General features: G+C 33.8%; 1 long non-coding RNA gene across 1 annotated transcript; it reads left to right on the top strand.

Annotated features, from left to right (window-relative positions):
- The first annotated feature begins 30,573 nt into the window (after positions 1–30,573).
- Positions 30,574–31,257, top strand: LOC135119307 (uncharacterized). The gene is made up of 2 exons (XR_010278157.1): positions 30,574–30,768; positions 31,030–31,257. It is a non-coding gene; the product is annotated as an uncharacterized LOC135119307 (long non-coding RNA).
- Positions 31,258–72,089: the final 40,832 nt, after the last annotated feature.

Here is a 72,089-nt window from a genome sequence, read left to right as displayed (position 1 = left end):
TGTGATTTTGAATTTTAAAAGCTTTTTTCAGTTAGATATAATAAAACCGAAGGATTAGCGATCACATAACTTACATCTAGCCATTTTCCAATCATAGGATATTATGATTTATAATACCAAGGAAATAAACATTAGGTACAATTTATAGTGCAATTAAAAGGCATGAAAACCTATTCTACGCTCCGCAATATTCAGAAAAAGAAGTCGAGCAAAGCCGAAGGAAGAATTAGTGATAGCAAGTAATAATTCACCGTGGACGTTGGAGGGCCGACTAGCGGTCACAATCCGTGAAATTGGCCGCACATTATTTTATAAAATATGCTGGCTATCATCGCTCCTTGTTTTTCGGCTTAATTATCTTCAGGGGGTTTTGCTGGAATCTTATTACTTTTTAAATGACTAAGTATAGAGTTTTCAGATGCTGTTGTGTTAGTAAATGTTAACAAAAAAGTCACTTTTAAGTAACAAATTGAAGATATTTTAATGAGTAAAATAAACAAGTATATTGGTATATAAATAAACCACTTACATTATTATGTAAGTGTATGTATATTGTCTCTACTGGATATTTCCAGTAGAGACAAGATAGCAGTTTGATTCTACTTGAAATTTTATTTAAAGGCACTACTAATTAGGAATTAACCATCACCATCGGTCAAACAAGCAACTACTTTTACGCTTCATATGGCAACTATCACTATGTAAACCCCTTCATCAAAAGCACGTTCATTGATTGAATAACAACACATTTTCCAACTGATAAAACTTCTAACCCCAAACTCATCGTTTCATTCTAAGTCCTCATCAAACCTTTAAACAATTCACGCAAGAACAACGCCACTAGAAACTTAAAGCTTCGTGGCTTTAATAAAGTACTTTATAATTAAATTACATTAATATTGATGGAGGCCAGAAAGTACGTAGATTGCATTACACAGACAAGCCCGAACCCGTTTGTAAGCCGATTACTTCGACCCTAAACAACTCGATATTAATCTGAAGACCATTATTGTTGACATGTAAAACGCATTAAGCGCCCAAAAGCTTACAAATAAAATACTAGAATATCGAAAGTCGAATCCGATTGACAAACATTCGAAATAACAATGTTTGTGTACTTTGAGCAATGTTTGGTTTGCGGAATGTTAAATTTCACGGGAAAAAAGTGGTTTTGAAAAACATTTTGTAAAGTTAATTGGGGTTAAAATTCTGTATTGTGTTGACGGGACTTCCATACATAATCGGAAATTAGTTCTATAAAATCATCGATAATTCGGTTCATGAAACTATTAATTTCATTCCAATTCTTAACTTTCTCGAAATAAATAAGTACTATATGAAAATAAAATAATTTAAAAATAACAGAGATATATTTTTGATAACATTGCTGTTTATGACTGCATTTTTTAAAGAAATAAATATTTTACTGGTTTTGAGCAGAACATACAGGTATTTTTCAAGCAAACATTATACTGAGACGAAAAAGAAGGTAACATTTTTGTACCGTATCAGTTACCTTGTATAAAGCCTGGTACGTGTTCCGAATGCTTTTTCCTTCGCAAAAGTGCAAACAGAATAAAAGATTATTTAAACAGTATTACAGATATTGTAAAAAACAGGTTATAAAAAACAAGCTATTAAAAGTTTTATCAAAAGCACAAAAGAGACTTTGTCAGGTAGACTTTAATATAATTCCAAGTATTATAAATAATTAATTTATGAAATCAAAATGAGAACAACAGGAAGGCTACGCTGATTTGCTCTGCAAAATTTTATTATAAAGAGGCAATTAAAACGAAAATTAAACGTGTGTTTTTCGTACATCCCTTAATCAAATAAAGCGACAAAATTAATCTGTGCGATTCACCGCTCCCTCCCAAGCCCCGGATTGGCGCGATCTCGTCCGGTCGCGTCCGGTCCCCGCCAATTTCATACAATAACACATCACGTATTTGTGTTGCCGTAATGAAAACCTATACATACCCACTTGTTTTGTTTGCTCCTATTATTAATTCATCGTATTCATAGAAAGGGTAGCGAAAGCATATCGTTTGCCATTTTGATTGGATTTCACTGAAAGAACATTTTTATAACTCGAGCACATACGGATGATTCAATAACCGTTCGGAGATTCCTTTGATTACGTTATGCGAACGTAATATTATTTCTGTACCCTTTGAATAGATATTTAATTTCGTCGGAGGCAAAACAAGTTATCTCGAACGTGTAATATTCACGTTTAATGTCGGGCCGATGACTTTGTTTCACAAAACGGTTATCGTTTCTTTTACGAGTATATAAGAAAGAACGGATAAGTCATTAAAAGTGTCGATGAAGCGTGAAAATAAAGTGTGCCGAGCAAAAGTGGTCGAATCCGAGTGAAGCCGCGTCTTATCGAAAACTTGGAACTAGCATGGTTCCTATCCAACGAACGGTTATTAAACTTTCTTTACTTTAACGAGTCGAACGTCAAATTTCTAGAATAGTTACCGACTTCATATCTCGCTGTAATAGTTCCATCTTTCTTTTCTTTCGCGTTTAATTCAATTAGTTTAATGAATGCCAATTGATAGCACGAGTTACAGACTTGCTACATAGCTCTCGTGGAAACTTATATACTAAAGATTTTTCTTTGTATGTGGAATAGAAAATCCAGACTAACCTCTTCAATGAAGAACACAGATATAAAATAGGTAGGTAATTTATAAACTCATATCATAATAAACTCAGTCCCTCATCTGAACCTATTTGATCTTTGTCAGTAAAAATCACGTTGAATACACAATTTAGGAAGTGTCCCTCACTAAAAGTCAACATTTCCTAAGACAAAGCGCAATTTTCTTGCAACGTCTTCAAATTACTTTTCCGACACGTAGCGGAACCAAATAGACCTGTCCTCAACAAATAGGTCAGGGATCCTTGTTTTCTTTTTCAATAAACAGGTCAAGCTTAAAATGTCTTATCCAGTAGATAAAACCAGATTGGTCCCAAGTTTTTTGTTCGCCAAGAGGCAGTAATGAGTCGTCTCAGTGCTTCGATTGACCGCCCCTCCACCTTCCGAGCCAATTCACTCGCTTTTATATACTTTTAAACCCTCCCATCTGACTTTTAAAAGAAAACCGTTGCTATGTCCCGTTGGATGTAGGAATTGATGTAGGTTGGTGAGAGTATTTATGTAAGAATAGTACTTTGTAAGGATTTCTTTATTAATGCTGTAGCTAAAGTAATTGGATCATCATTATTTATATTTTAACGTGCTCCATATTCCACCACATGGTCGCTTACCTATGCATACCCATGGTAAGTCAGGAAAAAATCTTTGTAAAAATACCGGAATAATAGATGGAGAACATTTTGTCACATATTTTAAGTTCAGAAATCCAACCCAGAAATAAAGTAAGACAATATTCAACTGATCTAAGTTAGAATAAGATCAAATATAGGTGTTCAAGCTTCTGGGGTGCACTAAGAACACATAGGTACGTGATCAAACTTTGAATTTAAGTTATACAGGACGCGTACATGTCTTCGTTCTATGCTAAGATCGGAATAATGATTGTTCCGGGATTGTACCAAACTTTTACATGAGATTTTAATGAGGTTTTTAAGTAGAAAATAGATGGAATGAAAATCGTTTTATTCATTTGCCATGTAATATGGTGCCTATCACGCTGACTGTGATACCTAGGTGGGTAAACTCTCAGTAAATGTGTTTATCAAAACGATATAATTCTAATACAATCAAATCATCATCCTCCGAGCCTTTTTCCAATCATGTTGGGGTCGGCTTCCAGTCTAACCGGATTCAGCTGAGTACCAGTGCTTTACAAGGAGCGACTGCCTATCTGACCTCCTCAACCCAGTTACCCGGGCAACCCGATACCCCTTGGTTAGACTGGTGTCTTATACAATCAAATAATTATAGAGAAAGGAAATTGACAAAAAATATTGAATAAAATAAAAAAAATAGCCCTTAATTTCTTCATAATTTTACAAAAACATAAAAATGTTTTATCTAATCTTTATTTTCTGTAAACATGAACAACTAAAACATAAACAATACTTAATTGTACTAAAGTAACTGCTAACTGTTATAATTTATATTAAGTTAATTATTTTCTTGACCGAGACCTTAACAATGTCATTTTGACCCTAATTATTACTTACTAAGTACGTGTCGCCGTCTGGTAAGACATTTTTCAATTTGCAAGAACAAAATTAAATTCTAGACAATTTATTATTTGACTTTTACTAACAATTTACTTCGTGTTTTTTTTATATTGACTTTAATTAATTTTTAAGCTATATTAGTGTAACAATTTCAATTATAATGTGCATTGAAAATTATACCTATTCGACTATTCGTCCTTTGTAAATATTGTCTATGGAACGCGTGCATGAGTTACAATCATGAATGCGACAACAAACACCTTTGAAAACTCAATAAAAGGTGTTTGTGCTTTTTAAACACGTTATTTTATTTTATGAAATTACATTAAAACACACAAGTTATAGATTAAAACGTGCCTGATGTCGTTATCCAAATACACATAAAAACATTTTGTTAATAACAATACTCTGTCAAAATTATGATAACTACTAATGAATGCCTAATTTTAATATAGCAAACATTTCTTACAAACACAAAGGTAATTAAATTAGGCTGCTAAAATAAAATAAAAGCTTAGGGTAAACGTTATTAACTATACTCACGACCCCTCTCTTAGTTAGCAAAGTTTTAATTCTGTTTTGTTTAATATAAAGTGCAGTAAATTATTACGCATTAAAGGGTAGGCTAATAACGCCAACTGCCTCGCTTATGGCTGCTGTAGAAATTAATAGCGCTAATAGTGATGTGAAATGTCGAATGTGCGATGGTGTCGATATTCTGAATGTCAATGGTAAAATTATAAGTATTAATAAGAAAACTAGATTACGCTTGATTTACTTACAGGCTTTTATTAAGATTAATTTTCATGTAGGTATTGAACGATGGCAATAGGACAATACAGGCGAAGAGAACAAAAAATAAATAAACCATGGAGACGAACTTTGGTGTGTAGGGTTCCACGTGGAATTATACATACCGAAAGTTACACACAGTTTATTTATTCCTTAGTTTCCCTCGTGGGAAAATAATCTTGCAAAACTTAACCAAACACTCTCGCAATACGTGGATCAAGCAACAATTTGAAGTAATGCTAATTCCTAATAAAATTCGATAAACTCCAAAACATCGATACCCAAAAAAAATGCACAGCCCATCACTAACCGTTCTTTAGTTACGTGCTAGGGCGTCGGCGGGGGATTTCCGGCTCTCGGGTAGGTCGCTAATATAGCCATCCTCACTCGGGGCGACGTCGCCGGCCTAGCGAGAAACTCATTAAAATTACACACCGGTACAAAAGCATACAGTAACACAGGCTCCCGAATACGCCCTTTGCCGTGTCAATTTGTCGCGTCAATTGCTTTATCTAACGGTATCGATTTCATTTAATCGATAATATTAACCTCGGGGTTAATGTTTTGAAACATGAACGTAAGATACACTTACATTACATTCTGAAACTTAGTTCTTCCACTTTTTTTGTGTGAAACATATTTTAACATCTATTAAAACTCCATTCATAAAAATCCGGCCGGTGTTTTCTCCTTATTTTTTACTCATGTTGTAACATAAATGTACGTTAATTTATTATTCATTATTAATCTTTCTTAAAAAATAATTAAATAAATTAATGGTAGGAGCATTTAATGCGCTTAAAATATATTGGATTAAAAACTCTTTGTGCGACATAAATCCTGAAAAAAAATCCACTGGACAAATTAAAGCTGCGCAAAATACAACAAGCTCGAAAGATAAAGCGTCTGTAGTTAATTGTACGTAAAACCCATATTTCTCCATGAGATATTCCCGTAGTCTTTACCGAAAATTAGATGACAGTTAAATTTTTTACGGACCTCCGCTCGACCGCAATGGACAATAAAACTCAGGCAATCCCCCGCGTATTTCACGGTAGCCCAACGCTTGCAATAAATTCCTTCAGAGAAAATTTTAAATATCAAAATGGATATAATATAATAGTCGTGGTGGCCTTGTGCAACAACCTCTTAAATATGGGTAAGTGTGCAGGCATGTACAAATGCAACTGTTCTAAGCTTGTTGTACTTTTTAAGTACCTACCTGTTCTGGACACCAATGACTAATCAGAGATGAAGGAAAACATCTCAAGGAAACCTGGATAATAAAGTATAAAATTACCAACCCGCATTGAGCAAGTGTGGTGACTAAAGCTCAATTTTTCTCTGTATGAGAGGAGGCTTGTGTCCAGCACTGGGGCGATAAAAAGATGACGAATATAATATTTAGTTCATGACATTTGAAAATTATTATAGGAAAATAAGTTGTTCAATTTATTTTTAAGTTTGTCCTTTGAGGATTGAAATGCTAACCTGTTTTCTTTTCATAAATATTTAAGTTGGTATTTTAAGGTCAGTCATGTTTAAGAGATAAATGTCAGTTTATTTAGACCTACTGCTAAGTAAATAGAGTGTCTTTTGAGAATAGTGACAGCACTGTTTTATTTTTAGTTGAGTACCACTCTAAATAGAGTTAAAGACAATTTAACTACCTATACTACATCAATATTATTGCAGTCATTGTAGCGTGTTAAAACTGCAATGCCTGTAAAAAAAATTATGAGCTTAAGAATGACATGCTTTTTTTAGCACCACTCGACAAGCAAGTCACAGATTATTTTCGGCATGAAAATCAAAAGAAGAAACAAAAGTTAGTCAAGTCTGTCCCCAATGCACATTAATCATGTTCCATCTACTATAACCATTGTATATTTAAACATCCTATATTACTCTTATTTATTTTTCTTTGCCGGTCATCTAACCACAAATACTCTTCACGGTCTAATTCTCAAACAAACCTCACAGTAAATCACCGTGACGTAAATCGCGTCACCGAAAGGATGGAATAATTAATGAGGTGCATTGCTCGTGACACTGGCGGAGAATCATTTGGGCCATAATTAACATGTTCTGTTCTGCACAGTGGGCGGGGGGCGGAACCGCGGACAATAGGGCAACATGTTTAGATCAGGTCACTGTATTGTCCGCACACAATCGACTGACAAATGGACGTGCTCAATACGTGATAGATATTATAAATTAGCGTTTTGATTTATGAACCTTGTTTGAGTTTTGGGCGAAATTGGTGTGAAACAGTAATTGGTTCGCCTCTAAGGCTTCAAACCTCAAAAGAGGCTAGGGAAATGATGATACCTAAAAAAGAAATTATGGATTCCTTAGAAGATCAGGTTGTCTTCATATTTCTTACACAACTCGTATGTGGTGTTAAGCATTGTTTTAGAAATTATTTAAATGCAGTTCTTTATTTAACCACATGATTATACGATCTTATACTTACACTATTCCGAAAAATACATGCGGTTCCCACTAAAAACTTGTTCGCCGAATAATTTAGAAATCAATTTCGGTCGTGCATCGGCCGCAATCGAATCGTCGTCGGCCCGCATCGATATTGGGAACGTAATAAACTGCTCCAAGATTATTTCCACTTGATCCAATACGTACAGATTCTACGAGGCTTCTCGACCATTGGTATGTGGATGTAAACACAAACGGTTTCAGTCACTTCAGTAACCGATATTCAATCTTGTCCGATTTAAAAATATTTTGACATCAATGACTTTGAATGTAGGTAAATATGAGATAAGTATGTAACTTATCATTGAATTTAGTTTGTGTAAATATATTAATTGGTTAATTGCTAAGTAGACGGAGTATAGGCCATTGAAAGTTTTGGTCTGCGTTTTCCTCGTAGTAAACTCGCGTAGCCCGTATGCTGATTCGTAGACGATATTTTCTTGCTATTTAAATAATAACTTCAACACATTTTATTAAAAAGCAAGCTTAAAATATTTCAACAAAATCCAATTTCACGAAAACCACTCATAGACCCATCTCGTTAAGTATTCCCTACAGATCGACTATTAATATCGTACACAGAAGATGCATTCGCCGGCGCGCCTCGCTCAAATCTGTATGAATATTTCGGCGAGAGAATACTACCGTCAGTTGCGCCGTATTCAATGAGGCAGTGCGATTCAAACTGAAGTATTTCATATTGTGCAATCTCTTTCAGGGAACAGACAATACGATACGTGGTGGTACGCATCACTCAACGTCACATCTAGACGTGTATTTTTACATCCCCACAATGCTCAAGGGGGAATAATTTCTATTGTCAGTAAACAGAGCGCCACGATCGGCAACTACGAGCCACTGTTTATTTTTTCCCAGACAGATATTCTGAGAATTTGTAATATATACGCTGCGAAAGTTAACGTCAGTCAACGGATTTTTTGTATGTTAAGCACTGAAATTGCTTTTGAGTGACTGTTGTTCTATTTATTTGTGGGCCCTGTTCCAGTTATTTATTCTGTTCTGTTATTTTTATGTTAAAGTACCTATCAAACGCATATTTTTTATGTTATTTTATTACCGAAGCATCAGTAGGTAAACTTGGAGTAGCTAAGTGAAACGCTGAAGTGCTTGAATTAAAAATGAACTAATTTCGCGCATCATAAATTTTAATAAAAGTAATATAAAGAATTATAACTTTCAAAGCAAAATCTAAAAATTCACTCGAACTACTTTCAAAACTTTGAGGTTCGGTTATAGCATCTGAATTTACGTAATGGACTGTTATATTCTGTTATATTTTAAGTTTGCCAACTCGATTAACTCAAATATATTTTTATTAATAAAACTAACTATGCTTGAAGAATAGCTTTGAACCTTGCATCTTTCAGAATACTAAAACATGGCTTTATACATGGTAAAAAAAAAAACATTAATAATATTAATAACACGCATTTTGCCTCGAATACTTACTTTGATCTTAGAGAATTAAATTTTCAAGACAGATTTTTCCTTATTAAATACCTACCTAAGTAAAGTCATTTAAGGAAGTACGGAAATTATTAATAGTGATAGGTAATCAAATTATGTGCAAAGAATAAAAAAATTGTATAGTAATTTTGGATTTTGAATTTCCTTTTTGTATCAGGTACTTTGGCAATAAAGAACTTATTCTAAGTGTCTATTCTTATTATTTCTTTCATTTTCTGATACAAAAAGATATTATTGTATTCAGCACTCTTATTCTTACCATTTGAAACCAAGAAACGAGCTGAACATCTAACACGCAAATCATTAATCAACTATCAGGGAGCCGTAGCAGAAAATAAAATATGGCAATTCGTAGACCACAGAATCGTGCTGTCAGCTTAGATGATGTATTTGAACGTTTTCATGGGAACCAGCGAGCGCTTTGTCAACGTCCCCCATTAGGGGTCATCGCTCAAGCCGACCCCGCCGACGGACCCCGCTTTTCCTCAAGATTTATGAATATCGATTCGAATTATTGTACCCATTAAGACTTGTGAAAACAAGGCGCCAATTATGTTAGCAGTCAATTCTGTGGGAATATTTGGGTCGCTCGGCCTGTTTGTTTGCGTTGGATGTTGTGTCCACGTGTAGCCGGACCTAAGTAAATAAACGGGATACTATGAAACCTTTTTCCAAGAATTCTCGCCATGTTATAAAGTAGGCAGATAATACAATATTTATTTTAATAATGATAAAACAATTTATTAATTTATTATAGGAAAAAATATACTTAGTTGAATACAAAAAGATTTTAACGACGGAATAAAAAATATGAAGCTGTTGCAAATTGTTAAGTATTTACGGACAAGGAAGCGGGTCTTTTGGTTCAAACGAAATTGTTAAAGGAATCTTGTAACGACGACAAACTCACAATTTTGAAGCAAGTACTGAATGTAACCCTGAAAGTTATTACCGTCGTTAGGAACATAGTTCCATTTTATCACTTTGAATGTAGACGATAAATACAAACGAATGGCTGAGCGACGCTCATTACCGCGCCAGCACTCGAAACTCCTCGTAAAGCCGCAGAAGAGTGATGCAACTACTAGTAATGGACGGACAGAGAACGAGTGCCGGATCAAGCATTACTCCACTTTGAGCTCGCTCACATCTACACTAAGCTACTCTCGTTTATGTCCCCTAATACCTCTCCACGCCACTAAAAACGAAAACTCTCTCAAAGACAAATCCTCATAATCTCAAAAATCCCTCGCAATTTCTCACTTTTAATACAGGCGTACTTCAATAATTATTTTCATCAGAGAGAAAATGAAAGCCGAATCCGGCGTGGCACGCACGACAGATGGCAGCCGCACCTGGCATTCACAACTTTCCTTTTCAATAAATCCGACCGACATTCGCGCGACATTGTTCTACCAGAATATACTCAAATTATGATTTATTATTATGAAATGTTAGTTGTAATAAGGGGAAGTTTGCATGCTTATTCCGAATGTTAATTAGGGGCGAAATGAAAACCGTGTAGACAATGTAACGATTATCCGGCGGTACGTATACGAACCGCAGAATACAATAGAAAAGTTTATTACAGCTCCCGCGGGTGAAGTCAGGTTTCTCGTTAAGAGGTAAATATTTGCAGAGAGCGAAGCAACGTGTGAGCACGAGTAAATAATGAAGCCTACGTCTCGTAACGAGATGAATGTTTGCGGACTACCAACGAAAGTAATTAAGAGTTTAACAAGAGTTACAGAATAAGACAATTTTGACAAAAACTCGTCAACTTTGAACCTGACTCGCGCGGTCTGATTATGTTGCTGCGAAATTATGAATTTAAGTTATTTTATGTATTAAGTTAATTTTGTACATCATGATAACCACACGATGAATTAAGTTTACATCGATGAATTCGAAGGTATTTATTAATTGCATTTCCAAGGTTTTCCCAAATACTCAAGAATTTCGAAAACATTACTGAAATTCTTTGTCACGTGGTTATAGTTGAAAGTGCAGGTATACGAAATTATCACCAAATTAATTCGATTCAAAAACAAATTGTATGCAAATCAATTTGAATAAAATCTCTTGAAAGTTTCCAAACACGAAACTAAAATAATTGAATAATAAACAATTAGGCCGAAGGGCGATAACAAGAAAAAAAGCACAATTCTTAAAAAAAGGTTCGTTATTATTTTTATTGTTTCATTAAATTTCTTTGATAACGGCCCAGAGTATTGCTAACTTGTTTGTTCTACAAGAGAAACTGATAAAATTAAATAACTTTGTTATGGCACTCCGAAATACTTTAATAAGAACTTAGTTTTTATATTTGGGCTTACTAACGGTCATTGACTTTTTATAGCTAAAGTAATTCTGTTTTTCCCAGTGTATAAAAGGGGAAATTATTTAGCTTTCATATTTGATTGGGTATTTAATTTTTACACTTCTATTTAGGTTTCTAAGTTACTTTGGACAAAATGGAAAAACATTTTATTTTTGTTAAATCTCGAACGAACCTACGTGAGGTTCGTTTTATTTAATTAACAAATATAAACATTATTTTAATGCTCAATAAAGTAAGAATTATTTTATACATACTTTTAATCAACCAGATTGCGTTAAAAAAGCGTAGGTTTGAATATTACATACAGTATAAATACAGTGTATATGTAGGTACATGAGCGGGCGTATGTTATAAAAGGTTTCGTTAATAATATCTATTTTTGGATTCAATCGCTTAGATTATTTTGAAACTCTCAATATTTTACCTAAATTACAGAGCAATAGCAGTTTTAAATATTCAAAAATACCATCAAATTACGCATCTTAAATCACAAATCAATTCAACAGATAAAAAGCAGTACCAACAAAAGTTACAACCCAAAATACTTAATTAAAAACGCCCTCTTACACCCTAAAACCTAAACAAAGGCCGTTAAAAACCCAGCATTTATCTTAATAAAGGAACATAGTGGTAAAAGACGGACAGCACAGATAAAGTAATCCCGCGGACCTATACTTCGTCACTGTCCGAACGTGGTCCGAACCTTCGATGCCACGGATCTACGGCTTAACAAACGTGTACGAATTTAAGGATACACAACCATGTGGTTTCAGCCCTTAACCGAAGCTTAATCCTCGGTTGCCGAACAAAAGGTTCGTTCGTTAATTCTTAACAAGCGTTTGTCTTAATCCTGATTGTATAGAAATCCTATTAAAGTTTTAATGCTGGTGAAAAGTTTCGAGGATTTGAGTGTGAGTGCTTAATTACTTAATGTTGAAGCTGGTTTTTATTTAATCGTTACATTTTATTGATATTTGTTTGACTGTTTTGTGTGGTTTCATTGCGGATCAGTTTCTGTGTTGTATTTCACCTATCTCTTGGTACAATCTTTTGTGTTTATATATTGAGAAGTTAGCGGCTCCGGCTGCACTGCTGCCCCATGAAACACTATATCTATGATGGAAACCGTATCAGAATCCGTGCAGAAGTGTTTGAGTTTATGTGTTACAAACAAAAGACGCACCAGGTCTTTGTATTATAATTCGGTATGTAAATACATTACATAGGGTCCAATTGATTGCACAATTCAAACATTACACTCTATAAGGCTAATTAATCCATGACGAATATTAACATAGTTTTTAATAAAGAAAATGTTTATTTGAAAACATAGCCTGTATATTACACGTTCCTTTACAAGTTTGTGAACTACAACATTAACTAAAACACGTAAGCCTCAAGAAGTGGATGTTGTTTCAATCAGGCCGCTGTTTACTCTGTCTAGGCTTAATTTAATCCCTGCCTATGTTCCCACATTGGTAGTTCCTAAACTAAGTATGGAGTATGTAAGATTAAAGTGTGAACATTATGGCGTGAAAATGAAAAAAAATGATTTATTCGTAATTGTTGTTCACAAAGGAAACGACGATGCAATAAAAATGTAATGTTAAAAAATATGACTTTATATTAGGAGGTATGTATCTAAGTACATCAATCTAAACATGTAAGTAAAAACATATGCACACAGACACATAATAATTATAAAATTGAGATGATTAACTCTAAGCTGTTCAAACTAAAAATAGCAACTTTGTATCGTTTCAATTTCCTTCACAAACGGACCCGGTCAAACCAGCCATCTATCCGGGCCATCGCGGTCCCATAACTCGCATTTACGTGTTAAAAATGTTTGTCTATTCGTCTTAATAAAGCTGGATCGGTCCGGATCCCATCGGATACTAATCCTACCCTCTCTTCAGTCAATGTCGTGACCATCGCCGACCAATGGCCTCGGGGATTATTTGACACATGTTAGGATTTACTATATGTTAGGCGAATGTCTTTTTTGATGTAATAGGGTTAAATGTGTATTTGGTTCGTGAGATATTGTGTTTGAAGGTTGTGTAACACGGTATTTCGAATGCCTATCCCAATAAGTTTCTAATAAACAGAGAATTATAGAAGTACTATGACTGTGGGACATATAAAAAACGTATGTATTTTAATATGTAGTTTAATATCAAATTCTTTGATAAAAATGTTAAGAAAATCAGGTTTTTCATTACATGTTATAAGGAACCTTACATAAACTCCCTACATGCTCAAGGCTGAAATAGGTTCGCCTATTCAGGTCAGGGATCAAACGACTCATGAATATTTTAGACTAGCTGAGCTCGGGATCCCACCCTTGTGAACTTCTTAATTGTACGGTGTAGAAAATGCCATACCCATACAAGTAATAGGCCTTACAGCAACCTAAAAGAACACAAGAGGCGTGATTATTAATTCCAGCAACTTTTTCCTAGAATAAACAAAAGGCAGACGTTTTTCAAAGAAACTAACCAACATGATTTGCGAGTAACAAAGTGGAAATATGTAGTGTATTTTCTTTATTATTTTTACAATAAAAAATTATAAACCGCCAAGCAAGTATTTACACAATTAACATCAAAACACTTTTTGTGCTCATGATTGATTGACACAGCACACAATTATTTTCCATGGCTACTTGCGTGACCAACACCGCATAGTTCCCGTGCTTACTACAAAATACACAGTTTATTTTATATAATGCTGTGCAACGTTTCAGAAAAGGTCAACGGTATATAGAAAAAAATAGGCACGAAATAAAACAATTTGTTTATAAGAAATTGTCGGGGCGTAAGAGTCGTTGAGGCGGGCGACCAAAAGTAATGTAGTGGTTGAATATTTGCCCACGGACCTCTACAAAGTCCTTAGTGCATGAAATTTTCATCGGGATCCTTGTATTGTGCTAAATTTGAGAGGTGTCGTCGGCTACTGCTGTCTGTTCTGACTTTTAGTCCATTCCGTTACATTTCTTTATTACGTGTCGAATGTAGTATTTTCTTATTTACCTTAGTTATTTTACACGTGGCAAATCCAAAACAGAAATTATAGCTACGTGCTAGACAGAATCACAGCAGCTTTGAATATGTAAAACATGGAATATAAAGGTACTCAGAACCGTAATAAAATGTTAATCTCTTTCTGCAGTTTTAACAGAACTCCGTAGCTGATGTTTAAACTTCGCCTACTATCCTAAAATCGTAAAACATGAAATTGGATAGCAAGAAAACCGTTTAACATGGATGTCCGTATACAAAACGGCAGAAAGTTAAAGAATAAGCCTCCCTCCTCTAACAAATCAAAGTGAATAGTCCAATAAAACGCGACCAACCGAGCGTATCGTCTAGATGTCTCCCTAAGAAGTTAACTTCATATCATGCACCTGGACACACAAGAAAAGTAGAATTAGGGAAGAGACTGAAATAATTTCAGTCATAAATTCAACTTTTATAACTGGCACGTTACGCGGTAAGGTCGGACTCCTCAGACATCGACATAATTTAACTTTTTCCTATTATCTTTATGCTGACGCCGTTAAGTGGCTCACTCACATATTGCAGAGCGAGCGTTTTTGTTATAATTTCGAATTTACTCTCCGCCTTTCATGCATTTTTACCAAGTTTAATTTTATTCGACGAAGGTAGGGACTCAAAGTTTGACTCCAATTATTACTTTGGAATTAAGTTACACATTGTTAAAGGGATGCCTAACCACGTACTAAGTTAATTTCAGTGACTAAGTAGTTAAGTCATCAAGTGGAGGGAAAGCTAGTCAAAATAAGTTATATTATTTTGACTTTCAAGACCTCTTCGTAAGCGGGGGTAGACTACCAGCTACAGCCTTCGTGTTTGCATTTCGCGATGGGCAATTCTATGACACTTTTTTATAGTCTGAACCTAGCAATGAAATGTTAAAATTAAAATAATCTGAGAAAACCACTGTTACATTGTACATTAATGTACATTGTTCAGCCGCAGGCTTACCTTTGGGTTAAAGAATATATTTTTGACAACATTAACACAAAAGACGGAAATAAAACACAGCACACTTACCGATAAGAGCATATCACGCACCCACATCATACGCAGTAAATGCAAAATACCGATACATTATACATTTCCTGGCGTCACATTTAAGTACAAACCTAGAACGGCCCTCGGCTACAACGTTCACATTCGCATCTTACCATCGGAACACCGTTTTGCTCTCAAACACATCGTATTGCGACTCCGTCGTCTCGGCTAGCCAACTCTGAGTCAAAGTTCCCTCGGGCCAAATCTATAAGAGTGTTTTGCCACATGATCGCTTTCACGATTTGCCAAGAAAATAAAGTAGAATCGAACAGGGAAACTAGTTCCCACCACAAGTGAGTTGATAAAAGTAGATATATCTTTGCAGCGTTCTAACTTTGACAGTGAATAATAATGTTACTTCTAGTAAGTGGGTGATGTTTGAGTTTAAAGATTTTTAACTTACTAATGGGGATCATTTTGTTCTGGTACTGCCTGACTGTAAATAAGTATAATGTGGTGCACTTATATTTTGAGTTGATTTGTATACCTACCCTATGTAGGGTTCATAACCTCTAAAAGTGGTGGTATTGTCATTCCATCCTTTGCTCGTTTCAAATGTGCAAATACATATACGATATATGTATTTTGCGAACTTGTAAAAGTTTTTCAGCAACAAATTGTAAGATATTGAGTTTATTGAGCATGCAATGTCTCCCAACTCATTCTGTTATCGTATTCATAGTTATATTGGAGAAAATTGCATTTGAATATTTGTATTCACATTGTACTCATTGGGATGTCACCTTTGTTTTGGTTAACATATCTGTCTTTCTTTGTTTTTAAGCAACTAGCTTTTGCTCTCGACTTCGTTCGCAGGGAATAGTGACTTCCGGCAGATTTTTGGTTTGACCAATGGATGGCGCCATAATATGTCCGGAATAAATTTTATTTTTATGTTTATTTGTATTAAAAACTATCCTATGTCCTTTTTCAAGTTCCAAACTATGTCTGTGCCAAATTTGACACAAATCGGTTAAGTAGTTTAGGCGTGAAGAAAAGACAGACAGACAGTCAGACAGAGTTACTTTCACACTTACAATATTAGTTAGGATTAGGATTGTAAAAGAAAACTTACTGGGTTATAGCAATCATACAAAAAAATGAAATTGTAAAATCCTGTTACAATGAAAGCTTTCGTAATTAAAATATTTAAAGCGTTCACACGCAGTGACTTGTAGAACTTTGTTGAAACAATTAAGAGAGTACACAAGTTATTAACAGTGTTCCTAATTAAATTTCATAATTAAGTATTTACGTGTCACTTAGTTTCTTTGTTTGAACTTAAATTACGATGTCTTTATTGTTGAGATTTATGTGGGTAAAGAACCAACGTCTCAAGTATGAGGGCGCGGGTTCGATTCCAGGTCAGGCAAGTACCAATGCAATTTTTCTAAGTTTTTAGGTACTTTTTATGTACTCGTATATCTTAGACACCAATGGCTGATAAAAAAGGTGAAGGAAAACATCTTGAGGAAACCTGGAATGATAAATCTGAAATCATCAACCCGCATTGAGCAAGCGCGGTGATTAATGCTCAATCCCTCTCCGTGTGAGAGGAGGCCTGTGCCCAGCAGTGGGACGATAAAAAGGTTGTAACTGTAGGCTAAAAAACCCTATGTCCTTATTATTATTGTCAAGATCTCTTAAAAATTCCCAAAGTGTTTCATAGTTAATTTCTAGAACATGAACAATTAGCAAAAAACTTCCTTATTTCAACACAAATAGATCGGTGAAATACCCGCATGCGGGCTTCATACCCGCAAAACAGAATACGGTCGCATTAGTTACATTATAGCGAACGTAATGAAAATTTAACTTAGTTTGGGCGTCACATCGTTGATATTACCGCTGGTGCTTCGTGAATACACCATTTAATCTTAATTAGATCTTCCTTAATTTGATCCTTATGCGGCTAAATTTGACTTAGCGTGCAGACTTCCGCATAGTGCGAACTTGATAATATAGACAACGGATTTAGTCTCTGGAGTCTAAAACTAATGCAGTTGGCAGTCCATACCGCAGCGGCTATGGGAATGTATAAGATGAACTGTCAAACTGTATCTTGATAGATTTTCTTGTTGAGTTTAGCTGCATTTGAATAAAGCAACTTTGTTATGCGCAATTTTGTATGATGTTCGCTTATAATGGTTTATCTACCAAACTTTAACTAATTAGATAAAATATATAGACGTAAAGGGGCATAAATTCCTGGAGAGACCAACCGAATTCAGCATTGGATGCAGCACCTTAATTTTCTTGCTACAGAATTTTGTGAAAGTCGTTTTTAAGAACCTGTGCATAATTAACTTAAAAAATCTACTTATATAAAACAGTACTTATATAATTAGTAGGTACCTACGCAGGTAAAGACTGTTATCAACATGCACACTATAGCACTTTATTTCAGGATCCAGAAAAAGAAAATTCTCGAAAATAACGCTCACAAAACCTATCCATAACTACGTACAAACCACAGAAAACAGAGGCATTACGTCTATCTCTAGCTTACGTATACAAGTGAATGCTAAGAGCCGACATGCCTGAATGATGGATGAAGGCGGGAACCCGACAGTTCTGATAATGTCTGCGGTTGGAAACGATCTCCGCTCCTAATGAATTTTTCATACAACTCTTAATGTGCCCTCGGGTTTATTCGATGCAGTTTCTGTGATAGATGTGCGGTTACGCTCGTGTGAACTCGGTCAAAGGGAATCATTTGAATTCGTGTTCAGTGTGTACAGGGGTTTATAAACAATGTATGGGTATAACACATAGTTCTACAACCAGCTTAATCTGGATAAGAACTTAATGCTTCATAATTAGTTTTTTGTGTACCTGGCCAGTTTGTAGATGATTATTTCATAGAATTTAAAAACACTTAGGTCAGTGATCTCTCGACTACGCATAATTTAGTTTCATTAAACTACAAAAGACTAATTCAAAAGATCTAAAGGAAAGGATCTAAAAGATCTAATGAATGAATAAAATAGTACCTAGCAGCTTTAATGAACTTTATTAGGATTATAAATCTTCACAGTTTTGAAGTTGAGCAATCAAATAAAACACGCCGTGCGTGTCTCAATTGAACTCGAAAAGGGAAATAAAAAGAGCGTTCCAATGAATATCTAATCGAATTACAAAAAGGATGTGCAGTAAAACGTAATCTAATTTTATAAATCTTGTGATACCGTTTAGTATTCTCTTCACAACCTCCCTTTACGAAAACAAATGTATGATTTACAGCAAAATTTTGCTCTCGTTATCAGCTAGGGGCGGTTGATTTACACGGCGCGAGATCGCAGGCCGAACCTACCGCTATCACACCACGAAAATAATCACAAACGTTCATCTCTTAACTCAAAGGAACAAAACAAAACTCGTCCGAAACAAACAATCCCGATAAACAATGTATAAACTTACGCTTTATTATGATTATCTCGAACAAGGAGAATAATCTAATTCCGTGGCAAAAACAGCTTTTAAAAACACTGTCGGCGGACTAATTATGAATGTAGATATAACTTCGGAAGGAACCTGTCCTTTCCCATTAATCTTTCGTAACAGAAATTGAAAATCAAGGATGGCAGGTTGAGGAAAAAGCGAACGTTTTTCCAGGACGAATTAATTAGTGCGCTGGGCGGCGCTGCATTGAATTTCACGGCGGCGGCCTTTCGATTCCTTTTAAACTACGCTATGTGGGTGAATCGGCGGTAACGCAATTGGTGACAGAATTGTTTTCAACGTTGTTGTGTGTAAATATTTTTTAGTGGAAGACCACGGACTTTGTTGTTATGATGATTGTAAGCAGGGTTGACGTTAGATGTGGTGTATATCAGAATTTTACTTTGGATAAGCAATAATGTTAATTATAAAATTCATAGAGTAAAATAAAGCTATAAAAACATTAATGCAAAATAAAATATTAAGTAAATAATTTTATGCAAATGGATATCAATTACGACAGGTTACTTTCAATATGAAAATTTTACTGTTAATTTTATTATCATAATAGTAATTAAGTGCAATTTAGGTGTACATTTTACTGCCATTAATACACCTTTATTTATTCGTAAGTACGATAAATTAATTTCGAATTATTAATATTAAATATACTCACATTTTATTGACGCTTATTTTTGTGCAGTAAGGCATACAAAGGTCAAAGATAAAACAAGACAACAATAGCCCATTCAGAATCATCAACCCCTTTAAATTCGTGAAACAAAACACAACCACCAGCTTTTCGGCGACACAGTTTAGTGACACAACAACCTACAGCGTTGCCCCATCAAGCAAAAACCCGAAAATAAATAAACGGCAACAATATTTTATCGCTCATAGAGCTGTTCCCGATATTAATGGGAACGTTACGTTATCACTACGTGTTTCGGCTTGTCGGGTAGTCACATTCATCAATCAGGGAAGTGAACTCGTTACCGAGTTTCCCGAAACGGCAATGAGGCCCAATATGTTTGTAAAAACTTTTTAGATCATTCACTTTCGCCTGAAAAGGTCCGAAAGTTGCCAACTATCTACATAGATGCGTAACTAGTGTGGCACGTGACTTATTTTCTTAATAGGGGTTTCTTCCTTGTTTTAGCTATTGTTCTCTTGCAGATTTTACCATAGTTTAACGGAGTCAGATTTTTTATTTGAATTTTACTTAAAGCTTTAAGTTTTCAGAATCTAGTGACTTATGACCGGTTACTGTGTAGCAATTTTTTTTTATAGGTAAAATTATCCCCAAGTTATATGCTGTTTATAAGTTCCAGAAAATAAAAAGACGCGCGTTCATATTCAATTTTAAATTTTACCGTTTCAAAATATAGGTACCTACTGAAAACAATAAACCAGGAATCATTCCTATGTCTATATAGTAAATTGAACTTTCAATTCATAACTCCACAATCACCCAATAAACTTGAACTAGGCACCAAAAGTTAAGACCCCAGAAATCTCATTAGCATTCCTCCAATAATTCCCGAAACAGCCAACAGATTCACTGGCCCTTCACGTTTCATCCAGAACATTATTAACACGTTTCGAACAGCGGAATAAACAAAGCAGATTATTTAATATAAATTGGAAACAGGAAGTTAATCAGAGTTCGCAGTAGACGGTGAAACTAAATAGGTCAGTCGTGCCTGAGACTGAGCATTGAGAAGCCAGCGTCTCAACACGGCCTTTCAATTGCTGTAAATTAGGTAAATAGTCGACCCTTGTTGAATTAGCTTTTATCAACTCAAGATTTTCTCTTGTTCTGTTGACGGATATTTTGTTAGTGCTGTTTTCAGTATTATTTGAGACTGTTACTCATTTGGTTTTTTATCCAAGTGAATGAGGTAATATGGCCAAGTTGATGGTTTATTTACTGTGTACATGAGCTGGTAGACAAATGATTCCATGAAACTTCTTTGAAACTGTATTTAAATGAAATATTATTCCTTAACATCACTCATAAGTAATGAAATAAAAAACTTGTCACCTGAATATTTTACTACAAACAACGCCGATGCTCACCATACTAATCAAGAATGTTATACATTAGATATATTAACATAATTATATAAGTCTACAGCACCAACTTTCCCTGTCAAGTTGTTTAGGAATTCCAAGTATTTCATCTCATTAATAATGCGAGGAGGATGGTGGTGCGTGCGCCTATTCTCCACTTCTTATAAATTTATGATACCAATATAAATACTTCGCAACTTGCTTATGATCAAGTACTCAACTCAGGTTGTGGGTAATATAAAGTATGTGTTATTTCGCTCAGAGTATCGGAGTTTTGGCAATAAATATCTCCCAAAGTCTTCATCGCAAATTAAAGTGAGATGTGCTCAGTAATTTATATTCGAGAAGCATGATATAAATTGCGGTTTGAAGTTGCTCTTTTTGTTTTAATATATCGATTTTATTGGGTGTAGCGAGTTAAAAGCTTACAATTAATCAAATGATTTCACTCGTATATATTAAGTGTTTTTAAACGTTGATACCCGTGTATTTTGCTCACTGTATGGTGTTTTACAGACAGAAAATTCCCAGGTCAGTTCCTTAGGTAGGTACTCCATCTAGCTTTGTTAATACTGCTAAACAACCAGTGATGCTATTTGCAAGCTACAGATGTTATCAAATTATGGCCATTCGATACAATAGGCCCAGAATCTAGCAGGATTATGACATATTGGCTGCCACTAACTTCCTCCACACATCCTTAATCCCTTAACAAACATCTACGAATCGGTACATTCAAAAGCTGTGTACACAACCGCCGATCACTTACATTGAAGTAGCACAAACAATAGCGATAATCCTATTCAATAAGCAGTAGACTATCGATCGACTGTCGATAGCCGAGCTAGCTGACCGATGTCCATAGCAAGGCCGACACAATGCGATACAGTGAGCACTCGACCTAACCAAAGCTGCTTATGGACACAGTTTCGATACTCTTAGCCACAGATGACCGAATTTTGCAAATGTTTTCCGATAATTCATGGCTATTATCGATATCGATTTGGTTTCCGTTCGTTATTAGTAGCTTCATGTTTTGTTATTGTGACTGGATAACTGTTGGTGCAGTTTTCATAGAAGGCTATTTAGTTCCATTTCTGATGGATGATTAAAATTTTGTCATTGTGTTTTTCTTGGAATGATAAAGTGTAGTTTTTTGTTGTGTGTAGTTTGAATTTTAGGCAGCTACAATAATTAAGATATCCGCAACAAATCAGACCAGCAAAATAAAGCAACAAACCAATAAACATACATTACACCGAACAATACAAAACTCGAGCAATAACTTCAACAACAAGAGAACAAATGGCCTTAATCGCAACACAGCCAATAAAATAAACTTCAGCGCGAATAGATAGCGTTAAAATAAAGACATTACTCAAAGAATGTTCTAGAACCAAAAGGGTATTCGATATTAATTAACGTCGTATCCAGAGGCGACGAAGATAAATGCAAGGGACCTTCGTAATGTATTTTTCCGGGCGAAGTTGGACGAAACAAATGATAATCGGGAAAGAATGAAGTCAACATTAATGAGGTCTAATTAATTATGGGCCGTATACGAGAAATGGGCGGAGCGGTGTGGTAAGTAACCGTCGTTATCGCTGTGAAAAAGGGGACTGAGATTCAATGGATGTTCCGAAAAGATAGGTAGTTAATGGTAAGGTATGTAGCCCGCATGTTTTGTTAAGAGCGTTAGGCCCTGGAATTTAATTCCTAGGCCAGTTTTTTATGACGCACAAATAATTTTACTTTCTGTTCGAATTCTTCAACTAGCAGATCAGATTCTCAGTATTCTCGTTAATGATGAAGCTCGACCCCTATTACACGATCCTTGCACATTCACATGATCAAACTAATTCAGAAGAATTACTGAACTTATACACATGTGCAGTATTGTTATCTTCATTTACCAAAGGAAAACAGATATCCAGCGTTCCCCCATGTCGGACAAGACACGTCTAGAGAATTACTTCTGTCGGCCTGTTCGTACATACAAAGTGAACAGTCTAGAGCAACGAATTCCGTGCGGCATTGTAACTTGATACCTTGAGCGACATAGCTTGCAGTCAATGTTGGATAACATTTACTTTAAGGTACGTAGCTTAAGTGGCTTGAACGGGGAGTCATGAAATATTGTGTTGGAGGAGAGAAAATGGTGATGGCGTATGTTGCAGTGTATAAATTGTATATAGGAGATATTTTTATAAACATTTCCATTTTTTTTAATAGGGGAAATTTTGCTGTAGTCATATAATGAATTTCATAGGAAGTGTTATTTAACTGTAGATAATTCAGCATCAGTGCTAACAAATAAGTATGAATTAGTTTATTTATGAATAAATATTCCACTAAAATCAATTTAAAATGTTTTTTTTTTTATTTTAACTACCAAGAAACACAGAATCGATTTCATTTTCCTAGTTAAAAATAGTGGGCATTCTATTAATAACCCCACTGAATAGGTATATTAATACTACTGTCAAAATAAATCCCAACTGAAACATTCGTAGAAATTAATTCAAAATAACAAAACAATAACGCAATTTATAATTCCAAAACGCTATCTAATCTCAGCCGAAACTTTACAATGGACACCAGTGCCAACTTGATGGATGGCCCATGGGGATGCCAGTGACGTACCAGGGTATCTTATTGTGTTTATTTCTTATCTGCGCGCAATTCCTTAAAACTTCCAAATAAACCGCCGAAGGATTAACGATAAAGGGCTCATTGTAATGTCACAATGAATTGGACAGGACGAATCAATCTTGAAATAATTTGTCTTTGTTCGGAAATGATTTTCCAATTATACCTTTATAAACGATTCAAAAGGTTATTGCTGAAACGAGTTTTCGATTAATTTGTATTGATTAATTTGCTTCAATTAATTTTCGTGATAGTTCGGTTGTGAAGCGAAATCTGGAGTTCATTGTACCTTGTAAATGATTCTAGGTATATTAATTAACATTATAAGTTTCTTGTTTGAGTTTTTCTTATTATTATAACCAAAACCAGATCGTACTTATTAAAGAAGGGTTCAGAAAAGGCTGTTATATGCAGTTTTAAAGGATTTTTTTGGTTTTAGATTCAATTATAAATATTGGAAATTAAATAATTTAGTATTGTAATAAAATCCATTGCCAAAATTAAAGAACGAAGAACTTGCATGAAATACTTACTTAATTGATTGCTTTATTGAAATACGAAGTTATTATATCAACATTTCAAACAATACTGAATTGCTTGATTAATATTCTGGAATATTAGAATCACAATTCGCAGCCAACCAGCCAACAGTAATTATTTCGTGCAAGCGCCTATTTATTAGTGAATAGCACCGTGGCGCGGTATAATTGCGGCGCGAGTTTTTGTAGGCGCTTTCGACACGCATCTGAATCATATTGCGATAATGATCTTTTGTGCCCTAGAACAATCTGGTTCATATTCTAAAGAAAAAAGGGTTTATTTTTTACTAACTAGGTTGGTAATTAGTGCGTGGAATAATTAATTCTTGTTACTATAACGAGCTTGAAGTGAAAATAAGTATGTGTAAAAATATATGAATTATGTGGTAATTAAAGTGTTAAACACTGTTTTCAGTGAGGAAAATAAAGCTAAGATAATGCTACATTACTTTCGTTTCTTTACACGTTGTATAATTGTTATTTTTTATTTAAATTCCCACAATAGCGACGAAATTCCCACATGAACCGCGGAAAACACCATTTGTTTTTCCTAAGTCCAAGTCGTTAATTTCCTAATTACAGTTTCAAAATAAAAGCGTGTTTTTGTTCGCCGTCGTCCCTTCCGTGGGGCGTACAATCCCGGCCGGAAGGTTAATGGAAGAAAAAATACGCTGTACAAATTTGCATAACATTTTTCTCTGTCTCCTACCAAAATTAAGTCCTCGGCCCTGCATCGGCTTTGTTTAAATTACTGAAGTGAAATTCGTGATTCGCTTGTACTATTCAATTTTATGTTTGCCTCTCCCTGCTTTTACGTCTTTCTTGCTCTGGAATTCTTTGGATTAATATTTTTTGTGATAAAGCTTGCGGCGACCTTATTTGTTCACCTCTGTTTATGCTTACATTTTAATTTTAACTGAATAAACGCCCGGTTGGGTTGTGCTAATTTAAATGTTTTATGTGATGTTGCTTTTTATTTGAAATGTTTTAGCTAATTTTTAAATCGTTGTAATAAATGGGATAGAGTGAATGAGTGTGTTGTGTTTGCAATCAACTTTTTTAGCACTAACATACGCAATATCATGCATGCTCTTAAGTAGTTCCCAGTTAAGTCCTTTCAGGGCCCAAAAAAGTTACAGTTTAGAGGTTTAAGACGAATTTACCCTTCTATCGACCTATCGACACTTTCAAGTACAGATGATAATAAATAACTAAGCGAGTGTCAGAGGAAGTTATCGATATAGTCTGGCAAGTTGAAACTGGTGTAGGCCCTATGGGAAATCTGCAATCTTGGCCTTCCGCTAACAAAGTTTTCAACTAAAATCCTATTGTGTTCTCTGTCGTGGGGGAGTACACTTGATTAGTACTATGAGGACTTGAAACTTGCTGCTGAACCACGGTATCTCAGGCAGCCTGTTAAAACTTGCTAAGTACCTCTGATTAATTAGGCGGGGAACTTTCAGATACGTGCTAAGTTTTCTTTTGTATGCTTTTTGAAGAGCTGGTGGTAATAAGGATTTTTATATTTACGTTGGCGGAATAACCGACTTAATTGAATTGATTTAACGTTTGTGTCGATCAGTTGTCTTCTTTTTTTGTCCGTATTAGGTAGCTTAGTGTGGGTATATAGCAAAGCAATTTGGGTATATTGCAAGCAAATACAAAAACTTTAATAAAAGCTTGAAAGTAGAATGACCCCTAATTGCAGAAACTTTGATCTCAGCTATTCTTATTTCTAACATAGGTAGACGAGCAAATCCTCGTGAATTTAACCAAAGAAACGTCTGAGATCCCCTACAATAAACGCCCTCAACAAATATCAAAATATTAAACCAAGAAAAAAAGAAATCAGTTCGTGTAAAAAATTGCTTGATATCTGAGAGCGAAGGGAGAGTGAATGATCTCTAAATGAATAGGGTCTGCCAAAGAACAAAGCATTGCTGGATAAGAAATTGTAATAAACGCAAAGGTCCCATTTTTAGGGTTCCGTATCCAAAGGGTAAAACGGGACCCTATCTTTTTCGCTTCTCTGTCCGTCCGTCCGTCTGTCACCAGGCCGTATCTCATGAACCGTGATAGTTAGAGAGATGAAATTTTCACAGATGATGTAGGTAATTCTGTTGCCGCTATAACAACAAATACTGAAAACTAGAATAAAATCAATATTTTGGGGAGTTCCCATGCAACAAACGTCATTTTTTTGCTCGATATCCATAAATATATATAGAATATTAGTTTGGATGGTACGGAACCCTACGTGCGCGAGTCCGACTCGCACTTGGCCGGTTTTTATTACTACAACTATGTAGATAACAGCTCAGTTGCAGACATCAAAGATCAAATAAATGGTAATAATATTCGTTTGATAAAATATTATTTCTTTATTACAAATAAATGGAAATGCCTTGTTTATATCAATGTCTCAATGCTAGCTTTCATATTGTTCTAAGGTTATTACTATGTCTTTCTGAAATTCTCATAAAATTGTGACAGGTTGCTGGTAATTGTAAGGGCTAAATAATATAGAAACTTGTATACCTAATCTAAGTGAGCTTTATTACTTACATATTTTTGAAAGGGTCATTATCTTGATACCCATCACTTATTTTTAATTAATTTGATATTAAATAAATTATTTAAAAATGTAACACAAACATTTAATAATAACATATTTTCTACCAATTAAGGCTTCAATATGTGGAAAAGCGAAAACATCGGCTGGGCAACAGACACATTTTAAAACAAAATGACACAATCACCCCTCTATCTACAAAGAACATTAATTAGGTCAAGCCACCTATGATTTTAATACGCGATAACTAAACCATTTCATTAAACAAACACATGTTTATTACTATACCATAACCCTCATTAATAATGGCGATATTATTTCCTATGACCTTTGTTTACCCTTACAACCCTTGCTTAGCGATTCGCAAAGCGAAGCGAACGCGATAAGCCGCGATAGAGATCGCGCCGAATCAAACGCTCCCTAGACGCTTTGTAAACGAAGCACCGATTTGGAGAACGAAATATTGCCGAGATACGAAATACGTTTACAGTGCGTTTGGGAATTTTTCTTGTTACCTTTAGATTATATCTTCCACAGCCATGTTAGCAATTACGTTTTTCGTTTAAGCGTGTCTTCGGAGAGCGGGAAGTGGGATCGTTAATTTTGTTATAGCTCTTGTATACATTGCAATTTTTTATGCGGAGGCTGTGATTTCTTATCTCACATACCATCCTTAAATGTATAGCATGCATAGAATTAAAATATATACTTACAGCATATAGTATTCTGGCTTAAACTATGGGTATGAATTATTTACTTGCATGGCCAAAGGGGAATACCCCTTGAGTTTCGTATAGGCCAAGTAGTTGTTAGTTTCTGAGACCGGTAGGCTTCTAACTAAAGGATTGGTAGATACTACGAATATTTAATTTGGCATACAGGCCTTTGGTTAAAGCTTAAGTATAGAGCATCACTCATGAATACCTAAAACTATTCCACATTTCTTATGGAGATGTTACAGTTTGCAGTCTTTCAACGACGGAGTGTCAAATACAGCCATTGGACTCCAACAATGTATCCTGAATATTAGATGCTAAGACTGCTTCAGCTTGCTTCTGATAGTTGATTTACAAAGGAAGATATCGGGAGCGAAGGACTTGACCGACAATTGACTACTAGCTGTAAACTGAATCTAGGTTATGGTCGTCATGTTTCTATTAAAAATGAATACCGAAACAACCATTAGAGGTGTTGAGAATCCAGCTATTAAACTGTTAAGGCATAGCCTAAGAAAACGCAAAAATGACGGTGGATATATCAGTGCGAACGAATTTATTTCAATGTAACGCTTAAGAGACAGCTTAACGACAAGATTCACTAACTATTACTTTATTTTTTTTAAATACTTTCAAACGTCCAATTTATCAAAAGGATCTTTTTATATCTCACCTCTCTGCTTAAACATAAAAAAAGCACTCCAACGTTGAAACCACCTGTATATTTTACACAGAAGTCCACGAACGTTCATACAACGTTCCGTTCCTTATAAACACAATGTGACCAACGACTTGCTAAGGCCCCTGAATATTGTTTTACACACAGCAAGTGACGTCAAAGACCCGTAACGCAACTATAAATTGGGGAGAATCAGAGCCTGGTTGCCTCACCCCAAAATCAATTTTTCACTAATTAATCAGTTTATTCGGTTCAGGAGGGTGTTTATACGCAGCCTAATCAGATTAATAACAACCTGGTTAGCTAATTTAACTGAGTTAGCTGTGTTGTTAGTACTTATTGGGAGATTACCCTCAATTGAATGGAGCTGAATTCGTGTGTTTTTTCGTAATTCTACAGGCTGTTTTATTCATACACAGACAATCGGTATATGATGATTTGTCGGCACACACAATAAAAATGAAAAGAAAAAACTTTTACATGCAATGCCTACTAGTAGGTATAAGAACACTAGTTTAGGCTCTTTGTCTTTAAACATAATACTGACACACTTATCTATCTTAAATACATAATATCCTGCCGTTATAAAGACAATCTAAGTTTCGATCTAGAAGATTGATTTCAGTTAGATTCCAACTGTAGACGCCCTGCGGAGACACGACAAGTCCAAAAAAACATTAATGAATTAGTCACTACTCAGTGTCTATAAAAAGAATCCGGCCATGGGTTAGGTCAAATGTCACACATTATCAACAAATTAGTTGCCATCACACATTCTTGCATAGGATCGGTACATTAAATACTGCATATCTTATATATTTGAGACTATCTACTTCCCTGCGGTTTTACCCTCGTCCTGGTGAAATTTCTTGCCGTACCCGGACAAAATATAGCCTATGTTACTCGGGAAGAGTGTAGCTTTCCAACAGTGTGAGAATCTTTTAAATCGGTTCAGTAGTTTTGGAGCTTTTAAGGTACAAACAAACAGAAAATGTTTCCTCTTTATTATATTTGTATAGACTACTCTAATATTAAAAGTCAAAAATCTGACTCACGTGATAAGCATTTATTTATTAGACCAGGTTTTTTAAAGTGTATTTTTCAAATGTGTCTCTGTCTAGTTATGCAATAGTTACGTTTATTTACATATGGCTATGAGAAAAAATATAGTGTGACAGCTTTAATTACACAAGGTCGTATGAGAGACATGTTAGGTAAAGCACCTTAAGTTTTTTTCTATTACATCATTTTTTTTCTAAAAGTTTAAACAAAGAATACTTTTGTATTTTTTTTTTGGTGAAAGATGTTAGATGGAGATTTTTATTTTCTTTTTATAGGAACAAAAGTTAAGTGACCGTCTACATTCTGTTTTCTGGAAATTAACTAAAAAATATTATTTTTTAACACACATACTAAAAATCTTCCCAACTACATAACCACTAAAACCATAGAACAGTAATCAAAGATAAGCAGAAAGCGCAGATACGTCACACAAACACGGAATATTCTACCTACCAACGCTCATAAAGAGTATTATTCTGATAAAGTCACAACTGTGAAAGCTTTAATGCCTACATTTGTAATCAGAGAAGCATTCTAACATAGGTATTCTAATAACTAAACTTGGTTATATACGTGCGAAATTAGATCCTCCAAGCAAATTAAAGTTGGTGTACCTTCTGACTACTAATTTAATCTTAAAACACGCGTTCGTTTATAATACCTACTAGATTTTTTATCTGTTTTTCTTTGTTAGTGATTTTTTAAGTATTTTTATTTTTGCTTGAAGTACAGTGTCTTCCTATTCAGTAAAAGTTTCATAGTTAGTAATAGAAAATATTGTAAGTATCTTTTCTTAGTAACTATTATAGTAATCTGTGCCGGAGCCATGTCGCTACAAACTGAAACAAACAGTAACAATACTTAATTTAAAGATGAAAAGGATCTGTGAAAAGCGTATTTAAAAGAAATAAAAGTTATAAAAGATTCACAATCAGTCTCTAGAATCATCAATTATTCCAAAGGTTAGAGGCCAAAATACTAATAAAATAATTGATATTTGATTAAAATTCTGAATAAATAAAATTCTTTAAAACTAAACTGGTGATTCGCTCTTATCAAAGCAATATAAAACTTAAGAACATAACATGAAAGACAAAAAAGAGCAATTTATTAGAATAAATAAAACACACCTTATAAATTAATTGTTCACGCCACTTAAAGCAATTATTAGACAAATATTTAAAAAATGAGATCAATCAGGAACTGACTGTTCTGTTTTGTTTAAAAAAAAAATTGATTAATAGGCGAACAATTTATTAAGACTCATTAACAAATTAAAGATGACGATAACAAAATTGCATATTCATACAATACTAATTTTGCAATTTGATGGTATTTTATTTCATTTTAGAGTACACTGTCGACTAAATAGTGGGCCGAGTGTTGCCCCATTGAAAAACCTTTTTTTTTATTAAATCGTGAACAGGTATCTGAGGAGATCTAAGGGGGAGGCATAGGGTAAACTGGGTACGGTTGTGCCAGGGTACGGTAGTGACAGTCGCGATTGTAACGAAACTATACGTAATAGGGGGGAGTGGTGTAGGGGAGAAAGACGTGGCTTACAAGCCTAAATACGTTCCCCAGTATTGCGTTAGTCGGCGCACGACGTTGACGTAAGCAGGAGCCCACATTGCTTTTCAACCATCAAAAGTAAGTATTTTTGTTCGATTTCTTTTCCTAATTACTGTTATTTTTATACAGATAGATTATCCTGTTATTTTTTTCTTTAAAAGTTGAACATTCATATTTAATTAGAAGTGATTTCTTTTTACGTAAAGTATTTGACAAAATCATAGCGATTTTTTGTTTTCAAAATGCTGCGTTGGGTACGGTTGTGATTATTTTTTTGGGTACGGTTGTGACGAATATCTTAGATAAAAAAAATCACATATTATTATTTTTTGCTTTTAGATGCCCAGAATACGTTTGCGGAAGGCCAAAAGAGCGCAGTGTGATATCAAAAAATATAATGATGCGGATGAAGAAGTGAAACAAGGGATTTCGTACGTGTAGCTCAAGCTACAAGCCTTTCTACAGCTACAAGTTTTAACAGAGAAAATGTTGTATTGTTGATTGTTAAAACTATGTTTGTAAGCTTATTATATTAAACATTTCTACAATAAAAGATATTATAGACCATTTTGATATATGTTTATGCATGTCACAACCGCCCTTGGTATGTGGCCGGTTGTGACACTTTCCCATTTTTTTTTAAATTGATCTTATGAGTAATACATTGTATTAAGGAACAATATATTAGTGTTTTACGTACACAAATGTACAAATTGCGATACAAGTTCCTTTTCTGCGAGCTAATTAGTCAAATATCAAAATTATTGGTGATCAAACGAAAATTGGCACAACTGTACCCAGTCTACCCTATGTTCAGCAGTGGACGTCCTATGGCTGAGATGATGATGATGATGAAGTCGTGAATTCAATCAAAATTTTCCGTCAGTTTGATACCGACTGAATACCTGATCTTTATAATATGCCTACTACCATTCATCTTCATACTGCTTTATAAGCCCAAACAAGCTATCGGCCGACTAAAAGTTTTCAGTTTACTTTTAGAGTTCTGACAGATTTTTTTTAAGTTCAGAATTCAAGAGCCATGACATCATAAGGAGATCTTCTGGCATTGTATTTAGTTCCTCAATGCTTGTATATCTGATCTAGTTTAAAGGCTAGGTCATCAAGTCTATCACCTGCACCATTCTACCTATACTCGTAAATATTATGAATAAATAAATGATGGAATCTTTTGAACAACCTTGTGTCATTCTTAGTGCTGTCGATTTTGACTTTGTTTTTGATGGAAGAAGGATTAAAAAAATAATAACTAACAATTATCGTGTTTGTCTAGTCTAACCTCCAAACTCAGAGACATTTAATGGTTACTTAAGCCATTCCTTAGTGAAGGATTTGTATGACATTCCGTCACTAAGGAGCGACTAAAGTATTCATTTCATTTAGTTAGACTGGAAGCCGACCCCAACATAGTTGGGAAAAATTCTCGGAGGATGATGGTCTTAAATTTTATTTTTTTTTGGATTAATTTGTAGCAATTTCCTTTCAACAAATTAACGAACAGGTGATCAAATCCTCAAAATATTTAGTAGATTTTATTTTTGGTTGTTACGTTAAAAATTCAATGATTTATGATTGTTCGGCGGCCTTGCACTAAACCCAAAAGCATATTTTACATTATTTACGACTTTTATTTGGAACCGGCTCCTTTGAAGTTTAAGTTATTGTTTTGTAAGACATCTGTTTTAGACGTTGAGTCATCATGATTTTTTATACTTTTGTGTAACAATAAATTGTAGATAATTACCAAGCCATAGTTTCACGGTTTTAAGTTACTGACTACTGGTAGCTATATTTCATAATGATGATTATCAGTAGAGATACGTGGACATAATATAAAACAGAATGGGTGCGAACAAGTTGACGTATAAGATAAATAATGTATGATGAAACTACGAAATAAGGAGTTCTGTCAAAAAGTTTCCACCTGTTTTTTAACGAAATATTTATGATAAAAACTGTTTTATCTTAAAGGGTATTAAGCATTCACATAACATAAAGAAGTATTTCAAAATACGTTAGCTATATCAAAAAGTACTGCACGAATCTTTATGCGGTTTTCAGTTATATTATAGATGATATTCATATGGAAGTTCATAGTGTATAAACATACTCCAGGTTCAGTCTGGGTGTGCCACTAGTTACCTATAACAATTTTACATTTTACTTAGATGCCCTAGTGACCTGGTAAACTAATATCATGGTTGACCATAAACCTACTAATCAGAAGTTTACATCATTTGGATTTACGATATCATAACCACAGCAGTGTGTTCAGGGACTAAAATACCATAATAGTTAAGCTTTAAAGTTTATTCATAAGGTCAGGTAATTTGTTAATGGTATGGACCAGGGTTGTGGAGGTCAGATAGGCAGTCGTTCTTTGTAAAATACTGGAACCCAGCTGAATCTGGCTAGACTGAAAGCCGACCCCAACATAGTTGGGAAAAGGCTAGGCAGATGATGATAAAAGCAATAGAGTCAATTACATTTTATCCCTATTCGTGTTTTAATTATCAAAAAAGTTATTCAGCACTAAAATAACGTAATAAGTGTAATAAAATTACGTAAATTAATAAACCAAAATAACTTAATCGGGATAAATAAATAAACCCCTAAATTAAATATCCTTTAAAATCTCTCACTACGAAAGGCCCCAGGCGTCCTATAACAGTAGAATTTTTACTGCGACTACTCATGCCTTTGGTATGCATTAATAAAATAAGAGAAACAAGATATTATTTCACTTAATACTAATATAATTAATGTTGTAACCCATAAACAAGACACATTAAGATAATTAATTTTATTTATTCAATAGCTTTACAAATTGAGTCTCTTATTTTTCATTATTTGTTGCAATAAATTACTTAGATAAGAGGGGCATTACCAATAGTGCCCTATGTATAGTCTATGACGCATTTTGGCTTCAATTACAGTGGTCATTCAAGAGTAATGTCACTTTGCAGTGATGCGGCTGGATGAGCTAGCATCCGTGTCTGACGCTAGATAATAACCACGCATCTAAATTGACACTAAATGTCTTTCCCTATAGCGTAGTGATGTGCAAGGCTATGAATAGCGGATAGCGTGGCTGAAACACAAACTGCGGATAACTGGGTTGATGAGGTCAGATAGGTAGTCGCTCCTTGTAAAACACTGGTACTCAGCTGATTCCGATTAGACTGGAAGCCATAGTTGGGAAAAGGCTCGGAGGATGATGTGGCTGAAACACAAAATACTATTAGTGTAAATATAGTAAGGAACGGAACGGGCATAGTTGCACGTTTACGGTGTATGAATAGCTGAAAACAGCTTTGTTTGTAAGAGGACATAAAAGTTTAGAAATTATAGCTAAGACCGAGCATTTCATAAAAATATCGACGATGTTGCAATTTTTTGTGAAGAGGTTTATTGCGTAATTTAAAGTTTTAATATATTTATTTTTAATCAATTTACAATAACTCTAATATTTACATTAAGATAAAACTATACGCAGATAAATTCATGCCTTTCCTTTATTTTGTGACATTAGATAGGGACCCTTCCCTCTTGCTCGCGTCATAAGAAATAAACGTCATCAATTTTCCGTGATAAGCATTTATCTTTCTTTCTCGAAATATGAAAAAAAGTAATGCGATTTGAACGATTTCTACTTGAAAAATTATATCCAACCCAAAACAATTTAATTTTTCGAGGGTGTTGACATACTGGCTCTTTAAAATATGAGTCTTTCCCAATTACCTAATTACCTTTGTAGGTTAAAAATTCCTTAAATAAGATCAGTCGAAAATAGTTATAACTTCCCTGTCACTTTTTGTCAATATACATTTTTTAAATTTATGTAATTATATTTTTTATTCCAGAATATTTTTACCACTCCCTCTTCCAGACAGTTCTTAATCCATAAAATCACGGCTATTAATCACCAGCTATCGCTGTACCAACAATCAGTTCCCCACAAACCACTAATACTCGTATCCACATCACTAACCCCGATGACTGCACGCATCGCACGACACGTCATCTCATTACCGGCTTTATTGCAATGTAAATATGAGTCTTTCGAAATTACATAAGTAATTAACTTTTTAGATTAAAAATACAAAAAGTCTTCACATTAGATTTCAGTTGAAAATAATTAAACATTTAATCTTTTTTTTTTCCAGAATATTTTTACAATCATCCCTTTTAGACAGTTCTTAATCCACAAAATCACGGCTATTAATCACCAGCTATCGCTGTACCAACAATCAGTTCCCCACAAACCACTAATACTCGTATCCACATCACTAACCCCGATGACTGCACGCATTGCACGACACGTCATCTCATTACCGGCTTTATTGCAATGTAAATGTAAATAATTGATGCTTACCACGCAATGGGTAGTAAATGGAGTGTTGAGTAACCGTTCCAATAAATATGAATGTTTTATGTTTTTTTAGAGCTGATTTGTGTTGTAAGTTATGCTATGTTAATGTTACAGATGTTTTTGTGATAAAATGTTAGATTACACTATTTGTTGTTTATATTATTTTACAAACATAGGTCAATCACGTGAAGGTATTTTTAAACGTAAATTTTTGTAGACATGAAACCATCGGCATTGTTAAATTATTTATTGAAAAAATAAATGTTAATTAAAAAAAAACACTGAAAAGGCTGTGCACGAGGTCCACGTTCAATTTGATATGTTGATAAGTTATCAATGATAACAGAGTTCACCCTTCATGTTTCTGTAATACTCCATGAGCTATCTACTCAATGGACCCCAGTATTACTGAACTATTCATAGAATACGCCAAACTGAACAGGGACGGCCAAGTCCGATGTCTGCGGACTTAGACGGCCGTAGGCGGTTGTCCCAAACGTCCTGAACAATTGTTCAGTAATTGTTCCTACTTGCTCCCGTCAGGACCGATAGCAAGGATGTTACAAGAATTCCAACAGCCTTGACATTTCACAACTTCGTTATATAACCTGAATAATATAATTAGTATTAAACTTTTGTATCGATTTTGAAACTAGATTTGAGGTCGTTATTATTTTTTTAATTAATGTATTATTTTAGGTATGGTACTGGTGACCCCTGTTTTTTTGATAATTTTATTACCTGTTTTAACATATTTAAAAACTTCTTGGTAGCATATGTCACGCTGTGATAAATACAGATATGAATAGCTAGAAATACTGAGGTCTAGTCGTACTGTTGAAAAGTTTTGAATAAAATAAGAAGCTCTTTGCGAGCAATCCTGCGGCTTAACTTTGAATCCGGCTAAAGTTTTACTTTTGTAGCGATGAAAAGAAAATGTGGTGCGCACTAAGATAAGCATTTTGAATTTTAGACCGGTTTGAAGAACTGGCAGGTCTAAAAATTAGGATGTAAAATTATACAGCTAGGCTTTAACATAACATATGGCGAATAAAATATATGGAAATAAATCGAATTTTTACGTCTAAAATCAAAAAAACTTTGTTACTGTGAACTATGAACTTGGATGTAAATGTTATTATAATGGCCTTGAAAGTAGGTACCTAATATCGAAATGCCGTGTTGCTATTTAAAAATGTAATAATAAGAAAGAGAAGAAGAGGTCGAATTAAAAGGATAATTAAAATAATAATATTTTTTCTGCGATGGATCATACCTACTGCACGAGACTTGGATATATTTATTAGATTTTTACCCAATACCTATACATACTTAACAGTCAACAGTAACCCAAGTCATAGATATACAATAACTGTGAATAATATATTAAATTAATATGATGAAGGTCAAAGTTTTGTCAAATGTCAAATTCTTTCTAAAACCAGTTATCTTAAACAGGAAATGCAGTTTTCGTGTATTATATTTCTTGACAAATTGTCATAAAACCCAAACACATAAATTAATTAGATATCATATCAGTCTCCTTTGTCAAAATCCCAACTAACATTATAAATGCGAAAGTAACTCTGTCTGTCTGTCTGTCTGTTACGCTTTCATGTCTAAACCACTGAACTGATTTTAATTAAATTTGGTACAGAGATAGAGTTGACCTTGACAAAGAACATAGGATAGTATTTATCCCAGACTTTTGAAGGGTTCTCTTGGAAACGCGATATAACCGAACTCCACGCGGGCGAAGCCGCGGGCGGAAGCTAGTGTTGAATAAAGAAAAAAAAACGTTGTAAAAGGTAGCGTGAAATATCGTATTACTCATCCACTCTTTTAACCTTTAGCCCAAACTGTATAAAGCAAATATTTTATAATGTAGAAATAATTATTGTTTTACCTACCTAATTTGACAGTGTGCAAGATAACTAATAAATAAGAACTAAACCTGTTTTATCCGGTAGTGGACCAGTGGGTTACTGAGATTTTGTACATATAAATCATTTATATGTTAAACAATGTACGTGACTGGAATTAATGAAATTATTTAGTTGAGATAGTGCGTCACTTATATTTTCGATAAACACAAATAAATGATGAAAGGAACACTTCGTAAGTCTGACACCATTCTTACCTAGGGTATTTGGGTTGCCCGGATAACTGGGCTGAGGAGATCAGATAGGCTGGGACTGCGGTCCTTGTAAAACACGGGTATTCAGCTGCATTCGCGAAGACTGGAAGCCGCTGGACTGGAGCTACAACACAGTTGGGAAAAGGCAAGGCAGATGAGAGCACTTTCATACACATCCAGAACTGCCTACATTTAAAAAAAACTCTCACTATTCACGCTTGATTATAATTACATATCAATTCTATTAATCCAAACTGAACCAATTACTAAACCCCCTAATTCCATTACCCACACGCAATCAATTGCTTTGTCTCACAACATAATTAGGGTGCATCAAAATCCATTGAAGAAATCAAAACCAAGGAAGTGCCAACATAATAGTACACGTTCGCAGTTGGCACGCCTGCTAGATCCCGCCGGAACCGGATGCCGTGTTAATTGGATATGTCAGATGCCTCTAGCTTCACGCCCCGAGATAGTTTCCCTAGTTGTGCTTACAAGACATTAATTATTAGGAACTCGTCTGTTTGCCGTCAGTACATGAAACGTGGATTCGTATGCTATGTGCGAATTAAAATTTTGTTAGCGGCTGTTGATTTGTTGAGTGAAGCTGATTAGGGGTGCTAGTATTATCACTACGTTTCATCTCCTCTTTGGTTGTGTAAATAGAGCGACTGTCACTTGGTTCAAAGCTGTGTATTTAACCGTATATTTCGTAACATCATGAGCTTATTGCTCCTAAACTAAAAATTATAATCTCTCACACAATATTGAAATCGAAGTACCGTATTCATTAACACTCATTAACCACATTCCGACCAGTTCAATCATAAACAAAATGCCTTAAGCAATATGCCACCACAATCACGACCGTTCAGAAAATTGCAATATTTTTTTCTTCATGAAAAATGTAACACAATTGCAATTCAAGATCCAATATCTTACTGTCAATACACAGTTACTATCTGACAGATCTTAACCTACAAGAATACAACAAAAGACGCATCAAGTGGTGTCAATGTACTGTTTGAAGAAGATTCCACTGCACCCTGTCAGCCGGCGCACGATGGATTGATCGAGAGATTACTCACAAGATAACCTCATTTTTATAAATCATAACTGTATTATAAAGCTATCATAGCAATTAAGTGGCCAAAACATAGAAAAAATCATAAAGATGTAACTGATAACAACGGTATCTGATACCTAGACTAAAAATATGCGAAAAAACTTACGAATGAATTTTTGAACTTCGAATGAGCAAGATCGCTATCACGTAAAACAAAGATTCATTCGCTGTTGATGACTTGCTGTCCAACATACGTCACTCTGATGCGAAAAAGGAAATCAACTTGGCGAAATTTCATCTAAATGTCTTTAAATAAACGACGTAAAGCAAGCAGACCTGCTAAAGTAATATTTCAGAGTATATCTCGGGAAGAAATCTCCTGATATACCTAAAAGTAATTCTGCCGCTTAAGACTTGTGACTGACAAGATTGATTGATGTCTGAGTAACCGACAAATTCACTCCGTCTCCAAATGCGAAACTTTACAGGGAAACGGGAGAGCGTTTAACTTATGCCATTTTGAGTTTTCCGGTTTTTTTTAACGTTGACTTAAAGTAACTGTTTTGAAAATTTTGCCGAGTGCATTTGACTTGAGGAATAAATTGAGACTTTCTTAAATTTACAGAATCAATACAAATCGCTAATACACATTTTGTAGCATCAGAATGATTCACCCATCAAAAATATTTTGATAAACACCAATATCAGACACTTCAAAATTTCCCACTACACTCATCCGGCATGCCTATGTAAATTGTGTTGCTTTGTGACGTCACCAATGACCTCTGGTAGCGTCAGACTTTGACTTTACCGTAGCCATCGGTTATACGGTACTGAACCTTGAACTTCCTAAGAGATTTCCCCGTATGACTCTTTCTTATAAACCTTCTATCTAAAAGTCGGCTATGATTGCTTCTTAGAACTTTCGTGCATTTAGACTAAGTATTGGAGTTCCCATTGACCTATAGGCACACGGCTTAGGTTAAGGCAGTCTATACCTAACTTTAATACCTAAATGAAGAAGGGACTTGTAATATTAAGCTGTTAACTAGCTACAAGAGGCACTTATACAATACAATAAATTACCGAATAAATATGGATGGTTAAAAAACGAAAAACACAACATTATAAATATAACAAAAACAATGTCTTATTATACAAATAATAGAAATAGACAAAGAAATAAAAAAACAACATTTGTTTGTGACATAAGTTCCACTAGTGTTACGCTCGTAGGTACTATAGTAAAAAGTAAACAGCGTAAAAAGTCGTCCTAATTTCCATACTGACCCACAATCTCACTTGAAAGTCACCTATTCCATTCAACCTATTAATCGACTATTTACACGTGTTTCTTAAAAAAACATTATCAAAGTTGTTGTTAAACATTGCCACTTGGGAACGTAAATATTACGTTTAGAAATAGCTAGCAATTTTCGTGTACTCATATCATAAGTTTCATTTTAATTGGTTTTAGCTGTGTTATGATTACAAATTCTTGTAACATTATTACAATTAGGTACGTGAAACAGTTTAGTGAACAAATTAAACGGAGGTTAAACGTATTCGTTTATTTACCCCTTATGTGATACTTTATTTGTTTGTTTGACTATTTTCAAGAATATTATCAAAAGCTGTATTTCGAGGAATATTGGCTCCAAGGTATGCTATGTTCGAGGTGATTCACGTTAAGATACGAAGAAATTGGTGTTTTCCTAATAAAATGCCAGAGGATTCTTAGGGGTCAATTATAACATTTTCATTTTATAAGTTTGCCTACTTCACCTAGCAAATGATATCAGTAAACTATACACTAAGTAATACAAGATACACTATATAGAAGTATTTCAGACTGAAAAGACAGTCAAGTACGGAAGCTTTTAAAGGGAATGGTAAAAAAAAACTTGAAATGAAAATATTAGATGATATCACATATATTGGTATATATTTTGTGTATAACAGAAAAAGAAATAGGACATTCAAAAACTTAATTTTCAAGGACCGTTTTGTAACAATGCTTTAATTAAAGGACTCAATTATGCAAAAACACGCAAATTAAACTAGTTAATTAATTGATTAATAAGATACATGAAAATATTATAACAAGTTTGAAAATAATCGTGTTATTTAATTTTATTCTAAAAACAATGTTTACTTAAAGTTGTGACGTAGAATAATAAAATATAACACTTTATTATCTTGTGTCAATCTAAACTGTTTATTATGAAACTGGTTTTAGTTCTTATTTGTCTCATCTAGGTATAGACTTAATATTTGTTTAGTGCGAATATTATCATGGTCTTGTTTAACTTTGTGAAATCTTGTAAAATGTAGGGATTAAAGAAAACCTGATTTGCACGCTTGCAAAAATAGTCATATATTTTTTTATTTTTCACCAACTTCATAAATGAGAAGAGATTCGCAGATTTACTGTTTCTTTTGTAGTAATAGTAAATATCATAATTGTGGTTAAGAGAGTTTTTTAGGCATATGTTGCTGGGTTATCATTAATTTCGTTAACATTATGTGCGCTCGCTTGTCTACACAACACGTGTTTTTAAATTGATACAAAAGCACAGATCTTGTACATAATTATTGCTTAAGCCGAAATAATTGGAAAAACAAAGTATTTTTGTAAATGATCCGGATTCATCACTACCGAGAACAATTTTTTCAAAAATATTTAGACATTTACATACCATCAGCATAATTATTTGGGATTTTGGTCCTAAAGACCTCATAATGGCTAATTTACACTCGGATTACTGTCAGTTTTAGCTACCGACGTCAGTTACTGTTATCAACTGCATCCAACCCATAATGAATGACGTGAATTCTGGGTTTTATGAGCTTAAAATACTTTTTTTTAAGTTCTTGGTATTTACTAACTACATTGGGGATGAGTTCCAGGCTTATCCGCACGCAACTTAGTATCAGTCTTGTATATAGCACGACGAATTTTCAGACCCAGTTATACAAGTAACTGGACGCCCCTAGAAGAACTGGTCGTCATATTTCCTTGATTTTAACTACCCATCAGAACTGCCAAAGATGTACAAATTGTCGAATTGCCAATCTGATACAAATGGGTCTCATCGGAACTCTAATCAACGGACCCAGTTCACAATTATGTGTGCATTACGTAAACAGTGCCTACAATAGGTCGGTGACTATCATTGAATCCTGCCCACATGTGGCGCATAAGTTCTAAATGCGATATTAATGCAGTTATCTCAGAATTAATGTTTACATTTCTACATTCCTGCAAAACTAGTATGTTTGCGATTCGCATTACTTCTAGTTGCGTAATGAGCCACTAAGTTGCAAGGATGTTCGTAGAATTTGTACTAGAATAATACCTAGTAGTATTGTTTGTGTGGTGAATAAACAATGTTTGGAAAATCTGCAGGATGTGTATTTCTATCAAAGTATACCTCTAGAATTGGCTTAAATACGAAGTAGAGGCTCTTTTACGATCACCATCATCTTCCTAGCCTTTTTTCCAACTGTTGAGGTCGGCTGTCTTTTACGGTGATATCATTGCTGTCACTCGATAAAACAAAAGATAACTCAATAGGAAATTATGAGTACTATAAATCAGTCTAAGTTTCAAATTAAGGATCCAAATGTATCATGTACATAAATATTGAGCTATGTAGATACATTGTACCCACAATATTGCAACAAGACAGTGGAATTTTGACAGCTGGTAAATTGGAAACTGGGGTTCAATTTCAATTCTGTATAACGTAATATTGTTCGACTATGGACAACACTATCATCGATACAAGCTTTGCACTAGGAGCTTGTCCGATGTTTCTAGAGGTAAAATAGTTTTCGTTCATATAGATGGGGCATAGAACGCGTAAAGATGTTTGAATAATTACTGAAAATTAAAACAAAGGGATTTTATTTCCGTCGTATGTAGATATATTATAGGATTATAATAACTGCATAATGAAAACATATAATATATGCAAAAGTCATTGACTCACTGGATAATACCTATAATATGAGGGTTATTTAAAACATCTCGCGTTTTACCAATTAAGCAAGATTTGAAGACGGAAAGAAAATGCTAAATTTAGCTTTATTTAGCTTCGTAACATTTGCGCAGATTTAGTGATTGCTAAGTTTATATTGCGTAGCTATTAAAACATTTAAATTCCTTTAATTTATAAGAAGGGACTTGTGAACAATTAAGTTTATAACGTTTAATTTTATACTCAGGCACGGCAGCTCCGCTTCAAAATCTCGCAATATCATTATCGAAACTTGAATTAGTTCGCAAGATCGTTAATAAAAGAATTTTAACGCCTCGACCCTCATTTTGTGAGACTAAAAAAGAAGAATTTAGTGTCCGACTTAGCGACCAATAGCGTCTCAGAGCAATTTAATCTTACGACTCTTATACCCGGATACGAATTCCCCAATCAGGGGAGCATTCAGGCTTGTTCGTACGCGTGGGTTTTGTACACTAAAACACCGAGAAGTGTACACATGAAGTACCTACTCATACACATGCCAATCAATATGGAAATATTCTGGTAACTGTTTGCTGCACCTAACGGACGCATGCTGTTATTTCGAATAATCGTACCTCATCTAACATTATAGAAGTATCTTACAGATCCTAATTAATTCGGCATTCAAATATGCAACTAGGAAACATTATATCGACCCTGCCTCTACATATCTCGTACAATTTCAGAGAACTCAAAGACGAACCATCACTCAAAGGAGTTTTCACCCGATTTCCCGATGACTGATCACTCCATTCCCTACACACTCTGTGTCTAAAATCATAAATCACGCATTTATTTCGTGAGGCACGGACCGTTGCGGCATCGGGACGTGCTTATCTGTTATTTGCAGCGAGAACGCAGCGTTCGCGTTCGCCGAGCGGTTTTCACCAACATATTGATAAATATTGGCCAGCACTAGATATAATGGCAGCGGTTTGTTGATTGTCCGTTCGAGTACAGTAAATCTAACGCTAAGTGTGGTACGAATGGCCAGTGTACACGAATTATTGCTTAATCGACTGGATTTATGCCAATAGATGTTTGTTTCGAATAATGTTGCGTTATGAAAGTGATTATATGAGAGGTTTCCTCCAACTGGCTCTTACTACGGACGCGCTAAAGAGAAGTTTTCCATTCAAAATTTAAAATAACAAGTCCTCTAAGATTTAAAACCTCATATCCATTTAGAAGTTCATTGTTAAGTGCAAACAGAACTAATGATTTTTTTTAATAACTAAAGGGGAGTACCTAATATCTAAAATGTCTTTTTTTCATATTTGGTATAATTATTTTGTAAATCTTATGAATTAGCAAAGATGAAGATGAGATCCCATAGCCTTGGTTATTGCTGATCTTAATTTTAAATATTATATTAAATGCGATCTAAATAAATAAGATGTTCGTCAACAGGATGTGACGTAGGACTGATACAAATTATATAGACTGTTGTTTAATTTATCAACCTTTATCTTGATCTCAATCAAAATAATTTGATCAAAGTTAAAATTCTGGAAAATTGATGTATTAAAAATTTCCATATGACCGATACAATATCACTCTGTAAAGCTCACATACCTAATAATTAAAAGTGTATGGTAATACATTTATAGGCATATCAATTCCAATTTCATTGGGAACATAGGGTCTTGAATTTCATGAACTTACAACCATGACAACCGCTTTTAGAACAGTCACCTATCAAAAAGAAGCTCTATTAGTTTTGCTTAGGCGGCAGTCTTTTCGTATACTGCTCATAGAATAAAACTGTATCTAGTCTATTCATAGGAACATGGCAATGAGTACCTGGAAAAAAAATCTATCACCTTATTTAGGACTTTTTGATATTACCTACCTTAGTACCTACCTACTTTTATTAGTAGGTATGTGGTTTAGGAATTATGTTCAAAGCTTTAGACTTACTCGTAATTGACGTTGGTGGCTGCTAAGTCTTGCTGTCGGCTATCAATCATCAGCTCGTAGCCGGTAAACGTGCAGCGACGGACGTAAGCCCCTCTGTGTATGCCTCCCTGTGAACCAGAGAGGAACAATATGCATATGGCCGATATACCTATTTTTACTATATAACCAGTATTTATTACCAGTGATGTTGTTCGTCAGATTTCTATGAGAACTACGCTCCGCATTGATATGAAAAGTAGCCTGCCTTGGGCTTTAGGATATCATCTTTCTCCATGCGAAATTTTATTTGAATTAATTTAGCCGATTGAGTTGAAAAAAAGTACCTACATAGGTAATTCACAATGGTATTTACAGTATTTGTTGAAAGTAGCACACTCAACTGTTTCTATACTACCATAGGAAGAACTTATGTAGGTATAGTACTTCTATCCTTCGTTCAATCGAACAGGCAACCCTTTCAAGTCATATCTATGGTAAATTTTAGGTAAACTGACCCAGATCAGGAGCAAGCAAAGATTCAAAAAAATCAAAATCACATTAGCAGCATTATCAAAATAAAATCAGAATCATCCCAAATCAATGTCCTTATTCTAAATAAGGTTCCCGTATTAATAATATTATGTTTCCACTACACGCATATAGAGGTGCTCAAACAAGACGGGGCTTACGGTAGTTCTGTAAACACCGAACGCATCCATCAACGAAGCTTAATGGCTTATCCAAATCAATTAGAAACTTGAGGCTTATGTTTAGTATCAGATCGCTTGTATGCGTATTATGTTGGTTGCGTTACGCTTGAGTTTGGCTTGGTGACTTTGGGAATAATAAAAATGCTTGATTTTTATTGATTAATGGATGTTAAAAAACTGATTTCTCATATTGGTGGTTACCACTAGGCACCTACCCTCCGAGCGGGCTGCTAACCCTGCTCTAGCGACTCCACTCTGACCGGCCGATGAAGGCAAGCCAAGAGGCGGGAGACCTATCCCCCGTCATGCTTTTGGGCTTTTTGGTTATAAATAATGAGAATTTTGTGTCGAGGTTGTAAGACCAGACCAGCCAATTGCCGTCCACTGCCTGCCTCCTTCCTCAAATAGAAACTTCACGCCAATTAAGTCAGTATTGGAAACATACTACGATAAAATATATTTTTTATACTAATGCAACTTCTGTCTAATCTCCTAGTTTTAGATGAAATAGCTTTTTATAGGAGGCTCTAAATGGAACCATTGCATATTTACACTACACTTGTGAGCTAGCCATTGACACAAAATGAACAATAATTAACTTTATAATCCGCGAGATCCACCGCCTAGACTCCCATAATTAATTTATTTATATTGCGTCAAAAATGTATATAAATTAACATTATGTCAAAGTGACACTCGTCACACAAAGATTGGCTTCCTTGTTCACAATGATATATTATTCAATTTAAACGCTTTGACGAAAAAAAAGACCGACTCATCGGAATGTGATATTTAGATCATAATTATTCCGAAATACATTCAATCTTTATGAACTAACACGACTTTGTAATAACCTATATAATGTTTATGTTGTCCATAATATTTTGGTATGAATTATTATTTCCTTTACATTTATGTTTCGTCTCAACAAAAGAAAGAACGAAATGTTAATGAGATTGTTCGTTGCAGTTCGTTTGACAAAAAACGCTGCAATAAATATTGCTAACTCGATGTTTCTAGGATATCGATATTTCAACGAATAGGTATCGATTGGATTCTATAATTAAAATTCCAAATGCTTTATAAAGGAAGTTATTATAATGATCATATAAATAAATAAACTCTATAATTGCTCAATTAATTTTACCAACAGATTATGTCGGCGCAGCGCTGACTACGGGAGGAAATTAAAATACCTAGATTGAAATCTAGGACCTTTTCCACGTTTTACTTATTCCTTGTATACCTACATAAAAATAATATTTCTTTAATAAATAATTACTCAAATATAAAGTTAAATTATTTTCGAACCTTTACCATCTTTAGGATATTTTTCCTAGATAATTTTGGTTGGTGCAATCGGACATAAAACTTTAGTAAAATGTCTATGAGTGCAATCAAAGGGTTGGCTTATAAACAAAACAAGTGCAATAAGGCCGACACGATCAAAGCAAAAGTTTGACCATTTCATTAACTTACGCTTCAGATGACGTCGCCAATTTTTGCTTTTTCACGTCTCGTCGTTCCCATCGATTTTATTTAAGCACTGATCCTATTAACAGAAAGAAATACGCCTGTTTTGGAGTTATGCCCGATTCGTCATTTTAGTGATTTGGCATCCATAAAAAACGTGTCCCAGTTGGTCATTCAATAAAATATTTTATTTTGCTTAGTCCCAATTGGTCATCCGTACTTTATTTTGTAAAAAGTACTGTCAACAAGATAAGCTTTACAATATTGTAATATGTTTTTTTTTATTTATTTTGGTTATGTTTTTTCCGAACATGGCAAGACGCTATTAATAAAATCGCGATTTCAACGGCGTCACACACCGCACGGCCAAAACCAAAATACCAGGATCGCATAAATCAGATGAGTAATATACCAATCAACGAGTGTCCATGGAACTGCCCACCGTGTACTAGGACCGCATAACTTACAAGAGTATAGCAGTCAAGAGTGTCAGGATTTTACGTTTTTTTCCTTATTGTAGATAAACATACCAATTTACACCATCATTCATCATTTTTATGTATACAATCTCTTTTCTAGTTATGGGCCCCTGGTACTTTTATTACCGGCACAAAAAGTATGGAGTCACATTTTCGGGTTTATAAAATGCCCATGTTGTCTGCACCTGTGTTTTAATGTAAATTTTATTATATTTATATGAGAGCTATACCTTTACCTACATCGAAGTTTTTCATTTAAAATTTCTTCTAACACTTTTATTTCTGACGGTACTCTGATACGTGAAATTTTATGCGGATGACGAATCGGAACACAAAATTTAAATATTAAATTATTTATTTTGCTCGAATGACCAATTGGGATTTGATGTATGGAAAAAATAGTTGGTGACCAATCGGTACTAATGACAAATTGGGAATAACTCCTGTTTTGGTGTACAGAATGAGTCGGTATATAATGGTCAAAATAAATGTACCTCAAGTTACCAATATCCAAGTCCCTAACAATCTTGATTCAACAGATTTATCATCATAACTTTATTCAAAAGCAAGCCTTGCACACAGTTTGCTACACACCAACCAAAAGTAGTTAGTAAAGTTACTAAAAAAAAGTTAAATTTGACCTGCATTCTGTTTTTTCACAGTCCTCTATAACACAGCTCCATACCCATTTAATACACCACAGAGTAACATTAATACTTAAAAATAATCTTTATTATCTTAGGATTTAGTACAAACAGGTCCACACGAATCCACGTATAATAAGCGCTTAATTGAATTAAATTTTCACATTTCCCGAAGTCGTAACGACCGTGGTATAAGCACCAATAGTAGTTCCATTTTAATTGATTAAAACAGATCTACTGAATGGGAATTTAAATTAAGTAATAGAAGTTAATGGAACCGAGTTATGAAAGTTCATCAGTGGCTTTAACCTAGTTCCATAATAATGCGGTAATAACAATATGAATCTAGAAAAGGTTTCTTATGAAAATGTATGATTTGCCAAGGTAGTCTAAGATGTTACATCTTTTGCGATATTATTCTATGTAAACGTAAAAACAAAATGTGTAATACCATTATGACAACATTACAGAAAACTAAGCAATACTAAGCGCTAATTGTTCAGTAGTTATAAAAAAACAAAGTATGAAACTCAAAACCAGATACACTATTTTTGCGACGTAGATTTTGTTTATAAGAACCAAAAAGAAAGTTAAGGAAATTCCCACGCCATACATTCTAATTATTGAAATTCCGCTTTATATTTAAACAACCAAACTAATTTAAAACTCCAACCTTATTGAGTTTAACATAATGTAACTAAAAGAGAAAAATAGAAACAAACTGATAAAAAAGTTATCGTTAAATATCTTGATTTCAAAAGTGATATCATTTAAGTATACCAAACAGGAGAGGTGACATTTGATAAAAAAAAAATCTTTATGATAACAAAATATTTGCATCCAATCAGTATTTACGATTTCAATATGTCATCAATATATTCAAAGCTGACTTTAGAAAAATGCGAAACTAGGTGGGCAGTGTCTCCTTAGAAGTCAATTGATATCACAAGACAAAGGAATCCGAAATCGAATAAAAATAACATAAACATAAAGGAATGTTTACAATATTTCGACTCCCACGCAAGAGGCTTGTTTTCGAAACTGCTCTAGTTTCTTGTTACTCTTTTTTAAATGTTTGATTTTGTTCAAAACAAAACCAGTGATGAAATGAAACATTTGGATGTCACATAAGACACCAGGGTCGGTTGAAATCGCAATGTCCTTGTCTGAATCGCATTTTTGGAATTATTAAAACTATTGATTATTTTCAATATTTGTTAGGATTCTCATGTTACCTATAGCCAATGATTTATCTCGATGCCATATTAATTCGCTTGATAAACGCTTAAGTGAAATCTTTAGCAATGACATTAATATTCTATCAAAAATCCGGTAGATAAGCTTAGAGTTAATTGGCCAAAAATTCCTTTGAATTCTTCTATGCAGTCACGTCATCTTAGATTGAGCCATCATTGTCAGTTTCCGCATAATATTTGATATTTTACGACCGAAAAATGATCAATTAACATTCCTGCCAAGGCAACATGCCTATTTACAAATAAAATCTAATTTGAAGATTGAACTAAATGCAATTTGCGAATGTTCGTTCTGTTGTTATTGTAAAAAAAGTAGCCTAAGAGTTTCCGGAGCTTGAGTTTATGAGATGCGTTTTTTTAAGCCACGGCGAATCTGAGGTCATCGCATTTCGGCGGCCTTGCCCGGTCGCCGACCAATGACCATCGATGACACTACGACCCACGACATTTGCAAGCACGAGCTCGTGTTTCGGATTACGGACGTTCGATTCATAATAAACCTTAATTCCAGGGAATAAGATATAATTTTCAATGCCAGTTTCGTTTCGGTTTGAAACGTAGGCGTCTGAGTACTAATATTTGTTTGACAAAACACCTAAAACAGATAAATTGGAGCAGTGTTTAGCTAATGTGTCCAGTTTTTGTTCTAGAATGTTTAATGGAAATCCGTTTTTGTGACGCATTTGATCCAATAATGTGCTTTTGTGTTTATGTTTGATTTGAAATCATAATGATCTTATTTATTGACGTTTTTAAGTTTTTACTAAACATGTTTGTAAGCTTTTGCAGCTTTATCAAAATAATAAAAGAACGGTTATCTTCTCCAGTGTCATTCTATTTTATTTATTCGATAATAAAACCCAAAAATATATGTTTTCTGTCTATGTCTCTGCAGATATGTAGGTATACCTAAGTAGCGTTCAGCGTTCGATTAAATCTCGATAATTAAAAATACATTTATCGAATTCTATCTAAAAATATAACATAGGCAAAAAACAAGCTATTTTCAAAAACAAAACACGACACGTGTATAACCCACCACGTGATAAATCGTTTTAAATTATAATAATTTAAAATCCATACTAATATTATAAAGAGGAAGACTTTGTTTGTTTGTTTGTATCCTAAAGGCTCCGAAACTATGTGACCGATTAGAAAAAATATTTCACTGTTGGCAAGCGCTGCTCTTCCCGAGTAACATCCTAACTAATATTATAAATGTGAAAGTAACTCTGTCTGTCTGTCTGTCTTTTCTTCACGCCTAAACTACTTACCCGATTTGTGTGAAACTAGGCACAGACATAGGTTGGGACTTGAGAAAGGACATAGGATAGGTTTTATTACAAAAAAGTATAAAAATATCTGCTGGAAGTCACTATTCCATGCGAACGAAGTTGCGGGCAAAAGCTATAAAGCGCCTGTTTTATACGATTTTTAGTCGATTATGTAACAGAATTGATTAGTAAGCCAAATATGGATTCTACAAAACTAGATTACTTACTTATAAATATTATGTTTTGAAGCATCCTGTACTGCAAAGGTTAACTATACAGGTAGTGACGAATTCTGAAAACTCGGTTCTTTGTTGGATTTTTTTGCATTAAGTTTTCAATGTAAATAGAGCATTTAATGATGCGTTTCTTGTAAATTATTTGAATAGATGAGGATTCGATGCAAAATAGAATATCATCTTTATTTATTTAATTCTACGTACAAAATATTAAGTTATATGTAGAAGTAATTACGTTATTACGACTCATGTTTGCGTATAATTTTCAATTATTATGAAATTAATAATTAATATTAATGAAAATTATAATAAGCCATGAGCATATAGGAAATTAGAACTACTTATTCTTAAATATAAGTTATGGGCGACCTTATTAACACAGATGAAAAAATAGCAAGTCATTCAAACCTAAGGACATAAGTAGCCTTAACTTAGCATATAATCCTTAAGAACATTTACAATCTTTAACTTCTGGAGAAAATTTAAAAGGTCAAAATAAAGATTAAATACTGAAGCTACCGCTACAATAACTTTCCTAGAAAATTTCAAAGCGGTTCGCACTTGACTATCATCGTAACTTTTGACCTAGACCTTTGGCGGCACGATTCTTAGTAACCTGCTCTTTACACGCCTATATTGACGTTTGACGGCTATTGTTAGTTAAAGTATTGTGATGTGTGTCTATTAAACACACATTTTTTTAATAGTTATTGATCTGACAGTAAAAAATCTAACGATTGTATCAAGGAGCCTGCGAAAGTAAGAAAAAAATGCCGTTACGTGTTTGATAAATCTTAAAAGCCTTAAGAAATGGGTCAGATAAGAGTTGTATAATTATTTTTGATCGGTGATGAGAGCTCAACTTCTTATTGTATAGGTACTTTTGTGCCTATTTCCATTTATGATCAATTATAAGAAATTGGTTGTTTCAATATATGTAGTGTTGGAAACTTGGAGATATCATGTTTTTACTAAGTGACTAATATATACAAATGTCCTAAAGTGGCTTCTCATAAATATTATCTTTGTCTGGTATTTCGTCGTCATTATAACTTTTTAGGAATACATGTCGATGCACTGCTGATCTAATCAATATTTTTCTCTACTCGTACAAAGCACCTACTTGAAATTAAACTATAGATATAGCCTACGGAATTATAACTGGAAATACTTCTACAACTGCGTCGTTGTGATAAACTTTTTGGGTCAGTTTGCGTGTCCCAGATGTCAGAGAACACTTAATGCTATGCTAATGTAAAAGTGAAATGTAAAAATAGACTTCGAAAAATCCAGCTCTTAATATTAAGTTCCGTACTTTCCACTTCGAAGATCATCAAGGTCGTCATTTATTACTTTAGTAGCTTAAAACCAAATCTGTGATTTCATTATATTTTTAGCGACATCGAGTAGGACGCGAAACACATAAATTCAAGAAATTATGACCGCATTTCTTATTTAGACTTGAAGTCATTAGTCACTGTACACGAATGCATTTTATTATCAGGTCCTGTTCTATACCTACTTATATTTTCGCTCAGTTTGGTACATTAACACCTAACGGGCACACGGCCCGAGTGCAAGCATATCGATGTCAGAATAAACAACAACTTAGAACAACATACCGATTAATGTTTTTTTCGCATCTGACACAGAATCAATGATTGATATCTCACTTACAACTGACCAATCCAGGCTTTAGTGAATTATGTTTGTTCATAAATGTACACTCACGGCGAATGGTGTGTTAATCAATGTTTACTGTTAGCAATGAAGGTTCAAACTTATAATTATCGCTCATTCAAATACAATAAATTACTAAAACGTATGATTGATATTTTAATTTCGGACGCCTAACTGTTTAGTGAATTCGATGACCTGGAGTTCTCAATGTTTTAGAAAATCGCCGTAACTCAAACAATAGAGGTTATTCCAACAAAAAAAAAGATAAAAAGAAATGGCCTATTATTGGTCGTAATAAATCGGGCACATTAATATTGTCCATCAGCAAAAACTTGGGTATTGTTCGCTTTGACGTGAATGATAGAGGATCTCACCGTTATTTTTGGTGATATAGGTACACTTGATCTTTGCCCACGGAAGAGGTGTTACACCGTTAACCATTGTCGATTGTATGCCACATAATGATCCGTTTGCTGACCACTTAGTTGCCACTGACGATAAACTAACAGACGGAATTCACGTCTTGTTACACTAAATAAGGCCCACAATTTTCAATAAGTATTACTTAGGTACCTAATTTTCTTTTTTCAAATTATATACTTCATCCTAAATTGATTCCCTTTGCAAAGAGTGGTGTCATAAACAATAATTAGGGTCCCATTATTAAATTCAATCTCGCCTCCATAAATTGACGCATAATAAAGCGTCTAAATAAAACCACTATTTTATACTAAATTTGCGGCTTCCATCGGATTTAATGCGCGGATCCGGCGTCGTACTCAATAACAGTTCGTTCGTGGTCCATTACTGAGAACAGGAACCTGTAATGTTCAGTATGCAGGCTATTAATTTTGGTTCGCGGGCGGATGTCGTGAAGGCGTCGCTTAGCCGCGGCTGGCGTCTCGCGCAGGCGCCATCGCAGCCACGGCGCGCCGCTTGCGCATAAATATAACCGCCTTATTGTTGCACCCCGATCAAGGAGTAAACAACGTTGGAACGATTCCGTGGACTGGCCAGTTTCGGTGACATATCGAATACATTAAATATACCACATTCCTTCAAACCTGTTCATTAAAATTAGTCTTTTTGATCACATTAATTCATTTTGATGGATAATTAGCATTTTCGCGGACTTTGCTAAGCATAGTGTCTATTTGGGACTAATAGGTATGACTTAATATTTTGAAATCATATTTCAATCCAAGTCTTATTTTATCATACCTACTAAAAAAATTTTGAACATCAACTTCAGGATTTGGTACCTACTTAGGTAATACCGGGATTAGGATTGAGTTACATGAGATGTGTATAATAATTCTTTCTTTACATTATGAGTAAATCCTTGCTGAGATACCTATTGTGAATTATTGCTTTTACTTTGTAGGCGGTGCTGTCACTTCAGCACTTTACAATTTCAAAAACAAAGGTTAAAGGGCTTTATGTGTCAATCCTTGTAAGTACTTTGTTTATTGACGTCAAAATTATTCTTAAATTACAGTGCTTATAATGAGCACATTTTGTCGCCATAAAAGATCATCAAACGAACAAGGAAATGGCAAATATATCAATCTTATATTAGTTATAAATACCATGAATATTATCATAATTAAATGGCAAATTAAGCAGCAGCCGTTAATCATTCGATTGTCGGGCCCTTAATTATCTCATTCTTATCTTAATCCTCATACATTTATAATCTCTGACGTAATGCGTGTAATAAATTGATTTGTAAGGCGAAACTAATTATGCTATGATAAATCAATTAATTTTAACAAATAAGCGAACTGTTGCATTCTTTCGAGAGGTCGTTTTGTTCGTACGTGGAATCTCTAAAGGCTACATTGAGAGTTTAATAGGTACAGGAAGATATTATTATAAGTAAATATCTCTTGAAAAGATGGCCTCGATTGTGACGGTACTTCTGGATAAGTCCAAATCGTTTCATAGAAACCTTTGCTTTATATTCTTGATTGAAACCGCATTATGAGATTGGAATAGAATGTTCTGAGCCGATGCGCACGATTTGCTTTCAAAGTTTATATCTTTACATATTATACTAGTGAGCAAGTGTCGTGGTTTCCGTGTTAGAATAAAATACTAGAGCTTTTCAGTTGGGTTCTGTACCTACATATGTATAATTACCTACAGATTTAGTAGACATTACCGCAGACTTGGGGGTCCGCGCTTTTGGTTAGTAAATTTAATTTTCTACAATAATTAATTACAATAATCGCCGTCTTGGCCTCACTATCTTATTCTACTTACTTGATCTTAAGACTATGAGAGTCCACCGCTTATTTATATGTATATTTACTGTGTTAAGACACTTAAAAGAAAAGTCGATATCAGTTTCATACAAAATGTATTGATGTCTTTAAGAGGTTAATTAAATCCTACTAATATTATAAACGCGAAAGTTTGGATGTATGGATGTTTGTTACTCTTTCACGCAAAAACTACTGAATGGATTTTAATGAAACTTTACAATAATATAGCTTATACATAAGAATAACACATAGGCTACAATTTGTAAACATATTGTTCGAAATACTAAACCTGCGCAGACGAAGTCGCGGGCACCAGCTAGTATTACAATAACAGTACAATATTTCCATAACAAAGATTTTTTATAACTTATTTCCTTGATCTAAATAATTGATGCTCATTTTTGTCAATAATGGAACAATAATAACATAAAGGTCAAAAATGATATCAAAAATAATTGACAAGATTAATGTTCAATCAAAAGTTTTTTAAATGCAAATTGCAAATTCTTAATCCTCCAATTTAATGCTTATAAAATGCCAATCTATCGACAGAAACATTACGGGTTAAAAATTAGTCATAAAACAGCAGGAGTATTAATTATTTTGTAATTTTGACTCCTCTTAAATACTTTTGACAAGGGAAGACATCTGGTAGATTCAACCGAATATTATAGTATTATTTTTAATTTAAAATATATACCTAATTAAGTATACTGAACCGCAAGATTAATTTTTAATGGTAACAAAGTCGCCCAATATTAAAGTAGTAATTAATCAGCTGTTAAGCATAATGTGTGAACAATCATTGTAGAAACTTGATCGTTAATTAATTATATCGTCAGTCGGTAGCGCCTTTATGAGCCAATTAATGTTATTCTTATGAAAACAGAAAATGGCCGATTGATTTTAAGAAAAATAATACGCACGATACACGTGATTAAACCTAAACTAAATACTCATACGTTTTTTTATAAGGTTAAAATTAACTTTTTTGTTAATGGAAGTAAACGTCCACAGCGCGTCCTAAAATATGTTTCATTGATTTATCTTTTCATTTTTCGTAACCACATTGCGGTATTCTGACAGCTTCATAATCAAGTTGACAGCCGTGAAGAATGCTATACCTACTCCTAATTTCTTTTTTAAGTCGTCCATCAAAAATGTGGCACAAAAGTTCAAATTATATTCGTTTTTTTTGAAAACAGAACCCCAAATTTCATATAAGTCGTATTTAGAACAAAAAGAGGAAGACTTGAAATAAATGTCATGGTTGGTGGGCGCGACATACGGTGCCAAAATCTCGAGTAAGGACGGCCGCGAAGGTCGCATTCCGTTGTCAAGTTTATTTCTTTTTTCCAAAGAGCCGATGCTCCCGAATAAACTGGCAGGTTGAGGGTCGATCACATCGCCAGCAGATTCTGGCAGTTTCTGACGAAAACCTGCTCCAACAATAAAGAACCCTAATTACTGGCAGTCAGTAAAATGATCATTAAAACGTTGACGCTTCTTTCCGGAGCCGAGAATGCAATACGATAAAATTCATATTTTATTAAGACTTTGTTCAATTTGTCAAACTTGGTCTTGAACTCAGCATGAGTTCTTATGGAGGAAACAAGCTCTTATGATCCATACCTAGTACATAATATTATGATGATTACTTGAAAATACCTGAAGTCCATCAATTTTGGCATTTGATTGGAATGTTAAGACCCAATTTAGGTGTTGTTAAATAGTCTGGTATTTTATACGAAGATCAAAACTGATCGAATTAGCAGTTGCTAAATTCGATTGATATTTTATACGAGATCAGTTTCGAGATATTTTGCTCTGCAAGTTTGTTACAATGTCATACCAATAAATGTTTTACGATATCATGATGGCAGTAAGATTCGTCTTCATTTCAGACTAAATAATTACAAAGTATTAATTGCTGGGTCGTAAATATAAATGGCAGTGACTTCTAAATAATATTCCATTTAACTATTAATGGAATGTTATCATTTAAGCATCGTACGAATATAACAATTTGATTGCTTCAAAGCTAAATTGCTTAATATCATGAGTTTAATGCCATTTGCAGATATTTGTCAAAGCTGAATGGAGATCGACCTTAGATGAACTCCCAAATGATTTAAACTATGAAAGTTATACTAAGATGAATGAAGAAAATATGAGTAATTCGGTGCAAATTATTGGTAAAGAAAGGGTTTGTAATTAAAGAAGACTTGATAGCTTTATTAGCAGAGTTGCAATACATCCATGTCTCGAGCATGCCAATTGTAGAACTCATGCAATAAAACAAAAATAACACTGTTATCAGGCTGCAATGGCGGTAATTGGTGAGCTCTTGAAAGATAATTAATAACTTTTTTATAACTTTAGTTAGCATGATCACAGGTAATCGAAACTGCAGATACGGGGTCATTGAACTATAAACAATAACAATGGAAGCTTCAAGAGTAAGTACGTGCATACCTACAGCAAAAATGGATTTGAGGAAAAAATTACAAACAAAACACTGTACTTACATGACAATAATGCAAATATTAGTTTAGGGAATTAAAACAATATTTTAAAGTTATCGGAGCAAAAACGATGAAACTGAAGAGCCAATTGAAACCCACAATTGTTTGTTTAAGTGAAGCAATAATAACGTATTTGGAAAATGAGTAACAAAAAGCATACAACCGATGTATGTATGTAGTAGCTTAAGTTTTATATATAGAGAGATGTATACAAAACTGTTTTATCTGTGTTCACGTACGACAATTCAAAAGGGTAGGTACTGCTTTGCCCGGGTAACTTGGCTGAGTAGGTCAGATAGGCAGTTGCACCTTGTGCAGCACTGGGATACAGGTGCATCCGGTGAGACTGGAAGCTGATCCCTACATAGTTCGGAAGAAGCCTATCCAGATGGTGTATGACAATTCAAAGGTAAGTCATGAAGATACCCCAAATCAAAATTACACTATACAACAAATAAGACTCAATCGTCTGCCAGCCTTAACGAAAGAACCATGTAAGAACGAATGTATGTACTCGTAAATACATGACAATCCCGAACAATCATGTTGTGAAAGAACATTACACATTACAAAATATTTATGTATCATCTGTAGTTCCTTAAAGCTGAGGGTCATGACCCAGTGTGGTGTCACCTTCTTCGCGGCCTTTACTCACTATCTCTATATTTAGCGAAACGCACTGTATTGTTGATCTCCACGGAGTAATGAAAGATGAGTGGAGATGCCGTAAGGCATGTAGGTCAGGCCTATTTTCTAGGTCTAACTAGTACGGTGTACCTACATGGCCAAAACTATCAGTTAGGAGTGATGTAACGCGTTCGGGTTCTTTGAAATATCTGTCAACGATTTTTGGCATTTCAAAAATGTTCGGCTCCAAAGAAGACGTTTCAGGGGGAAAATAGTAAAGTTCCTCGTCCACCACTTTTTACCCAATTTGGCGTGCTACTTTCTTAGGAGATTTTGCGTTATAACACCTCCGCTGTTCATTTGTTTCTCCATGTTGATCCCTCTGTGAATTCTACTGACGAACTTCGCACTCTCGTAGGACACGCGACTTTCTAGGTGAAGGACCGATATGAATAGAGGTCAGAAATAGAAAAGATTTTATCAATTTGCTAAGTGACTGGTAAATTGTAGTTCTGAGTTGGAAATTATTTGATAAGATGTGACCGGCACGATACTGTCGTAAAAATATATTTAAAGCGTTTTTTTAAAGACAATCTAACGCAAATATTATTTGTTGAATGTTAGAATTGCAAAAAGAATTAGCTATTGTAATTTTAAACCTAAATCAATAAATAGTAGTAAAACGAACGAAGAACATTCAACTCGATACAGATGCACTGTTGAAAATTAAAGTGGGATGCAGACCGTAGAAGAGCAAAATGTATTTATCGGTTGATTCTTGTACCTATCGATCATAAATATATTGGTTAGGCATTATCAAAAACAATGTTTTTTATTTCTACAGCAGGACATTATTTATGAACCGACCTGATTCTGCCCACGAAGGTCTAACCCGACATTAAATAAGAAGTAACGTATGAAGGACGAAGTGATACAATTGGTTTGGATGAGAACAGACAGATTTATGTTAATTTCGTTGTATACATATTTTTTATGCGTAAAATACAAAATGCACAAAAACATGAACGCATTTCGTTGATGTAGGTACACCTATTTATTTGGATAATAAATAGACCACTATACAGGTCAGACGTTAACGAACTGCTATTAGTAAATTTTATATAAGTTACAATAAAATAACTTAAGTATTTAATGGTGGTTGCAAGTGCTACATTTAACGGTTTAACAATGCGAAATATACCTAGTTGCGGTGTTTGTCATTAAATGCCTGAATGAGCGAAAAAGTTCTAATCTTTATTTCATACTCAGACATAATTATCATGTTAATATAATGCATTTACATGGAGATATTTATTTTGTTTAAAACAAAAACTTAGTCATCAATACATCCACACGAGTATCTCACAATGCACTTGATGTCAAAAGTCTATTGACGCGCATGCGTTGACACGAGAACGCAAAAAGTATATGAAAACATGAATCGATGACAAATCCTGATCAAAACCTATAGTTTATTGTAGCATTAAAGCCTAATTTGTATAAAGCAAACATAACAAACATGGCTTAGTTTTAACTTATTGATTTTTCTTGTTTTTAAGATCATACTAATTACCTTGATGATTTAGTAGAGTAAATAAGTGTGTTGGTTTCGGCACATTAAGGTCTTACAGTAAAAAGCTTATAAACATTTCAGTTTATGTAATACTTTGATGGTCATATACTTAAACTCGAAACTCGATCTCAGTGGCGTGCACTTGGAGAGGCCTACCTATGTCCAGCAGTGGACTGCGATAGGCTGATGATGATACTTAAACTCAAATATACACAACATATTAAAAAAAACGGTATACTGAAAGGTTATGAAGAAAGGCGAGCTTAAGTTAAGATTGTTAACTTTAAACTTTATAATAAAACGGTATCTAAAAAATATTTTATGATTAAAGATATAACACTTTAATATAAATAAACAATGTCATATTTTTCTACGAACACATTACTATTTAGTGCTAAGGTGACATACGCCGAAATCAAAATACCTATACTCATAGGAAACATATTGTTTACTATACTTCGAGGAAAACTTAATACCTAAATGACATACCGTGACTGTTACACACCTAATTTATATTTAGGCGCCATCGAACTAATAATGATCACTAATGGTATTGCTTTTGCGGTTTCATATCTTTGACATTTTATTTGAATTAAAACAAGATTTCGCAATCATTTTTAAACAAATAATATATGATTTTCTAAGTCAATATTGGTTTCGTAGAAGTAATTCTTAATGATTCGTGTGGCGCCTATATTGCGGCTAAATTGTCCGGACCGTGGCTCGTGCCAGCCACAACCTAGCATACCTATAATACTTATTGACATATTAGAATAATCAAGTATCAAAAGATAAAATTGCTTTTTTATATGACAAGAAGAGGCCGTTACTCAACGAATAATCAAGTAGACCATTTTACTTGGTATTGAAACTGATAATGATCATAGATTGCTCCTATTAAATGTATCTCAAACTCTTTTGTGGGCCCTTTCTTTTCGAATTCCACTGACAGACGGTAAGGTTAACCGTTCAAATTCATTTTAGATAACGTCGAATTTCGCAGGTATCGAACCTTTTGGGGGCAATGCACGTTTTAATTGTACACTCTTGATCACTGTTGGATCTTATTGACTGAAGTATGACTAAAGTCTTTGTTAATCAAAAAAGGTTGTTTATTAATCAATTGTTAATACCCAAAGACAACATGTCAAATCATTGTAAGCTTAAGATTACACAACAAAAAGAAATGTTAAATTATTACAAATCACGCTAACATAATGTAAATACCGCGTTTTGGAGATGTTTTGAAATTTAAGATGGAATTGGGGACCCTCAATAAATAATAACCATTTATTTCCTGCTTTAAGGTTGACGACTCCTGTTAAGGATGTAAACGTACGTTATGTACGAGTATGTGAGTAGGTACTCTAAACTAGGTATATAAAGTAATGAACTTTTGCAACCAGAGGTTTTCAAGAAAAGGACCACCTTTACTTCTGTGAAACATACTAATCAATATGACGTTACCTTTACAATCTTTAAATACCCTTATATTATAAAGCTGAAGAATTTGTATGATTACTTGAAAGCGCTAATGTAATACTGATCCGATTTGAAACTATTTTTTCAGTGTTAAATAGCCCATTTATCGAGGAAGGCTACTTTCGCCCTTGGTGCACCTATTAGGGAACGAGTGCAGCAAGCAAAAAGTAAAATTGATGAGTTCATATTAGAACCAGTTAATAAGTCTGATTTATTTTGAACGCACAGTAAGTCAAGGCGGTTTGTTCAAACAGCCCCAGGCCAGTCATTTATATATTCAATATATATTTAAATAAAATGCGTTGATAGATGATCTATTTATTTAAATTATAAAATTCAATTATTTTACTCAAATGGCTACTGTTTGATTACTTCATTAACGAACGATCGTTTTTTTGCCAATTGATCAAATATGTACTAAAATAATATATTTATAAAACTGGTCATAATTATTCGCGAATTAATATTGTATGTATTAATTAGTAATTAAGCAATCGCAGATCCGCGATCAATTACAAATTGAGTATATTGCACTAAAGAGTAATTAGTTTAGAGTATAAAATTACATAGTATTGGTAAATTGAAATAATTACGACCACTTTTGTACCTACTATTTCAATAAAAAAATAAGGCAATGAACAAAGGTATAATAATATAATCAACAGTCAATAATTTCAAATTATGTGATATGAAAATATGCATCGCTACCAAAAGCAGTCTTTCTTAATAATTTTCTAACGTGATCTAGTTATTTTTAATAAAATTGTCAATAAATGAAATATAGCAAAACCTGGCATTTTATTTTCAAATCCTATAACTTGTTTGCCAACAATAATTTTGTATGTTAATTACTAATCAGATTATTTAAATGGTCTAATAAGAATTGCAAATGTAACAAAGTTAACCTACTTTGTGACACCGCCATGACCTTTATTTTCGCTTTAGTGATGAACAAACAAAATTTATTTAAATAATGTCATTTATATTTTTTTAAGACGCAATATTATGAGGATTCTACACGTTATCAGAGATAATCTTGAACAGTACCTACTTATAATGAAATGTCAAGATTAAAGTACATAAGTATCTGGTGTTAATTAATGATACATTAAATTAGGGACCGATATGGCATCAAGCACTGGTTTCTAATAAAACCTACTTAATCAGCCTTTTGAAATATTTTAGAGTTTGCAAGTCCTATGTATTCATTTTTTTCGAAGAAATACACAAAATTAACTCATCACATAATTCATCTTAACTGAATTTTAATGTAATTTGTTTGATTTAAAATAACCACTGAAGAAGCGCGTTTCATAATTTATTATTTATTAAAGAATTTTGCAATTTTATAGTTTCGATAATAATACACAATCAACAAAGTTATGCATAGGAATTTGATTATTGATTTTTTTCCATCAAAACATAAATCAAATTTCATTTGTAAACAATATTAATTAATATTGGGTAGGTGACAAGGCTATGCCGTCAAATATATTATTTTTATTATTTTTATTTTTGCATATTTTTCCGTTGCCAAATATCTTAAACCGATAATATTAACGTCATATTAAAGTGTATATTTTTTTAATAAGTTTTTATCCTATTTGCTATATTATTTAGTCGAAGCTCCTACTTTTATCTTGAAGGAAATAAACTTCAAACGCATGTTGGGAAAAGGCTAGGCAAATTTTGATGCATGCTATCTCTTAATGTACTTAGCAGTTAATTATCAAAATCTGTTCATCTTTAACGCCTAACACGAACACAGAAATATCAATTATATTTTTTCGGGAAAATAGTGTTTAGTACGGATTTTTAGTTACCATAGATCAAAAAATAAATAAATATTCATCTTCCTTTTTTATAATTCATACAAGATGTAATAATCTATATCATAAAAAATGAGTATTGTATAACATTTTAATAATATAACCATCAATTTTCTATAACTATAAATACTTCTTAAAGTCAAAGCTTACTCAATTTGTGTGAGACTCATACAAATTACGATCTAAATTAATTTCCCTTGTATTTAATATGTAGATCTCTAAGTAAAATAAATGGTTATAGGCCTATAAAACCGGAATAAACGAATAAAGTATTTATTAGAAAATAAATTACTTTATCATCACCTCGTTTGAAAGGAAGAGTGATTATGATAGGCATAAAAGGCAGTTTTTTATTGATTTGGTATAACTAAGAATATGTTATCTATATCTTTACTTCCTATACTAATATTATTAAAAGGAAACATTTGTTTGTTTGTATCCTAACGGCTCCGAAACTATTTTAAATATTCTATACTAGCCGTTTTCCCGCGGTTTTACCCGCGTCCCGTGGTAACTACTGCCCGTGCCGGGATGAAATATATCCTATGTTACTCGTGGATAATGAAGCTTTCGAATGGTGAAAGAATTTTTAAAAAAGGTCCAGTAGTTTTTGAGCCTATTCATTACAACCAAACAAACAAAGTTTTCCTCTTTATAATATTAGTATAGATAATATTTGAGTGGGAAGAAGTTCCCGGACTCAGGCAAAACCGTGGGAAACAGATAGTAGAATCTTAGATCACTGATGTACAAATAACATTACCTACAGTGATCTACAAATAGCAAACGAAAAATATGTTATTTAATTTTAATTTAATTTATTGTTTTGGTAGCAATGTAAAGCTCTTGTATCGATAAAAGGGTTTGATGTGTACAAATTACAGTTTCTGTATCGAAAACCAAGCTTATCTTGAATTTATCATTTGATTAATTTACTAAAGGTTCGATTCCAAACAGTTTATGCCGTAACACATTTATTTGAACAAGTGTGGGTCGCCAATTCAAATGTACAGTTACTGGATCATGTTTCTGAATCCAGTACGTAAAATTATCGTATCTTCCTTATATAAACGGACACTAAACAATGGAAATTATTCTACTGTTTATTTTGCATTATCGAAGTTAACATCTAGGTGACAAAAATCATTGTTTCGGCACAAAAGTCCTTCAAATGTAGGTCAAAGTAAAATGAATTGTGAAAGCTGTTAATTGATTTGTTTCGTCGCCAATAACCATATAATTTATAAGGATTATAAACATTCTCCAGTAAATAAACAAAGTTTTATATTGCATTGTGCTTTTCCTTCTAAATTACGACGGAACTATAAAACTAAACGAGCAATGGAATTCAAAGAGGTTCTATTGTCTGGATTATGGCCTTAGGTTCTAAGAAGCGTAAACTTTTGGGGGCTTCAGTAAAATATACGAACTCTTAACTTTCTTAACAGAAAAAAGCACTTAAGTTTTTTTATTTGAGCGAAGGAAATGAGTAGAGAGATTTATGATTATGACGGTAGGTGTTATTTATTGAAGCAAATTATTATCTTTGTGTATGCACCGGCCGTTAATGTGAGATCTTTATTGATATTAAAGACTACGCCTACTTGCGGTCGCTGGTCCACATCTGGGTGTCCCGATCTAAGCCGCAGGATTTGAACGTGTTAATAAAAATAATATAATGGACTTACATTATTATCTGAAATCTAAATTCACATAAAAAGTATAGTTTGAAGGGTAAATTAATATTAAAGTTTCCAGGTATTAATTAGAAGTGCATATGTTTGCAAGTACACATAACTTTAACTATAACTACTTATAGTACCTAATATAAGTCCAAAAGTTAAACACAAAAATATTTAGAAAATTCTCAAGGTCGTATTTCTTATAACATAGACGGCAAAACCATAAAAAATGAGATCAATAGGTCGTCATTAATAGCCAAACACCACAAAGTTTATTTGTTCAATATTAAACAACATTTTAATTTAATTAGCAATAAAAGCATTTCGTTGCGGCTAATTGATAAAGTACTAAAAGTTTATGCTCAATTATGATAATTTTCATTACCGGAACGATTTTTAAATAAGCTTCACAGAGGGCGTTGCTGCGCCATCAAAATCGATATAAAAATCATAAAAGTAACTGTTTTACTATCACCTAATTTGATCACAAAATGTTTGTTTGCTATTTTAATAAAGCAAACGCCTTCTTTCATAAATAATGGAATTTTGGAAGGAGCGTCTCATATAAAAATACCGTTTGCACTAAAAATATACAAATAAGTTATATATTATGCTAATAATAAGGAAATGTAACATTTATTAGCATAGATACCAGGATGCAAACAAAATATATTATGTATATAGAGTAGAAATCGAAAAGTATTGTTATTGGGCACTTTAGGTATTTCCATAATGGTTTGTTTTGACGGTGATATGAATGTAGATGAGGGAAAGCTGTCACCATAAACTAGATCGTCATTGCCGAAGCCTATCAATTTAAATGCGGTTTTGGAGATAAAACTTTTTTGATACCTTTACCTGTGTTGATTTTATCTATTCATGAATTTCCGGCCTATAGCTAAGATTGACAATATTTTTTTTTTGTTTTTGGTAATTATGATCATCAAGTCTTGCAAGTTCTTCAAGTTTCAATAGAAATATTGTGCCTCTAGAACTTTGCTGTTATAGCCTAGTAATATTTGTACATATCGTGCTTTTTCTGACTGACATGACATGACAAGTCTATTGCACTTTACAAAGATATATGTAATTATCTTGTAGTGGGTAATAATAATGAATGTTTACTTAGTCAGCAATCAAGAGATTTTATTAAGGTTCATTATAATAGAAATGTTATAGGCATGAATCATATGGTATTCTTTTGAATGAATCTGTGATTCCGCGAATATTTTGCTCGTTAGGCAAGTCAGCTTATTGTATTGGATACGATCAAGGCCCATAAACTGTAGCGTGTGTGTAGCGAGTCATAGTCAAATGAATTCCGATATCCTTCAATGTAAGAACCAAGTCTAATAGTATTAAGATTAAGGGTTTTAAGGAACATTCTAAATGCAATGCTATAGTTTCTACGTAAAATTGTGAGTTTGGCATGAGAGTCGGGCTTTAAATCAATCGAGATCCTCAAAAGTCCAACAAAGGATTTTATATATCTGCCTCACCGCTCTTCAGATGTTAAAAACCCCAACTCCAAAGACCCTTGATCTTTCAAAACCCTTTAGCCTTGCATTTTGCACCTAATACCACGCCTCATATAGAAACAGCGCCGAATTTCGTTCACATAATAAGGAAAAAGGCAGGACGACGTAAAATAACCATTTGAAAATAAAAAGCGGTAAAGCGCATACCGTATTTGGGCGAAGTCCGGTACCGTTCCGTTCTTCCAAACATTCCAGGCACATTTAATGTATTACGAGTGGCCACTGCCCCAATATATTTTAAAGAAATTGAACGCGAACATAAACCTCCGACGATTTAAGATATTCCTGATTTGTATACGACGACGCTAAATACATTTATGAAGGATTTTAATGCGATTATACAACATTTTTGTGTTGTACGTCGGCATTTTGTCATTACGTTTACGAAGGCTGAGGTGACCCGAGCAGACTTTACGACCTACCCATATACGAATTCGGGTGCACACTAAATAATTTTAGTTCGTTTTATTGAAATAATGTAGGCGTACTTCACAAAGCAATAATATTTGGCTGTACCTAAGCCACTAAGGAGGCGATAAGTGATACTTGTAAAGGTTTAGCGTGATATGCCTTTTTGAAAATCTGTTTACTCATTGTTGTATCGCCCTTTCTCGTCATTATATTATTTCTTGTCATAGCTTATTATTTTATGGCCCCTCACTACTGGTGTCGGGGTGAATAAAATTATTTTCATCAACTGTCACGAAACAGTAGGTGTCTTGTGTTTTTATTACTGCTTATTAATTCCTCTTCATGAAGCGGAAATAATTTTATTTAATCTGGTATCGAAAGTAAGTTTCTTGAAGGAAGTGGGCATAAATTAATCAAATACTAGGAGGTTAATACCCATTGATATTTTATTGGATACTTTTAGTTTATGTTGGGAAAAAACCATCCCTTTATATTTCCCGAAGTCGTTTATGAGCATTTTCAAAAAATATATTAAAGTGACAGTCAACGAATATCTAAGCCTCAAGAAATTCTGATGCTTTTAGACCACACACTATGCAAATATTAATCAATCAAGCGCCTTAACAACTTTGGTGTAAATCCTTATTGGATACTTTTTTTTTAATAATTTATAGCGAGCCAAAACATAGAGAGTCCACCCAAATAAAACCTCACTTAATTGCCTACGTAATAATTGTTTTATGGCTAACTTAAGTGTTCGATCCTCGTAAAGAATATTTAAAACAAAGGTTTGTTACAGCCTTTTTATCGTCCCACTGCTGGGCACAGGCCTCATCTCACATGGAGAAGGATTGAGCATTAATCACCACGCTTGCTCATTGCGGGTTGGCGATTTCAGACTTAATAGTCCAGATTTCCTCAAGATGTTTTCCTTCACCTTTATATCAGCCATTGGTGTCTAAGATATACTTAGAAAGTACATACAAACTTAGAAAAGTTGCATTGGTACTTGCCTGACCTGGAATCGAACCCACACCCTCATACTCGAGAGGTTGGTTCTTTACCCACTAGGCCACCACGACTTTTTTGACAAAGGTTGACATACTAAAATTCTTTGACGGAGATATAAAAATAACTAAAACCAAAAAATACATTTCGAACTTTAGCCAAAATAATTAAGTGCTAAAATTTAATTAGTCCATTTTATGGTGGCTTAAGAAAAAAAGGTTTTATCGGCGGAAAATCTGTTTGAACATGTTTGTGCAAAAATATTTAGATTCCATAGTGTTCTGTGTTAGTTCTCTTATTTGTTACTTAAATTAAAATATCTTTAGATACTTATGTAGCAAACAGGAAACATGTTATCGAACTACAGTATCGGTTCGAAAAATTTCTTTCACTATTGGAAAGCTACACTCTGCTCGAGTCACATAAACTACTATATTTTATCCCGGTAAGGATAGTAGTTCCTACGGGAAGCGGGTGAAACCGTGAGAAAACGGCTAGTGAGTAAAACATGTGTAAGTAAAGGCACAATATGTAGACTATGAAAATGATAAAAGAGGAAAAAGTGTGTTTTAAGTTAAAATAAATATAAGAACTAATTTAACAAAGAGGAAACATTTTATCATTTGTTTATTTGTACCCTAAAATCTCCGAAATTACTGTAACGGTTTGAAAAATGCTTTCACTATTGGTAAGCTACACTCTTCCCGAGTAACATAAGCTACTATATTTTGTCCCGGTAAGGGCAGTAGTTCCCACGGCACATGGCTAAACCGCAGGAAAAGGGCTAGTAAAACATGTGTACCTAACTGAAGGCATAGTATGTAGACTATGAAAATGATAGAAGGTTAAAGAGTCCTTTGAGATTTTTTACCTTTGTAGCTATTATAAAAAAATAAAAAATAAACTATTTCGATTAACGCATTAGAGGATGCATACAGTGGGCATATATGACAAAAAAATTTAATACAAACAAAACTTATCCATTATCTGATGATTTCATGAGATTAGTCAGATTGTTTGGCAGAATTCCCCATACATAAATTATTGTTAAAAACTCAGATTCTGTCAATTTGTGCCTAACTAACATAGTCATCAAAATCCTTTGAAATCCGAAAAGGGCATTGTGATTGAATGCATTTATTGACCCTTAATACAATTATTCACAGACTATAAAATTGATTCAGAATTATTCAAAGAAAAAAATCAAAGGTTGAAGGAAATATTGAATTGAAAATATTCGTCATACAAAACCAGTCAGTTTTAGAGTGCACACTGCAAACTAACAGTCGGCCAATAGTTGACCCGATCGGCAATTTTTTAAAAAGAATATCTTGATACCGATCAAAGTTTTCAGTCGGTCTTATCATCATCATCTCAGCCATAGGACGTCCACTGCTGAACATAGGCTCCCCTTAGATCTCCACAGATACCTGTTGGAGGCGACCTGCATCCAGTCGTCGTATACCGCCTAAGTACCTAACTTCTGTAATGTGAGAACTACCATTCTAAGGCCCGGTTGTTCGAAACTCAGTTACGTCAAGGTTAGGGTTAAATTCTAGTTACAGTAAAATAAACAGGGTTTAAATTCAAAAAGGCGTTGTTGAAGTACCAGTTAGTTTAACGAACGTTAAAATTTCGTACGAACAACCGGGCCTAATTCATACTGATTTATGAGCCCAAACAAACTATCAGCCGACTAAAAGTTTGCAGTTTGCGCTCTTAATTGTAATAATTTTACCAATATTTTAATTAATCGTTTGGTTGGTTTCACTGAAATGTTTTAACAATGAGTAACAGGTGATTTCAGGTATATGATTACGTTTGTAATATTGTCCGATTACATTTCATATGTAACTTTGTTGTAAGCGTGTTTGTGCGTCATTTATGTTTCATTAATTACAATAATTAAACGTTGGATGTTTTGCATTTTATCCTTTCCAGATGAATCTTTACCTTTATTAATAATGTAAATGTATAAGGTTGTCAGCTCATCTGCGTTCCATTCAACTGTTGCATAGCGAAGCGATTAAAAAAAGGTTGCATGGTAGTTAGTTACATCTAGCAGACTATTAGTTAATATTTTAAGTTTTTATTCTATTCAAAACATGAATAAAGTAGTTTTGTCAAAATCACACGACAATATGCTGCATACTTTCCTCTTAAAATAATTAAGTATGTAGCAACTAGAAAAACTAGAGGTTGGAGAGTTGGCTTACTACAAAAAAGTTAACTTACTCGATACCTACATTCATGCAAAATACTGATGTTATGATACTTTTCACTTTTAACGAAACCGTTATTATGGCGGTAAAAATTCAGATCGATAACAATATTGGAACGATAAGTTAGTACCGTTTAGAAGAACAAAGGTCAATGACCTTTATATATGCTGACAATAATATGTAATACACAATTTCAATTACTTACAATCAAAATGGGAACTCGATAAGCACAAATACGATTTTCTCGAATAATCGATTAATTTATGCAAAATCGAATACAAAAATAAAAAATAAATTATCTGAATCAACACGGGACTTTTTCAAGATTGTTTCGTCACTTGATATTTCTCAAATAAGTTGATTCTAACTAATCTGGCCTAAGGACTTTCCCATACGCACCGATTTCTTAGTAGTAAATGACATTGTAGGATATCCGATCATCTTCTTCGAAGATATTCTAATTAAGTGATGATTTGTGTCCTACAAAAATATGACCACAATATTCTAGGTAAATAAATAAATCGTGATAGCCTAAGAACCAATTTCTCAAGTATGATTGTGGGTATTTTATTGTATGTACTTTCTAAGTATATTTGGGCATCAATGACCATGCTTCGGAGTGCACGATAAACTGTAGGTCCCAGGTGTCACGGAACAGCAGCCGTTAGGCTTACTCAGAAGCCAATAAGTCTGACAACCAGTGTAACCAAAGGGTGTTGGGTTGCGGGTAGGTAGAGGAGGCCAGATCCCCTGGCCATCCAGTTGCTCCCTGTAAAACACTGGTACTCCAGCTGCATCCGGTTAGACCGGTAGCCAACTCCAACATAGTTAGTCAAAGGCTAGCTAGATGATGATGATGATTTATTTACTGCGAAAATATGACCACAAAATTCTAGGTAGTGTTTAAACGTTCATGTTTGATGAACATTTCCATCGATTTAGATGCAAAGTGAGAGACGGTCCTAGAATTATAAAACATACGTGATAATGGTCAGGCATTGATTGAATTGTTTAAGGACGATAAATAAGTGTAATTGATGACTCTCCAAGCTTTTTGACCTGTTACATTAAGTTACAATTTAAGAAGACGAGTACATTTCTGGAATATCAGATAAAGTTTAGGACTTCGTAGTTTTGTATATATGTACTTAATTATGTCTTGAGTTAGGAAGAAAAGTAGTTTCATAATTAAACTGATACACGGTATTTCTTCTCGAGAACACAATAGTTACATCTTTAAAAAATTATACTATTTTCCATCAGTGACATAAAGTTCAACATGGAATTAGGTACCTACTTCATTCGACAGGAATCAAAAAAGAGCTAAAAAGAATATTCACCGTTGGAGAACTTAATACTGCCTAAAGGCTAAGCCACAGTTATGTTACCTATTCAAAAAAGGCTTAGATTACTAATTTCACAGAATTACCAAGAGTATCAAATTATTCATCTGGGTTTTTATGACAACAATTAATAAAGGGACGAACCACAAACTTGATATTTGGAAAATCGATGATTTCAAAAATTCGCATTACAAATAAAAACGTTGAAACAACATAACTTATCAAAAACTGCATAATTTTCTTAATATATGAACTGATTTGGGTCGATCGATTTAAAAACAATTAAACCGAATTCTTTTGACTAAAGGATCCGGGTGACAAAATTCTAAACATACTGAAAGAATGTGGCCATATACGAATAGCTAATATATTTTTTATTTAGTTGGATCTCAGTCATTCAGTTCGTAGACATTAATAAATTAGTATTCTATAAATCGATAAAAGATATAATTATTATATCCAGTTTTGATCAGGTGCTATACCAATGTTCGATATTGTGTATATTTTCGAAATGACTTTGGGCGTCCATTAACTTCTCGTTTTTGCATCTAAATGCTACTGTTAGCTACTGTTATCTCATTAATTAACCGAATAAGGTAAACATAATATATGTTCTTATCATATATTTCTCAATAAGTGTAGGAATTCCAAACGTTTATCTAATTTATTAAACGAAACAACAATAACATGATAAAGCGCAAAAATAATAATGAACTTTGCAAAACATGGAAAAGTACATTTTAAAATAAATTTTATTCGAACAAAAATAGAGACATCAACATAATATTATTTGATTATTGAAACGATTAATTAAATTGGCACGCTCAAATATAGACTGAGCATAACAACATTCTTGAAATAAATGTCTGTCTCTTTAACATACCAAACAAAATCAAAACACTGCGAGACTTTGCTACAGTTAAGTAGCAGATGTCTTAAAAGTTGAATAAAAAAATAATTTAATAAATTATGTAAAACCGGAGCACCCGTTGGCGCCATCCACTGCGTCATCGGCGCCAACCGACAAAATTTTCCCAGGAATGTCACATAATAATCTCAGGTATTTGGCGACAAATAAACAGGGTTGATTCGCGGAGACAAACGTCAATATTTGTTTCTTGAAAACCGGACACAAATAGACACATTAGAATTAATGGATTTGTTCAACAGAATTATAATATCGTGACGTAGTTAATCGGAATGTTATGAAGAATTCTGATGACGAATTCTTAAGTTGAGTATTGATAAGCTCGAAACCTTTGACCTCTAGCTTCCTGAAATATGTTGTTGTTTGGGTATTTAATATTGTTGAGTTCTTCCCGTAGCATTTAATGAATTCTGAGTAAAGTATGATTGTTGTTGGTTAGTATTTCCGAATATTGATTAAAATAATAATGTTTTCAAAACATCATATTACCTATCTCATCGTGGAAGGTAAAGGAAACTGAACACATACATATACTGGTTTGTTTCTCGAATTTCAGACTAAACAAATTATTTCCTCTAATGCTAAACCTTTTTACAATCCATACCTATAACAAATATATCTATCAATGTATAAAAACCCTATAGACATGAACAAAAGTTGCCCTAGGCATTAACAGTGCTTCAGAAATG

This window comes from Helicoverpa armigera, chromosome 3 (genome assembly GCF_030705265.1).
Source record: "Helicoverpa armigera isolate CAAS_96S chromosome 3, ASM3070526v1, whole genome shotgun sequence".
Lineage (NCBI taxonomy): Eukaryota > Metazoa > Arthropoda > Insecta > Lepidoptera > Noctuidae > Helicoverpa > Helicoverpa armigera.
This window is presented reverse-complemented; position numbering and strand designations above follow the sequence as displayed.